Source organism: Ranitomeya imitator, chromosome 2 (genome assembly GCF_032444005.1).
Source record: "Ranitomeya imitator isolate aRanImi1 chromosome 2, aRanImi1.pri, whole genome shotgun sequence".
Lineage (NCBI taxonomy): Eukaryota > Metazoa > Chordata > Amphibia > Anura > Dendrobatidae > Ranitomeya > Ranitomeya imitator.
Window position 1 is genome coordinate 202,225,088 of NC_091283.1, and position 72,089 is coordinate 202,297,176.

The window sequence follows — 72,089 nt, forward strand, 5'->3', positions numbered from 1 at the left end:
TAATGATACGGGTTTTTGTACCATATGTAAAGCGGCTGTAATAATAAAAATACAATTCTGTGGACTTTTTTGGATTTTTGCAAATTGTAACCGCGATGAATTCGAGCTCCTTGTGCTGTTTAACCACTTCCACTTTGACAACACCATATAAATATTGAGGCGTCCATTAGGAGGGCCAGGAGCCTGCTGAAGCCCACTCATTGCAGACATCTTGATTTTCCTTTGAAGCCCAACCACAAAAGAACAGGATTTTTACTACAATGCCTTGAAAATGTATTCATACCCCGTGAACTTTTCCACATTTTTTCACCTTACGCCCACTAACGTAAATGTATTTAATTTGGATAAACCTATGCCCTAGTCTTAAATCTTTTGTAGCCTCTAACAGGTTTTCCTCTAGGATTTTTCTGTCTTTAGCTCCATCAATCTTCCCATCAAATCTGGCCAGCTTCCCTATCCCTGCCAAAGAAAAGCCTACAGCATGATGCTGCCACCACTATGTTTGACGGTGGGTATGGTGTTTTCAGGGTGATGTGTAAGGTTAGTTTCACGCCACACATAGTGTTTTTCATTTAGCCCAAAAAGTTCTACTTCCACAACTTCTTCCACATGTTAGTTGTGTCCCCTACTTTTTAAATCTGCAAACAGGACTTCTTATGGCTTACTGTCTAAAAAGGTATTATTCTTGCCACTTTTCCATAAAGGCTAGATTTGTGGAGTATAAAACAAAGGACCTGCTCACACGAGAGTATTACATGGACGAGTTCTATCCAATATTTTGTCGGATAGCACTCGGTCCTATGTTATTCTATGGGGCAGTGCAGATCAGCGATTTTTTTTTTTCTCATGCTGATTCAGCATAAGAAAACAATCGTAGCATACTGTGGGTGCATCCGATGACCAGATTATGCGCACCCATACAAGTCTATAGGTGTGTGTGAAACATTGAAGTGCACTCGGATGTCATCTGAGTGCAGTCTGATTATCGTGGGCACGGAGAATGGAGAAATTAAGTTCTGCATCTTCACATATGTGCTCCGATTCTCTCGTGTGAGAGAATTGGAGCAGACCAAGGTGACACTAGGCTGAAACTCTTCACAAAGTTTGATCAGAGTGACATTAGCATTATCGGCCCAATTCTTTTGTATGAGCGAATCGACGGCCGTGTGACCCCAGACTTATAGTTGTCCTGTAGACAGATACTCCCACCTGAGCTGTGGATCTCTGCAGCTCCTCCAGAGTGACCATGGGCCTCATGGGTTCTTTTCTAATTAGTTCTCTCCTTGCTTGATATGTCAGGTTAGGTGGTGGCCATGTATTGGTAGGTTTGCAGTTGTGCCACAATCCTTACATTTTTGGATGATGGATTGAACAATACTCTGTGACATGTTCAGAGCTCGGGCTATTTCTTTTATAACCTAACCCTGCCTTACTCTTCTACACAACTTTATCCCTGACCTGTCTGTTGTGTTCCTTGGTTTTTGTGATGCTGTTTGAGCCCTAATGTTCTCAAACCTCTGAGGCCTTCACCAAACACCCTAGCCACCCTAAACCACCACCATGTACAGTATGTATAGCAACAAGCTCCTTTATGTGCGCATGCTCAAGGAGGCAGCAGTGATTATTATTATTATTATTATTATTATTCATTATTATAGCGCCATTTATTCCATGGCGCTTTACATGTAAGGAGGGGTATACATAATAAAAACAAGTACAGTAATCTTGAACAATACAAGTCACAACTGGTACATGAGAAGAGAGGACCCTGCCCACGAGGGCTCTCAATCTACAGACTTGGCTAGCCACAGAGAATCTCCATGTGTACCTACAGAAAAAGTAAGGCTGGTCATACAGCCCTCATATGCCACCACTGAAAAGGACAAACCTCCTATGGTTACTATGTATACATCGCCAAAAATTCCACACTAAGTGTCACCTGCTTAACCCAGCAGGAAGTACGGCGGCGTCTAAAAATCACTAAAATTGACAAATCTCCGGGCCCGGATGGGATACACCCCCGAGTACTACAGGAATTAAGTACAGTCATTGATAGACCATTATTTTTAATCTTTAAAGACTCCATAATAACAGGGTCTGTACCACAGGACTGGCGTATAGCAAATGTGGTGCCAATATTCAAAAAGGGGACAAAAACTGAACTCGGTAATTATAGGCCAGTAAGCTTAACCTCTACTGTGGGTAAAATCCTGGAGGGCATTCTAAGGGATGCTATACTGGAGTATCTGAAGAGGAATAACCTCATGACCCAGTATCAGCACGGGTTTACTAGGGACCGTTCATGTCAGACTAATTTGATCAGCTTCTATGAAGAGGTAAGTTCCGGACTGGACCAAGGGAACCCAGTGGATGTAGTGTATATGGACTTTTCAAAAGCTTTTGATACGGTGCCACACAAAAGGTTGATACATAAAATGAGAATAATGGGGATAGGGGAAAATATGTGTAAGTGGGTTAAGAGCTGGCTCAGGGATAGGAAACAAAGGGTGGTTATTAATGGAGCACACTCGGACTGGGTAGCGGTTAGCAGTGGGGTACCACAGGGGTCAGTATTGGGCCCTCTTTTTAACATATTTATTAATGACCTTGTAGGGGGCATTCAGAGCAGAATTTCAATATTTGCAGATGACACTAAACTCTGCAGGGTAATCAATACAGAGGAGGACAATTTTATATTACAGGATGATTTATGTAAACTAGAAGCTTGGGCTGATAAATGGCAAATGAGCTTTAATGGGGATAAATGTAAGGTCATGTACTTGGGTAGAAGTAATAAGATGTATAACTATGTGCTTAATTCTAAATCTCTGGGCAAAACCGTCAATGAAAAAGATCTGGGTGTATGGGTGGATGACAAACTCATATTCAGTGGCAGTGTCAGGCAGCTGCTACAAAGGCAAATAAAATAATGGGATGCATTAAAAGAGGCATAGATGTTCATGAGGAGAACATAATTTTACCTCTATACAAGTCACTAGTTCGACCACACTTAGAATACTGTGCACAGTTCTGGTCTCCGGTGTATAAGAAAGACATAGCTGAACTAGAGCGGGTGCAGAGAAGAGCGACCAAGGTTATTAGAGGACTGGGGGGTCTGCAATACCAAGATAGGTTATTACACTTGGGGCTATTTAGTTTGGAAAAACGAAGACTAAGGGGTGATCTTATTTTAATGTATAAATATATGAGAGGACAGTACAAAGACCTTTCTGATGATCTTTTTAATCATAGACCTGAGACAGGGACAAGGGGGCATCCTCTACGTCTGGAGGAAAGGAAGGTTTAGGCATAATAATAGGTGTGGATTCTTTACTGTAAGAGCAGTGAGACTATGGAACTCCCTGCCGTATGATGTTGTAATGAGTAATTCATTAATTAAATTTAATAGGGGACTGGATACATTTCTGGAAAAGTATAATGTTACAGGGTATATACACTAGATTCGTTGATAGGGCGTTGATCCAGAGAACTAGTCTGATTGCCGTATGTGGAGTCAGGAAGGAATTTTTTTGCCCAATGTGGAGCTTACTATTTGCCACATGGGGTTTTTTTTGCCTTCCTCTGGATCAACATGTTAGGGCATGTTAGGTTAGGCTATGGGTTGAACTAGATGGACTTAAAGTCTTCCTTCAACCTTAATAACTATTTTTGCTGCTAAATGTGAATCTCCTCCAAGGCTGTCCAAGTCCGGCACCACCCCTGCCGTACACCCGGTGAGGGAGAACATCACGTGCATATGCAATAATTATAAAGAGCTGTCGTTGACGACTCTTGCAAATAATGTCGCTCACGTCTGCAGGGGTGTACTTACATAATTAGAAAAAGGGGAAATCCGGGGTTATCCCCCCTCCCACCTGACTAGTCAGCCACTAATCTGCATAGGGCGAACACAGATGATAATTTTACACTAATTCAGCAATTGCTAAGCCACAAAAAGGGGCTTGTTAGAATACAGGTAAATGTTGCTGTGCACATAGTGCAGCCGCACAGAGGTCCGAGAGGGGCCCACCACCACCTCCAAAGTAGCAAGGAGGGTCCATATATTGCACAGGGACACATTTCACTGGCTACACATACACGGTGGCGGTTTAGGGGGCTAAGGCAGCTGTCAGGTTTTAGTTAAGAACTTTTTGGGGGGATATTACGTTACGTGGGCAATAATGATATTCATGAATATCTCCCTATGATCACAGTAGCATTGCACACTTATGTGGCGGTGCATGATGTTTTCGGGTGGGGGGCCATCCAGCGATGCTCTTTTGAGCTATTGCATTTCTTCTTTCCACTGTACTCTTGATACTTTGTAATCACTTCTTCTACATCGCGCCTTTAACAGGACAAATATGTTAATATCTATTTTTTTCCTTACAAATGTGTATTCTGCATCCCAATATGCCAAAATACAAACTTTGTCCATCTTCGAAATTTCCTCCAGATGCTCGTTTCTTCTTAAAACATGTAGAGAATTTCTGCGCCATCACAATGCAAAATGTTGCTTTTAGAGCGGGCATTATCAGGAGGAATTCTTCTCTTTGGCAATAAAATGGGATAATCGTTTTATTATACTGACATCTAGTGGGCATCTAATGGACAAATGCACACTATAAAGGAAATCTTCATTGCAAAATGTGACATGCCGGATATAAATCACCGGAGTTCATTTATTTCACGGGGCCTGGTATTTCCCCTCGAAGCTGGGCTACCATTATGATTCAAAGCTGATGCGCAGCATTATACTATCGTCTTTTTAGCACCGTACAAACTTCCTGCAGCAAATGTTAATATTTTATGTCATGGGATAACTGCATGAATCTTGGTGAAGGATTCATTAATCAGCATGGTTTTACCAAGGCTCTAATGCAAAAAAAAAAAAGTCCAAAGCAGGCAACCCCTTTAAATATAAATTCTACTATTTCTATTGCACGTTCCAGGGTCCAACTGTAAATTTATTTTACAAATTAAAAGGAAGCCATCACCTTAGAAAATGCTCTTTACCTGCGGATATAGAGTTAGTCTGCAGGTTAGTAGCTTTACAATGTTGCCCCACCGCCTTGCAGTTATTGGAAGAACTGGCTACTGGTTTTCAGTCATCGCTCACTATTCTATGAGCAGTGACTGTAAGCACGACGCCGGCAGTTTGACTGAAAGCTCGCTCTGCGCAAATGCATTGTAGAGCCGGCTGTCAATCAAAGTGCGGCGGCGTTCTTACAGCCGTAGCTCACTGTATAGTAACATATTGTGGCCGGGCAGGAGTGCTACACAATTTTCCTGCAGTTAAACCCTATATCTGAAAGTCAATAGTGTTTTCCAAAGTTTCCTATTAGTATATATGTATTTCTGAGGGTCAAACTCCTTGTTCTCTGTAGGATCCAATTATTGTTGTGGAGTTGCTTCGGCGTTGGGACCATAATCTTTAATGTGTTTCCAATATGTCAGTATTTGTTATCCAGCTAAATTTCTGCAGTCACTCTCTGTGAATGTAAAAAGCTGAATCCTGACAGTTACTATTTGCACACTGTCGGGATTCAGCTGTGTTGCCTGCTCGGTTGGGCGTCCACGAGACTGTGTGTATGCGATTTGTTTGTACAGGTTCCATCATGTGACGACTACATTCTCATTTGCTTCTCTCAATAGAGCATTAAGAGAAGCAGTAAAAGTTGCTAGCCGGCATGTTACCACAACTGTACAAATCGATCAAGCAGGGAACACAGCAGAATCCCTACAGTGTGCACATTGTCAGAATTCAGTAATCGGCAGTCACAGAGTAAAAAACTGCCTTTTAACATCATTTTCAACATGCGGCACACAGTACCTGGCACCTATACTCACGACAAACCTGAACTGAAATTTTGGCAAAATTGCAAGCAAATAACTTTGCCGGGAGTAAAAGCTCCTCTCTAACCACATATGGAGACAATTTTGTGTATAGGACTGGCAAACACTCCAGAGAGTTCCTGTAGTGACTAATGTCAACTAAACCAGGTGATGTCGACAGGTTCGGCCAACAGGCTAATGTTTAGGGGGTCCTCAATAGATGACGTAGGGGGAGACAAGGTTCTAGCATGATCTTTTTGTTCTTTCTGAAATAAGCTGCCACCAAAGGTGTCTGATAGCAACATTGAGAACATAGGAGTTTTTGGCAGAGCTCATGTCCTTAGGAAAGCAAGGCGAAATAGCTGCCGAACGAATGACTGTTCGAATAAAAACTATCTGAAGTGTATGGAGGGGCTTTAGGATCTGTATTTGACACCTATTATAGGCCCCTCTAGGGAAACCGGATTCCGGCTGAGCAACTTGTTATACGAATTGCTGATGACGTCTAACAAATCCCCCCAAAATAAAACGACCGAAAGCTTTGACTTTGTGGGTAGTACTGGCAATATTGCAGATACCACAAATCATATAGGAACCTGCTGTTCCGTATGACCTCAGCTAACAACAAATAAGCTGCAAAACTAAGAAAACCCCTAAAGTTTAATTAAAGTACAGAATGTGCTTTCCTCCAAGCATTATAATAACTCAAATCACAGGATAAATCGTCTCCAATGTTCGTGGCTTCTCTTATCCTGGAAACGTATTTACCTTGGTAAAGTGAACAGATGAATGGCTGACAGGTGAGGATTATGATGGCACTGCAGGGTCTGCTCTCGGTGGACGGGTGAGCCCTGAAAGCGAATAGAAGATAAATGAAAGCAGAAATTGAAAGATAGAAATTCCTGTGGTCTCATCACAGTTCCATCTGTGGAAATATCAACATTATCATCATCATCATCATCATCATCCCTGCCAGCAGCTGGCCTAAGACAATCGAGTTCCTTCAAGCAGGTCCATTAAACCTGACTGCCGATAATTTAAACATCTTTACCATGTGCGCTACTAACAAGGCCATCGCTGACAAGTGATTCTTAAATACACTGTCTGGATCAGACATATGTATTAAAGGGGTATTTAGGGTTTTGGAAAACTCCTCTCTCCTGGCTGCAGCTTGTTTAATGAAAAAAATCTGTGCTTTACTCATCCTCCCCTGCTCCAGCTCTGAGTTTCCGGTGTCTGTTATTGCCTGCAGCGTTTACGTCAAGTCTACAACATTTCAGCAGATCAGTGAGCTCAGCGGCTCTGTTTAAGGGCTCTTTCACAAGTCCTGATATTGCCAGCACAGGAAAAACCAGTACTTTGAATAACTATTTTCGTGTGATTCATACGTGTAGTAACTAAGTGCCGAAACAGTATCACACATACCGGCGCCTGAGAAAAGCCGACACAGTTTGTGCTGTTCTCAAGCACCTGGTGCTAAAGACAGCTCCAATCATTACCCCCTGCTCTTCCTGCGATCAGCGAGACCAGGGGACAATGTGGAGAGTTGCATTGAGCCCCTGCTGTCTTCATCGAGTGTAAAATTAAGAATAAAATAAAAAATCACAGTATATTCATCTTAACACCTAATCCTCTGAAGCCCTTGTCCCCTGTAAAAAAAACAAAAAACAATATCCCTCACCTGTCCAAAGTTAAAAGAATCCAGAGGACAGGAGACAATTATGTCAGCTGTACTCAGCACCTGACCCAGGGGATCAGCACGAACAGTACAGCTGATTTCAAGGCGCTGGTGCATGTCACACTGATGACAAATGGACGTCATCTGTATGTCATCAGTGTGCATGTGTGTGAGACATTTTGTGACCCATGCTGCTGCTAAAAAAACAGACTTGTCAGCATGTTTTGCCCACGGACGCAAGGTCCTTGGAAACATACTGACGTGCGCAGACCCACAGGTCATTTAATGATGATACATTGCCTTTAATCAAGTGATTGGTGCAGGCAGTGATGTAATTTGAAGTTTGAGGGACTCAAAACAAAATTTCCAACAGGATCAAGTCATCGCCTGGATGAAACTTGAACCTTTGTATTCACTACACCTATGAACCTGAGTGGAGGTGCTGGGAGTCACAACCATGCTCATTTGATATTGAGGGCCTTGGCATAGCAGAACTGAGAGTGTGGACAGCACATTGGAAAAGCTGCACCAAGTTGGCAGACAGGAACCTTGATGTAGCAGAGTCCAGTGTGTGGACAGCACCTTGGAACAGCAAAGCAAAGATAGCAGACAATCGCCTTGATTAAGCTGAGCCTAGCACTAGCTGAGCTGGGCTTCTTTTGTGGTGGTTAGGCTGAGTGCAGGCACTTGGTAACAGTGTGTGCTTACTACCTGAATACTCAGGTGGCGTTCAGTTGCCTGAACCAACCTTAATAGACTCTGAATCAGGACATTAGTGTTCCATACCAGGTTATCATTATAACCGATAGTGCACGAGATCCGAAGGAGACAACTGCCTGGGAAGGACCAGCTCTGGAACAAGAACAGATGAGTAGCCGTATGCTTTCTTTGCAATCCATGTCTGAAAAACTGTATGATCCTGATATCCAAATGAGCACTTTATTAGTCCATAAAAAGAGTTCATGAGTCCAAGCATATGTTATCACCACCCACCCAGCTTCCATGGCCAGTTACAGATTGTACTGAGCAGAGTGAGATTTCAGCAGAGAGAAGGGACGCTGAGCAGCTGCCAATCAAGCTAGGCTGTCCAGACTGAGTTCAGACTTTTAGAAGGGATTATACAGCCATCTTGGCATACATTTTAAAAGTAAATATACCAGCTCCATGAGGACCAATAGATCTATTTACTAATGTATGCATTCTGTATTGTGAAATCTGGTGACAGATCTGATATAAAATGCCGGATAACCTCTTTAATTAACAATGTTAGGCTAAGGCTAAGCCATTCTCTAGTGGATTTTGCAGTAGAACAATTAAATATTGTATATTATCATACAGAACGTTATACCTTGTAGATTGTGAGCCCTCGCGGGCAGGGTCCTTTCTCCTCCTGTACCAGTTGTGACTTATATTGTTCAAGATTATTGTACTTGTTTTTATTATGTATACTCCTCCTTACATGTAAAGCGCCATGGAATAAATGGCGTTATAATAATAAATAATAATAATAATACAGACTGCAGCACGTAAAGTCTCGTACCTGTAAATACCTCGTCCTGTAGGAATACAGCAGTTTACCGCTCACAGACAAGGGCCTTTGGGAATGAGAGGTCACTTGGAGTTACAGATGGGTCATAGGTCCTCAGGTCTACAGCGTTTAGTTCATAAAGGAATTGTAAAGAAAAAAAAGGTATTTAGACCTTGATGAAGGCAATGAGCCATTGAATAGCTTCAGTCCATTAAATAAACAGATGACTGATGCGGATAAGTCACAAGCAAAAGTCATGGGTCATTAATTAGTATGAAAAAACTGGGCTGTGAGCTTCACTTTGTGTGTTTCTATTTATATTTGCAACTACTGATATGTCTAATGAAGAAGGAATAGAAGAAAAATGATTGTTTTAGTTTGGTTGCTTTATATTAAAAATGTAGCAAATAACAAATACACAATACAAATATGCCAGTCGGCTATATACTATACATAGGGTCAGTTATCGCATTTAGTGAACCTAGCAAAAAAAGCCAAACAAAACAAAAGTGTGGGATTGTGCTTTTTTTTTGCAATTTCACCGCACTTGGAATATTTTTCCTGTTTTCTAGTACACGACGTGGTAAAACCAATAGTGTCCTTCAAAAGTACAACTCGTCCCGCAAAAAATAAGCCCTCACATGTCCATATTGACAGAAAAATAAAAAAGTTATGGCTCTGGGAAGGAGGGGAGCGGAAAAAGAAAACACAAAACCGGAAAAAAGCTCCGCGGGTTAAGACAGAGGTTAAACCAAAAAGTAGGCAGAGTTTAGAAAAATATACAAAATGTTATGAGATGGGACAAAAACAATACAGTACATACAGTACAATTACATAAAATATAAAGGGATAACAAAAGGAATGGCTCTGTCTCTTATGAAGGAGAGCTCTTGGTACAGAACTATAGCGAACTGTATCTCCCAGGACTGGCATGGATTATAATTCGGCATTTTATTTTATTAAACAAAAGTCACCCCCCCAAAAAAAAAACTTCTCCTTTGTGAATGCTTTGGGGGCCGGTCATGGGATGTGGGCTAGGTCTTTCGAAAATTATGGGATCTCCAACTCTCAGGATATCTTAGCCCCTCGAGGTCCCAGGCAGGAGATGTTAATGCCATATTTCTTATCATAATTTTAGCTTTCTATATATAGGAAACATGGCATATACAGGTGCTTCTCAAAAAATTAGAATATCCTCAAAAAGTTAATTTATTTCAGTTCTTCAATACAAAAAGAGAAGCTCATATATTATATAGAGTGATTACAACCAGAGCGATCTATTTCAAGTGTTTATTTCTGTTAATGTTGATTATGGCTTACAGCCAATGAAAACCCAAAAGTCATTATCTCAGTAAATTTAAATAACAAAAAACACCCTCTAGGCTTCCTAAGCGTTTAAAAATGTCCCTTAGTCTGTTTCAGGAGCTCCACAATCATGAGGAAGACTGCTGACATGACAGATGTCCAGAAGGCAGTCACTGACACACTCCACAAGGAGGATAAGCCACAAAAGGTCATTGGTAAAGAAGCTGGCTGTTCACACAGTGCTGTATCCAAGCATATTAATGGAAAGTTGAGTGAAAGGAAAAAGTGTGGTAGAAAAAGGTGCACAAGCAACCGGGATAACTGCAGCCTTGAAAGGATTGTTAAGAAAAGTCCATTCAAAAATTTGGAGGAGATTCACAAGGAGTGGACTGCTGCTGGAGCCATTGCTTCAAGAGCCACCACACACAGACGTACCCAGGACATGGGCTACAAGTGTCGCATTCCTTGTGTCAAGTCACTCATGACCAATAGACAATGCCAGAAGTGTCTCACCTGGGCCAAGGAGAAAAAGAACTGGACTGTTGTCAGTGGTCCAAGGTGTTGTTTTCAGATGAAAGTAAATTTTGCATTTCATTTGGAAATCAAGGGCTGGAGGAAGAGTTATGCAAAAGGAGCCCTGACCAAGTATTCAGTGCATTTACTAAACATACCTTTCAGTAGGCCAACATTTCAGATTTTAAAATTAATTTTCACGCTGGTGTTATAAAGTATTCTAATTTACCGAGATGACGACTTTTGGGTTTTCATTGGCTGTAAGCCATAATCATCAACATTAACAGAAATAAACACTTGAAAATAGATCACTCTGTGTGTAATGACTCTATATAATATATGAGTTTCACTTTTTGTATTGAATAACTGAAACAAATTAACTTTTTGATGATATTCTAATTTTGTGAGTAGTACCTGTATATTGTTATCAGTCAGATTTTAGTCTGGGACTGATTCTGCGACCACCCAGTGATGTAAGTCAATGTGTTACGTTTGCCACTTCGTCGCGACGCTGAAAATATGTCTGCCTTAACTGTAGGACCAAAATATATTTGCCATAACTGTAGGACCTACGCTGTTCACAAAAAAACCCAATATTCATAACAGGACACCGGAGCCAGTGTGTCTGGCTGTAATAGTCCAATGTTGCTCTGCAGAGAGGAGGGGTTACCTCTGGAGATGCTAGATTTTTCACTTCTCCACCTCTTAAATATACGGATCTCAGACTTTGAGTCTGTCCTGCAGGCAAATATTCGACTTTAGTTACCTGCTCAAGGCAGGAGGTCCTAGTTCAATAGGAATTGAAGTGCAAGCTCTTTTTCACTTCCAGTTATAATTAATCCAATATGTTCGATGTGAGGGTGATATGTCCCATCTCCAGAGATGGCTTTACAGAATTTACAATTATATCTATGATAGGCAGCTGGACCCATGCAACTAAAACTTTGCCTTCTCATAGTGGCCAATGGCACATAGTTTAGAAGCACAGCTAGAAAAGCCAGGGCCCGATACATTGGAGCGGATAATGGGGATACCGATCGAATGTGGACCGGAATTGTGCATTCTGGGGGTCGTGGATGAGGAGATGTGGGTCCACCATGATAGAATATTTCTTAGGGAAGCTCTATTTGTGGCTAGGAAAGCGATAGCAATGAGGTGGATGGGGGGAAATCTCCCTCAATTAACCAGTGGAAGAAACCTGTGAATGACATAATTCCTTATGAAAACATACTATATAGGAACAGAGGATGTCCCCAGAAATTTCAGAAGATTTGGGAAAGGTGGTGTGACTCGCCATTGACGCACCTGGATCCTGGTGCTATGGTCTCTTCAATCTTGCAATATAGTCCCTGATGTGTATATCTATTCTGGATTATGAATGTGATGATCTGTGTAGGATTAATAACGTGTCTATTATAACCTGATCTGATAGGAGCTTTAAAACATTCATAAAAACTCCATTGGTTAGGAAATGCAATGCTTGGTAGAATGTATTATACTGAAGGTTATGTTTGTTTGTTTGTATATTTTATTATTGAAGGTATTTTGTCATATCTATGTCAATATTAATGTTGATATATGGATTATTTTGATGTTATGCTATGATATCATATGTTTGTTACCTTATTTTGTGGAATCCTTCAATAAAAAGAGTTTAAAAAAAAAGAAAAGCCAGGGCCCCATAGCAAAATTTTTGAATGGGCCGCCTACGTGACATCCCATCTGGATGCTTGACTAGTGCAGCGCACAGTAAAGAGGACATATACTGTATTTTTCAGACTATAGGACATGCCCCAGGTTTACATATCAAAATTAGGAAAAACATGGTTCCTACTAAATGTTCCTCGGCCTGTAAATAAGTGTAGGGATCAATACCACAGGGTAGGCCATGTATATGGTGTGGTGCGGTAACCCATGTTACAGCCAGGGGGTGTGTGTGTGCTTCAGGATGCGCTTGGAGGCATAATTATGGTGATGAGACAAAGTCCGGCAGGATAGTAAATGGCCACTATGTGTCGCAGAGGTGCCCTGCGCTGTAAGCCCAAAATGATATGGTTATGTTGGGACTTATAGTTCCACAAGAGTTTGTTGTGTTTACTTATAAGGGCGGGCTTATAGGGTTAGCTGGTGAGATGGGCGGGACTGGCTAACCACACATACTCCCATCTAGGGGAGTGGTTACAACCATATAATGTGACTGAGGTCCGGTTCCATGGTCAGAGTGTACGGATTTGTTTGGTCCATGTGCAAGATCATGGACGGTCGGTGTTGGAAGCTCCTGTGAGTGGATTCTTCCTGGAAGCACCTGAGAGACCGTGGGCCTGGACGGTCGGTGTTGGAGTCTCTTGTGAGTGGAGATGTCCTGGAAGCACCTAGAGAGACTGTGGACCTGAATGCTCAGGGTGTTGGATTGTCCTGGGATGGACTGGAGTCCTACAAGCACATGGCAAGAGTGTGAGTCCTGGAATGGTCAGGGTGTTGGATTGTCCTGGGATGGACTGGAGTCCTGCAAGCACCTGGAAAGAGTGTGAGTCCTGGAATGCTCAGGGTGTTGGACTGTCCTGGGATGGACTGGAGTCCTGAAAGCACCTGGTGAGACCATGGACTGATGGCCTGTGTGTTGGAAGTGCCTGTGACTGGACTTCCTGGAAGCCATGGAGAAGCTGCATCTACAGAGCCTGAGACGGTTTCTGTGTTGGGGAAGCTACAGTTCCTACTGTGGGTCTGGACTATCCGAGGTGCCCTGGTCAAAAGGACGGTGATCCCAGTGAGGCAGCTTCCCCCTGTGAACCAGCACTGGCAGGAGTCAGTGTGTGGAGCCGGAGCTCCTGAAAGGTAACCCCGGACAAGAGGATTATAATATATGGTAGAGAAGTTTATCTGCTGCATTAATAGACTGGTGGTCGTGATAAGTTCATGTAATACAATAGACTGTATGTTATGTGGTTTATGTTGTTTAATAAACCGTAATAAACTGTTTACGTGGAGAAACCGTGCCTGAGTGCTTAAATCCCATGCTAAGCGAGTGTTCCCCAACCCACTCAGGTAGCGTTTGAACACATTTGGTGGAAAATGCGGGCAATGGTCCAGAAAGCACATGTGGATGTAATTGCTGTGGCTCGACGGGGCCACAAAGATTGCAAGTGTCTGGCTGTAACTTGGCGGGGTTACGAAGTTGACAAGCGTCTTGCGGTGGATCCAGGAAGCTGACAAGCGTCTTGCTGTGGATTGGCGGGTCCACAAATTCTGTGGTGCAGAGCCTTGTGGAGAATAGCTACAGTTGCAGCAAGAGGTTCCGCAGCAGCTTGTGATCAGCACACGGAGGTGCTGGTGGTGTGTGACTGCAGCAGGAGCACCAGCAGGTGATGGTGAGGTGTCGTGAGAAGACATTGGTCTAGAACATGCAAACTCTTGAAAGGCCAGTGCTGACCTAAAAAAAGACATTTTTTTGTGTGTGAACTGGTGCCTGAGAGTACTGTGGGAAGTCCACGGGGTGTACCCCAGGGAAGGGGCGGTGTTCCTAATAGGGTGGTTTCCCAAAAAAGGGGGCGGTAACCCAAACAGGGATGGTTGCTAAAAAGGGGTGGTGTCCCAAAAGAGCGTAGTTGCTTAAAAGGGGGTGGAGTACCAAAAGGGGGTAGTGACCCTAAAGGGGCGGATTCCCAAAAGGGGGCAGTAACCCAAATAGGGGTGGTGGCAAAAAAAGAAGCGGCGGTGAATGCATCATTGCCAGGGGCAATTGTGCTATGCAGGTCCATGCTATACTGTGAATTGCTCAGCCAATGTTTTATCACGACAGTGCCCTTTTTGTTGGATGGATAATGTGTGATGGGACTGATAGACCCGGGGAGTGGAGAGTCTTGGATGAGGACCCCTCCTGAATGCACTGTGTCACCTGGGATAGGTACAAGAATGAATGACACAGGTGGGGACATTAAAGGACATTTGACAGCCAGCCACTACATTGACTGTGATGTGTCATTACCAGTAGCAACCGCTAGGGCTGAGTATAAAGGTGTGCTGACAGAAACACTGACACAGTGGAACGATAGTGCTCCACAAGGTGAAGTCAGGATGACAGTGGTAGCCATTCCGGAACATATGACCAGACAGAAGTGTGGGTCTGACCAACTCTGGGACTTGGGAGAGGTGGGCAAAGGTGTGACCGTTGAAGATGGGTCAAACTCGGACCAGACAGTCAGCTCGACTGTAAGTAGGACTTATGACCATACCAACTGAAGAAGCCGGCCATGGAAAGAAAGGTCATGGGAAGGGGTACACTTGGAAAGTGGGTTGACTAAAAAGGGTCTGGTGACGCAGACGGATAGTGACTCGGGGGCTGAAGCCCAGGGGCGACATACTGACCGTTGGGGGCGGGGGAGGCCTAACAAAGGTGAGATGCTGAATGATGCCCAAAACCGACTGAGACTTTCCTCTCAACTTGCAGGGCAAGGTGACCTGGGTACCCAGTATCGGGACCCATGGTTTATGTCATGTGTTCAACCCCGTAAGTTTGAACAGAGGGAGAGGGTATTGTTATGATGCGGTGGTCTAGGAGCAACATGGAACGAGCTCTGAAGGAAGTGGTAACTGTACTGACCGCAGTCCCTAAGCTCAACACAACACTAGAAGTAGCCGTGGAATGCTCCTAACTCTCCCTAGGCATCTCGTCACAGCCTAAGAGCTAACTACCCCTAAAGACAGAAGCAGGAAAACTATCTTGCCTCAGAGAAAATCCCCAAAGGATAGATTAGCCCCCCACAAATAATGACTGTGAGTGGAGAGGAAAAAGACATACACAGAATGAAACCAGGATGAGCACAGGAGGCCAGTCTGGCTTGATAGATAGGACAGGATGCAATACTGTGCGGTCAGTATTAAACACTACAAAAATCCACGCAGTTTACAAAAAAAATCTCCACACCTGACTAAAGGTGTGGAGGGTAAATCTGCTTCCCAGAGCTTCCAGCAAGACAGAATTAATTCATACTGATAACGCTGGACAAACATAGAAAGCACTGAACGGATAAGTCCACAATCTGTGAGCAGAAAAGCGCAAGCAAAAACTTAGCTTTGCAGAACTGGTCAGGATAACAGGGAAATCCAAAGAGATGTGAATCCAACCAGGAACCATTTACAAGTGGCACTGGCTGAAGGAAAGAGCCAGGCCTAAATAGCAGAGCAGAAGAGAAGATAAGTGGAGGCAGCTGATGACAGCTAACTCCAAGGAGCAGCCATACCACTAGAAACCACAAGAGGGAGCCCAAAAGCAGAACTCACAAAAGTGCCACTTACAACCACCGGAGGGAGCTCAAGAGCGGAATTCACAACAGGGTATGTGGTGTGGTAACCCATGTTACAGCCAGGGGGCGATGTGTGTGTTCTTCAGGATGCGATTGGAGGCATAATTATGGTTATGAGACAAAGTCCAGCAGGATTGTAAATGGCTGGTATGTGTCGCAGAGGTGCTCTGCGCTGTAAGCCCAAAATTATATGGTTATGCTGGGACTTATAGTTCCACAAGAGTTTGTTGTGTTTACTTATAAGGGCGGGCTTATAGGGTTAGCTGGTGAGCTGGGCGGGACTGGCTAACCACACACTCCCATCTAGGGGAGTGGTTACAACCATATAATGTGACTGAGGACTGGTCACATGGTCATAGTGTATGGATCTGTTTGGTCCATGTGCAAGATCCTGGACGGTCGGTGTTGGAAGCTCCTGTGAGTGGAGTCTTCCTGGAAGCACCTGAGAGACCGTGGACCTGGATGGTCGGTGTTGGAGTCTCCTGTGAGTGGAGATGTCCTGGAAGCACCTAGAGAGACTGTGGACCTGAATGCTCAGGGTGCTGGATTGTCCTGGGATGGACTGGCGTCCTGCAAGCACCCGATAAGAGTGTGAGTCCTGGAATGGTCAGGGTGTTGGATTGTCCTGGGATGGACTGGAGTCCTGAAAGCACCTGGTGAGACCATGGACTGATGGCCTGTGTGTTGGAAGTGCCTGTGATTGGACTTCCTGGAAGCGCATGGATAGGCTGCTTCTACAGAGCCTGAGACGGTTTCTGTGTTGGGGAAGCTACAGTTCCTACTGTGGGTCTGGACTATCCAAAGTGCCCTGGTCACAAGAACGGTGATCCCAGTGAGGCAGCTTTCCCCTGTGAACCAGCACTGGAAGGAGTCAGTGTGTGGAGCCGGAGCTCCTGAAAGGTAACCCTTTTCAAGGGGATTATAATATATGGCAGAGAAGTTTATCTGCTGCATGAATAGACTTGGTGGTCGTGATAAGTTCATATAATAAAATAGACTGTATGTTATGTGGTTTATGTTGTTTAATAAACCAGAATAGACTGTTTATGTGGAGAAACTGTGCCTGAGTGCTTAAATCCCGTGCCAAGCGAGTGTTCCCCAACCCACTCGGGTAGCGTTTGACCACAATGGATACACCTACATAAAATGGGAATGGTTGGTGATATCAACTTCCTGTTTGTGGCACATTAGTATATGGAAGGGAAAAAACTTTTCAAGATGGGTGGTGACCATGGCGGCCATTTTGGATCCAAATTTATTTTTTCCAATGGGAAGAGGGTCACATCAAACTTATTGAGAATTTCACAAGAAAAACAATGGTGTGCTTGGTAACTTTATTCTTTCATGAGTTATATACAAGTTTCTCTTTGTTTACAGCCATTGACATGTCGCAGAGGTTAACACGTGAGGAGCGGATAGAAATTGTTTTGATGTCTGGAGAACGCAGTACCCGGGTCATTGCAGCAGATTTCAATGCAAGACACCCTACGCAAGAAAACTGTCACCATTCCCATGTTATTAGGTGTTTCCATATAAATGGCCCACCCAAAAAAGTTTGCCTCATCGCTGAGCAGAATGTTTTGTGTAAACTGAGGGTCCTGTTCCAATTTTTTTTTTGCCAATTCTGCAAATTCATCGCGCCGATCTGGGTCATCCTCGTTGAGATGTGCAGCAGCTGAATTTTGTAAGGGTGCCATTTGTGAGTAGCTAATATCGGCCGAAGGGATGTTCGGCCGATGCCAGATCAGCGCGCTGAATTTGCAGAATGGGCAAAAAATTCTAAACAGATTAGAGGTGAACTTCAAGCTCAAGGAACATCAGTGTCAGATCGCACCATCTGTCGTTGTTTGAGCCTAAGTGGACTTTATGGGAGATGACAAAGGAGGACACCATTGTGGAAAAAAAATAATTAAAAAGCCAGACTGGAATTTGCCAAACTACATGTGGACAAGCCACAAAGCTTCTGGGAGAATGTCCTATGGACAAATGAGTCAAAAATGGAACTTTTTGGCAAGGCACATCAGCTCTATGTTCACAGATGGCAAAATGAAGCATATCAAGAAAAGAACACTGTCCCTACTGTGAAACATGGAGGAGGCTCTGTTATGTTCTGGGGCAGTTTTGCTGCATCTGGCACAGGGTGTCTAGAATCTGTGCAGGGTACAATAAAATCTCAAGACTATCATGGGATTCTAGAGAGAAATGTGCTACCCAGTGTCAGAAAGCTCGGTCTGAGTCGCGGGTCATGGGCGTTGCAGCAGAATAATGACCCAAAACACATAGCTAAAAACACCCAAGAATGGCTAAGAGGAAAACATTGTACTATTCTGAAGTGGCCTTCTCTGAGCCCTGACCTAAATCCTATTGAACATCTTTGGAAAGAGCTGAAACATGCCATCTGGAAAAGGCAACCTTCAAACACAAGACAACTGGAGCAGTTTGCTCTGAGGAGTGGGCCAAAATACCTGTCGAGAGGTGCAGAAGTCTCATTGACAGTTACAAGAATCTTTTGACTGCAGTGATTGCCTCAAAAGGTTGTGCAACAAAATATTAAGTTAAGGCTTCCATCATTCCTGTCCAGGCCTATTTCATGAGTTTTATTTATTTTTTTTAATTCTGTGGAAGCATGGTTGAAAAACAATGTCTGACTTTCACTTGTTCATTTTCATAGATTATTTATTATTACTTTTGTCAGATTCAAGATATTTCTGTGACCATTGTGGGTTTTTCTATCATTAAACAAGGGGTACCAACAATTTTGACCACGTGTGTGCATTATATAGATGATTGTTGTGAATTCTACGTGCGGGGAAGAGAACAGCTGACCGCACTACCGCTACTCCGACCAGAAATGCATAGAACTCACAGACTTCAGCCAGTCGGCAGACCTTAGGTGCTACAGCCAGAACGACCATCAACGATGCAGTAATGAAGAAGAAACTTGGCGGCACTCACCGGTCTTCTAAAACAGGTATTTATTTCAAAACTTCACGGCACGGGGGTGTGTACAAAGAAAGCAGCAGCCGAACGACGGCCGTTTCGCGTACCCGTTGAAGCGCCAGGAGGGCGCGAAACGGCCGTCGTTCGGCTGCTGCTTTCTTTGTACACACCCCCGTGCCGTGAAGTTTTGTTGTGAATTCTCCTCTTGGGTTCCCTCCAGTGGTGGTAAGTGGGAATGCAGTTGTCTCTGAGTCACAGTCCTGGCCAGATGTATCTGCTAATTGCTGTTCTGACTGGGATATTTAAGTGTGCAGGATTCATTAGCCCTTGCCAGTAGTCAATGTTTCTTTGGAAGTATTGGATCTCAGCCTGGCCTCACCTGCTTAGCTGCCAATTTCAGCAAAGATAAGTGTTTTTGTTTTTGTATCTGTGGCACACTCTTGTGTGCTTGTTTCAGTTTATTCCTGCTCTGTTTGTAGGATTCACTGGAGTTGCAGATATACGCTCCTACATCTTTAGTTGGATGTGGGAAGTATTTTGTATGTTCTGCGGTGGACTTTTTGAAGGGTTTTAATACTGACCGCACAGAACTCTGTCCTATCCTGTCCTATCTAGCTAGAGTGGCCTCCTGTGCTAAATCCTGTTTTTTCAGCCTGTGTATGTTTTTTTCCTCTCCGACTCACCGCCAATATTTGTGGGGGGCTGTCTATCCTTTGGGGATTTTCTCTGAGGCAAGATAGTATTCCGATTTCCATCTTTAGGGGAAATTAGTCCTCCGGCTGTGACGAGGTGTCTAGGTGTTAGGTACACTCCACGGCTACTTCTAGTTGCGGTCTTAAGTTCAGTATAGCGGCCACTTTCTCCAGTGAAAATTCTCATGCAGCTCCAAGGTCACCGGATCATAACAGATGATACTGCGACTGCTGTGTATATACATTATTTAGATGATAGTGCTGTATATGTACTGCGACTATACACAGCAAATACAGTATCACCTATATATTGTATACAGACTGCTGTATATACAATATATGAGTGCTACATATACAGCTACTGCTGTATATAATCACAGTATCACCTATAAAATGTACATACAGCAGTCTATATGTGTTATATAGGTGATACTGCGACTGTTGTGTATATACGTTATATAGGTGATACTGCTGTGTATACACTGTGACTATAAACAGCAATCAACTACATAATGTACAGTATGTACAGCAGTCTATATACATTATATAGGTGATACTGCAACCAATGTATATACCGGTACATTATATACATTATATTATATAGGTGATATTGCTGTATACATACTGTAAATACAGTTGTGTTTAAAAGTTTACATACCCCGGCAGAATTTTTGCTTTCTTGGCCTTTTTTCAGAGAACTTTTTCTCCACTCATAGTTAGTGGTTGGGTGAAGCCACTTATTGTCAAACTACTGTGTTTTCTCTTTAAATCATAATGACAACCAAAAACATCCAAATGACCCTGATCAAAAGTTTACATACCCTGGTGATTTTGGCCTGATAGCATGCACAGAAGTTGACACAAATGGGTTTTAATGGCTACTAAGGGTAACATCCTCACCTGTGACCTGTTTGCTTGTAATCAGTCTGTGTGCATAAAAGCTGTGTGAGTTTCTGGGATCCAGACAGACTCTTGCATCTTTCATCCAGACACTGACAATTCTGGATTGTGAGTCACAGGGAAAGCAAAAGAAAACAAATCCAGAAAATCACCTTGTCTGATTTGGCAAGATTTTGAAAATTATGGTGGAAAATAAGTATTTGGTCACCTAAAAACATGCAAGATTTCTGTCTCTCACAGACCTGTAACTTCTTCTTTAAGAGGCTCCTCCACTCATTACCTGTAGTACTGGCACCTCTTTGAACTTGTTATCAGTGTAAAAGACACCTGTCCACAACTTCAAACAGTCACACTCCAAACTCCTCTATGGTGAAGACCAAAGCTGTCGAAGGACACCAGAAACAAAATTGTAGCCCTGCACCAGGCTGGGAAAACTGAATCTGCAATAGGCAAGCAGTTTGGTGTGATTGAATCAACTGTGGGGGCAATGATAAGAAAATGGAAGACATACAAGACCACTGATAATCTCTCTCAATCTGGGGCTCCACGCAAGATCTCACCCCGTGGGGTCAAAATGATCACAAGAATGGTGAGCAAAAATCCCAGAACCACACGGGGGACCTAGTGAATGAACTGCATAGAGCTGGAATCACCGTAACAAAGACTACCATCAGTAACACACTAGGGACTCAGATCCTGCAGTGCCAGGCGTGTCCCCCTGCTTAAGCCAGTACATGTCCGGGCCCGTCTGAAGTTTGCTAAAGAGCATTTGGATTATCCAGAAGAGTATTGGAAAAATATCATATGGTCTGATGAAACCAAAGTAGAACTGTTTGGTAGAAACAAAACTCATTGTGGTTAGAGGAGACAGAATGCTGAGTTGCATCAAAAGAACACCATACCTTCTGTGAAGCATGGGGGTGGCAGCATCACGCTTTGGGGCTGTTTCTCTGCAAAGGGACCAGGGCGACTGATCTGTGTACATGAAAGAATGAATGGGGTCATGTATCGTGAGATTTTGAGTGCAAACTTCCTTCCATCAGCATAATTTGCTAAATAAATCTTGCCAAATCAGACAAGATGATTTTTTGGATTTATTTTCTCATTCTGACTCTCATAGTTGTGGTCTACCTATGATGTCAACTACAGGCCTATCTCATCTTTTTAAGTGGGAGAACTTGTAAAATTGGTGGCTGACTAAATACATTTTTCCCACTGTATATATATATATATATATTGTATATACATCAGTCAATATACATTATACATTTCAAACTGCAAATCCTGTATATACAATATATACAGTGGGGCAAAAAAGTATTTAGTCAGTCAGCAATAGTGCAAGTTCCACCACTTAAAAAGATGAGAGGCGTCTGTAATTTACATCATAGGTAGACCTCAACTATGGGAGACAAACTGAGAAAAAAAAATCCAGAAAATCACATTGTCTGTTTTTTTATCATTTTATTTGCATATTATGGTGGAAAATAAGTACCGTATTTGGTCAGAAACAAAATTTCATCTCAATACTTTGTAATATATCCTTTGTTGGCAATGACAGAGGTCAAACGTTTTCTGTAAGTCTTCACAAGGTTGCCACACACTGTTGTTGGTATGTTGGCCCATTCCTCCATGCAGATCTCCTCTAGAGCAGTGATGTTTTTGGCTTTTCGCTTGGCAACACGGACTTTCAACTCCCTCCAAAGGTTTTCTATAGGGTTGAGATCTGGAGACTGGCTAGGCCACTCCAGGACCTTGAAATGCTTCTTACGAAGCCACTCCTTCGTTGCCCTGGCGGTGTGCTTTGGATCATTGTCATGTTGAAAGACCCAGCCACGTTTCATCTTCAATGCCCTTGCTGATGGAAGGAGGTTTGCACTCAAAATCTCACGATACATGGCCCCATTCATTCTTTCATGTACCCGGATCAGTCGTCCTGGCCCCTTTGCAGAGAAACAGCCCCAAAGCATGATGTTTCCACCACCATGCTTTACAGTAGGTATGGTGTTTGATGGATGCAACTCAGTATTCTTTTTCCTCCAAACACGACAAGTTGTGTTTCTACCAAACAGTTCCAGTTTGGTTTCATCAGACCATAGGACATTCTCCCAAAACTCCTCTGGATCATCCAAATGCTCTCTAGCAAACTTCAGACCGGCCCGGACATGTACTGGCTTAAGCAGTGGGACACGTCTGGCACTGCAGGATCTGAGTCCATGGTGGCGTAGTGTGTTACTTATGGTAGGCCTTGTTACATTGGTCCCAGCTCTCTGCAGTTCATTCACTAGGTCCCCCCGCGTGGTTCTGGGATTTTTGCTCACCGTTCTTGTGATCATTCTGACCCCACGGGGTGGGATTTTGCGTGGAGCCCCAGATCGAGGGAGATTATCAGTGGTCTTGTATGTCTTCCATTTTCTAATTATTGCTCCCACTGTTTATTTCTTCACTCCAAGCTGGTTGGCTATTGCAGATTCAGTCTTCCCAGCCTGGTGCAGGGCTACAATTTTGTTTCTTTGACAGCTCTTTGGTCTTCACCATAGTGGAGTTTGGAGTCAGACTGTTTGAGGGTGTGCACAGGTGTCTTTTTATACTGATAACAAGTTTAAACAGGTGCCATTACTACAGGTAATGAGTGGAGGAAAGAGGAGACTCTTAAAGAAGAAGTTACAGGTCTGTGAGAGCCAGAAGTCTTGATTGTTTGTTTCTGACCAAATACTTATTTTCCACCATAATATGCATATAAAATGATTAAAAAAACAGACAATGTGATTTTCTGGATTTTTTTCTCTCAGTTTGTCTCCCATAGTTGAGGTCTACCTATGATGTAAATTGAAGACACAAAAGAGAATAGTAAAACCAAAAACACTCAATTTGAAAAAATGTTGCAGTAATCCGCAAGTGCTAGTAAAAGATGTAAAAAACAGGGTATTTGGTTGATACGTTTTTTGCAAAAAATGTATACTAAGCTGCTCTACCAATCTTCACGGTATACCCTTATCAGAGCAGTCCTAACTAATGTATGCAATCCCTATCTGATGTATTTAAAAACCTGATCATCTGTATATAACCTGTGTGAACAGGGTTCAGAGAGGAAAAATCCATGTGTGCATACAGGGTAGAACAGCTATTGTGCAGATAGCCCAAGAGGAGTGGTGGAACTCCCCAGTCTTGTAGACACAAGAGAACAATTATGGAAACAGGAACACATGGGCTACTTGCACAGTGAACAAGTCTGTATGATCATGTTCACACACCACCAAGAAACCTGAAGACACAAAAGAGAATAGTAAAACCAAAAACACTCAGTTTGAAAAAATGTTGCAGTAATCCGCAAGTGCTAGTAAAAGATGTAAAAAACAGGGTATTTGGTTGATACGTTTTTTGCAAAAAATGTATACTAAGCTGCTCTACCAATCTTCACGGTATACCCTTATCAGAGCAGTCCTAACTAATGTATGCAATCCCTATCTGATGTATTTAAAAACCTGATCATCTGTATATAACCTGTGTGAACAGGGTTCAGAGAGGAAAAATCCATGTGTGCATACAGGGTAGAACAGCTATTGTGCAGATAGCCCAAGAGGAGTGGTGGAACTCCCCAGTCTTGTAGACACAAGAGAACAATTATGGAACCAGGAACACATGGGCTACTTGCACAGTGAACAAGTCTGTATGATCATGTTCACACACCACCAAGAAACCTGAAGACACAAAAGAGAATAGTAAAACCAAAAACACTCAGTTTGAAAAAATGTTGCAGTAATCCGCAAGTGCTAGTAAAAGATGTAAAAAACAGGGTATTTGGTTGATACGTTTTTTGCAAAAAATGTATACTAAGCTGCTCTACCAATCTTCACGGTATACCCTTATCAGAGCAGTCCTAACTAATGTATGCAATCCCTATCTGATGTATTTAAAAACCTGATCATCTGTATATAACCTGTGTGAACAGGGTTCAGAGAGGAAAAATCCATGTGTGCATACAGGGTAGAACAGCTATTGTGCAGATAGCCCAAGAGGAGTGGTGGAACTCCCCAGTCTTGTAGACACAAGAGAACAATTATGGAAACAGGAACACATGGGCTACTTGCACAGTTAACAAGTCTGTATGATCATGTTCACACACCACCAAGAAACCTGAAGACACAAAAGAGAATAGTAAAACCAAAAACACTCAGTTTGAAAAAATGTTGCAGTAATCCGCAAGTGCTAGTAAAAGATGTAAAAAACAGGGTATTTGGTTGATACGTTTTTTGCAAAAAATGTATACTAAGCTGCTCTACCAATCTTCACGGTATACCCTTATCAGAGCAGTCCTAACTAATGTATGCAATCCCTATCTGATGTATTTAAAAACCTGATCATCTGTATATAACCTGTGTGAACAGGGTTCAGAGAGGAAAAATCCATGTGTGCATACAGGGTAGAACAGCTATTGTGCAGATAGCCCAAGAGGAGTGGTGGAACTCCCCAGTCTTGTAGACACAAGAGAACAATTATGGAAACAGGAACACATGGGCTACTTGCACAGTGAACAAGTCTGTATGATCATGTTCACACACCATGGTGTGTGAACATGATCATACAGACTTGTTCACTGTTCCTGTTTCCATAATTGTTCTCTTGTGTCTACAAGACTGGGGAGTTCCACCACTCCTCTTGGGCTATCTGCACAATAGCTGTTCTACCCTGTATGCACACATGGATTTTTCCTCTCTGAACCCTGTTCACACAGGTTATATACAGATGATCAGGTTTTTAAATACATCAGATAGGGATTGCATACATTAGTTAGGACTGCTCTGATAAGGGTATACCGTGAAGATTGGTAGAGCAGCTTAGTATACATTTTTTGCAAAAAACGTATCAACCAAATACCCTGTTTTTTACATCTTTTACTAGCACTTGCGGATTACTGCAACATTTTTTCAAACTGAGTGTTTTTGGTTTTACTATTCTCTTTTGTGTCTTCAGGTTTCTTGGTGGTGTGTGAACATGATCATACAGACTTGTTCACTGTGCAAGTAGCCCATGTGTTCCTGTTTCTATGATGTAAATTACAGACGCCTCTCATCTTTTTAAGTGGTGGAACTTGCACTATTGCTGACTGACTAAATACTTTTTTGCCCCACTGTAGGTGATACTGTGATTGCTGTGTGTAGTCGCAGTATATATACAGCGGTATCACCTATATTATGTATATACACAGCAGTCGCAGTATCACCTACATAATGTATAGACTGGTGTACATACATTATATAGGTGATACTATGATTATATACAGCAGTATCACTTATATATTGTACTAGCTGAAGAGCCCGGCGTTGCCTGGGCATAGTAAATATCTGTGGTTAGTTATAGCACCTCACGTCTCTTATTTTCCCATCATGCCTCTCATTTTCTCCCTTACACCTCTCATTTTCCCCCTCACTCCTCTTATTTTCCCCGTCACTCCTCTCATACCCCCCTAACACTTGTCATTTCGACCTCACATCTGTCATTTTCCGATCACTCCACTATTTTCCCTCACTTCTCTCATTTTGCACTCACACCTATTCATTTTCACCTCACAGCCCTCATTTTCACCTCAGTATATACATGCTTGTCATCTCCCTTATATATAGTATACACCTGTATGTCTTCTCTTGTATATTGTATATACCTGTATGTCATCTCCCCTGTAAATAGTATATACCTGCTTTATGTCATCTCCTCCTGTATATTGTATATACCCATGTATCATCTCCTATATTATATACCTGTATGTCATCTCTTCTGTATATACTGTATACCTGTACGTCATCTCCTCCTATATATAGTATATACATGTATGTCATCTCCTGTCTATAGTATATACCTGTATGTCATCTCCCCTGTATATAGTATATACGTGTGTCATCTCCTCCTGTATATAGTATGTACCTGTAAGTCATCTCCTCCTGTATATAGTATATACCTGTGTATCATCTGCTCCTGTATATAGTATATACCTGTGTGTCATCTCCTCCAGTATATAGTATATACCTGTATGTCATCTCCTCCTGTATATACCTGTATGTCATCTCCCCTGTATATAGTATATACCAGGTTGTCATCTCCTCCTGTATATAGTATATACCTGTGTGTCATGTCCTCCTGTATATAGTATATACCTGTATGTCATCTCCTCCTGTATATAGTATATACCTGTGTCATCTCCCCTGTACACAGTATATATGTGTGTGTCATCTCCTCCTGTATATAGTATATACCTGTCAGTCATCTCCTCCTGTATATAGTATATACGTGTGTCAACTGCTCCCGTATATAGTATATACGTGTGTCATCTGCTCCCGTATATAGTATATACGTGTGTCATCTGCTCCCGTATATAGTATATACCTGTGTGCCATCTCCTCCTGTATATAGTATATACCTGTGTGTCATCTCCTCCTGTATATAGTATATACCTGTGTGTAATCTCCTCCTGTATATAGTATATATCTGTGTGTCATCTCCTCCTGTATTTGACCGCATTCACACATTATTTGGTCAGTATTTTTACCTCAGTATTTGTAAGCTAAATTGGCAGCCTGATAAATCCCCAGCCAACAGGAAGCCCTTCCCCCTGGCAGTATATATTAGCTCACACATACACATAATAGACAGGTCATGTGACTGACAGCTGCCGTATTTCCTATATGGTAAATTTGTTGCTCTTGTAGTTTGTCTGCATTATTAATCAGATTTTTAGTTTTGAAGGATAATACCAGACTTGTGTGTGTTTTAGGGCAAGTTTCATGTGTCAAGTTGTGCGTGTTGAGTTGCGTGTGGCGACATGCATGTACCGACTTTTGTGAGATGAGTTTTGTATGGCGACATGCGTGTAGCAACTTTTTGTGTGTCGAGTTGCATGTGACAGGTTAGTGTAGCAAGTTGTGTGCAGCAAGTTTGCGCACGGCGAGTTTTGCGCGTGGCGAGTTTTATGTGTGGTGGGTTTTGAGTATGTGCAAGTATTGTGTGAGGCAACTTTTGTGCATGTGGCAATTTTTCCGCGTGTGCAAGTTTTGCGTGTTGCGAGTTTTCCATGAGGTGAGTTTTGCGTGAGCCTAGTTTTGCATGTGGCGAGTTTTGCGCATGGCGAGTTTTGATCGGTGACTTGTGTTTCGACTTTTATGTGGCGAGGTTGGTGTATGTGTGGTGAAATGTGTGCTGAGGGTGGTATATGTGTTCAAGCACGTGGTAGTTTGTGGCGCCTTTGTGTGTGTGTTCATATCCCCGTGTGTGGTGAGTATCCCATGTCGGGGCCCCACCTTAGCAACTGTACGATATATACTCTTTGACGCCATCGCTTTCACTCTTTAAGTCCCCCTTGTTCACATCTGGCAGCTGTCAATTTGCCTCCAACACTTTTCCTTTCACTTTTTCCACATTATGTAGATAGGGGTAAAATTGTTTGGTGAATTGGAACGCGCGGGGTTAAAATTTCACCTCACAACATAGCCTATGACACTCTCAGGGTCCAGATGTGTGACTGTGAAAAATTTTGTGGCTGTAGCTGCGACGCCTCCAACACTTTTCCTTTCACTTTTTCCCCATTATGCTCTCGGGGTACAGACGTGTGACTGTGCAAAATTTTGTGGCTGTAGCTGCGACGGTGCAGATGCCAATCCCGGACATACATACATACATACATACACACACACATTCAGCTTTATATATTAGACTAGCTGAAAAGCCCGGCGTTGCCTGGGCATAGTAAATATCTGTGGTTAGATATAGCACCTCATGTCTCTTATTTTCCCATCATGCCTCTCATTTTCTCCCTTACACCTCTCATTTTCTCCCTTACACCTCTCATTTTCTCCCTTACTCCTCATTCCCCCCTAACACTTGTCATTTCGACCTCACATCTGTCATTTTCCGATCACTCCACTATTTTCCCTCACTCCTCTAATTTTGCACTCACACCTTTTCATTTTCACCTCACACCCCTCATTTTCACCTCAGTATATACATGTTTGTCATCTCCCTTATATATAGTATACACCTCTCTGTCTTCTCTTGTATATAGTATATACCTCTATGTCATCTCCCCTGTAAATAGTATATACCTGCTGTATGTCATCTCCTCCTGTATATTGTATATACCCATGTGTCATCTCCTCCTGTATATATTATATACCTGTATGTCATCTCTTCTGTATATACTATATACCTGTATGTCATCTCCTCCTATAGATAGTATATACCTGTATGTCATCTCCTGTATATAGTATTTACCTGTATGTCATCTCCTCTGTATATAGTATATACCTGCTGTATGTCATCTCCTCCTCTATATACCTATGTGTCATCTCCTCTTTTATATAGTATATACCTGTATGTCATCTCCTCCTGTAAATAGTATATACGGGTGTCATCTCCTCCTGTATATAGTATGTACCTGTAAGTCATCTCCTCCTGTATATAGTATATACCTGTATGTTATCTCCTCCAGTATATAGTATATACCTGTATGTCATCTCCTCCTGTATATATTATATACCTGTGTGTCATCGCCCCTGTATATAGTATGTACCTGTATGTCATCTCACCTGTATATAGTATATACAAGGTTGTCATCTCCTCCTGTATATAGTATATACCTGTATGTCATCTCCTCCTGTATATAGTATATACCTGTGTGTCATCTTCCCTGTATATAGTATATATGTGTGTGTCATCTCCTCCTGTATATAGTATATACCTGTGTGTCATCTCCTCCTGTATATAGTATATATGTGTGTCATCTCCTCCTGTATATAGTATATACCTGTAAGTCATCTCCTCCTGTATATAGTATATATGTGTGTCATCTCCTCCTGTATATAGTATATACCTGTAAGTCATCTCCTCCTGTATATAGTATATACCTGTGTGTCATCTGCTCCTGTATATGGTATATACCTGGGTGTCATCTCCTCCTGTATATAGTATATACCTGTGTGTCATCTCCTCCTGTATATAGTATATACCTGTGTGTCATCTCTCCTATATACAGTATATACCTGTGTGTATTCTCCTCCTGTATATAGTATATATCTTTGTGTCATCTCCTCCTGTATTAGACCGCGTTCACACGTTATTTGGTCAGTATTTTTACCTCAGTATTTGTAAGCTAAATTGGCAGCCTGATAAATCCCCAGCCAACAGGAAGCCCTGCCCCTGGCAGTATATATTAGTTCACACATACACATAATAGACAGGTCATGTGACTGACAGCAGCCGTATTTCCTATATGGTAAATTTGTTGCTCTTGTAGTTTGTCTGCTTATTAATCAGATATTTATTTTTGAAGGATAATACCAGACTTGTGTGTGTTTTAGGGCGAGTTTCATGTGTCAAGTTGTGTGTGTTGAGTTGCGTGTGGCGACATGCATGTAGCGACTTTTGTGAGATGAGTTTTATGTGAAATCTTGAAAACACGCATGGTTTGTGACCCTTGAGGAATGCAGTTTGACACCCCTGTTTTAGACTGAGTCCTCTCCCCTAAGACATCAGGCAAGGAAAGTCCGGCTAAATCCTCTGCTTCAGGTGCACAGATGGCCACTACCTCTTCAGGGCGCTCCCGATAGGGCTTCAGCATATTCACGTGGAACATGCGGATAACCCTGGGGTCGTCACAATCAGCGACATTATAGGTGGTGTCGGCTATTTTCCCCACTACCTGGTAGGGCCCCTGCCATGCAGCTTGGAACTTGTTCTGCCTAGTGGGCTCTAACACCAGGACCTTCTGCCCTATTTCCAAGGTGCGCTCTCTGGCCCTCTGATCGTACCATACGCGCTGGTGCCGCTGGGCCACCTGCATGTTCCCACGTACAGCCTGGGTCAGCTCCTGTAGGCGGTCCCGGAATTCCAGCACATAGGGTACAATAGGTACCCCTTCTATGATGCCCTCCCCTTCCCAGTGTTCTAGCACTAAGTCTAGGGGTCCCCTTACCCGTCTCCCGTATACCAGTTCGAATGGGGAGAACCCTGTGGATTCTTGGGGCACCTCTCGATAGGCAAACAGGAGGTGAGGCAAGAATTTCTCCCAGTCCCTGTAGGTCCTGGTAAAAGTCCCAATGAGTTGTTTTAACGTCCCGTTAAAGCGTTCACACAACCCATTGGTTTGCGGGTGGTACGGGGCGCTTCTAATGGACTTTACGCCGCACAGCTTCCACAGTTGGTTGGTCACCTCTGCTATAAACTGGGTACCCTGGTCTGAGATAATCTCCCGGGGAAATCCAACCCGTGAGAAAACCTGGAGCAGGGCAGCCGCTACCGTCTCTGCCAGTATGTTAGGTAACGCAACTGCCTCTGGATACCGTGTGGCATAATCTACCACTGTCAATATATACCTTTTCCCTGACGGACTGGGTTTGGCTAACGGCCCTATCAGATCGACCGCTACTCGGCTAAATGGTTACTCCACAATGGGGAGGGGGCGTAATTTGGCCGTGCATCGATCTTCCCTCTTGCCAACGCGCTGGCAACTGTCACAGGTCTGGCAGTATTGACGAACATTATAGGTTACCCCCGGCCAAAAGAAGTTTTGTGTCAGACGATGCCTGGTGCGACTGACGCCGAAGTGCCCGGCCAAGGGTATGTCATGAGAGATTCGCAGTAACTCCTGCCTATACTTCTTGGGAACTACCAGCTGTCGTTTTATAGTGGGGCTCGTCCCTGTGTGGTGCTGCTCTGTGATCCGGTAGAGGAGTCCCTGCTTACATATAAACTGTTCCCCTTCCAGTACCCCTCTCCCCTCCTGTGCCTTCCCACGATATCCCTCCAATGAAGGATCCTCAAGTAACTCCCTCTTAAATTCATCTGGGGTGGCCCAAGAAATGTGTCTGGCTATGGGAATACGTGTAGGGCTGGGATGTCTTACCTGGGCCTCCTCTGAGTGTGATTCCGCCTCCGCAGCTCGAGCTTCTCTCCGGGTGGTCACAGGATATGTCTCAGCCAGAGGGGCAACCGAGAAGGCAGACAACATGGGCCCCAAGTCATTTCCCAGCAAAACGTCTGCAGGCAAATCCTCCATCAAGCCGACTTCAACAAGGCCATCCCCAACTCCCCAGTTCAGGTGAATCCTGGCAGTGGGCAGTCGATGTATGGCTCCCCCTGCTACACGGACTGCCACTGTCCGGTCCGTCTTCTCTTGGTCCCGGACGAGATGAGGCGTCACAAGGGTCAAAGTTGCTCCGGAATCTCGTAGTCCCTGCATGCGTTTCCCATTAACCCACACGACCTGTCGATGCTGTTGTTGATTATCTGCCCGGGCTGCCTGCACGGGGTCTACTTCATGCAGCACTTCCTCAATGTCTTCCACCCCTTGATTAGTTGTAGCCCCCAATGCCGGGTCAGCTTCGCCTTGGTAGCAGTGTACAGCGGCCCGGCGGAAGGTAGCTGTTCCCGCCTTTGGCCACTGGGTATGCTGAGTCCGGTTGGGACATTGTCTTTGCAGGTGGCCCAGCTGACGGCAGGTGTGGCATCGCGCCCCAGGGGAACTGTGGTAGGCCGGGTTTCTAGCTGGTCCCCCTACAATCTTCGGTGGTTTGGGGCCCTCCAGGTCCATGGGCGGACCCCTAGTGACCATCTTTGATCCGGACAACTGAGGCCTCCTGGTGTCATGATGTTCATCGGCCAGACGAGCGGCTTCCTCAAGAGTCATTGGCCGCCTGGCCCGAAGCCATTCCTGTGTTTCGGGGTTTAGTCCATTAAAGAATCGGTCTAACAAGAAGAGCTGGAGGACGTCCTCCTTAGTGGTTGCTTGGCTCCCTTGTACCCACTGTAGCAGTGACCGCCGTAATTTACAGGCCCATTCAGTGTGGGTATCGGTTACTCGTTTTATAAGTCCGCGGAACTTTTGGCGGTATGCCTCTGGTGTCAGCGCATACCGGGCCAAGATCACTTCTTTGATAGTCCATTCAGTCCTCATCAGGTACAGTGCGGTAGGCATCCGCTGCCCGGCCTGTCAGCTTGCTGGCCAGAATCTGAACCCGTTCCTACAGCTTCACTTGATGAAGGGCACACTGTTGTTCAAAGTCCTGCAGAAAGCCATCAATGTCTTCCTCTGCCTCCCCCAACTGTCGGAAGGCATTATACTGGATCTTTTTGTGGCTTACTGTTGAAGGTACCTGGGCGGAGGCCAGAGCTCCCCTTGCTTGCTGATTCTCCTCTCTCCGCTCTGCCATATCCATCTTGGCCAGCTCAACTTTGGTTCGCTCTGCCATCTCCATCTTGGTTAGCTCTATCCTGGTCCGCTCGGACATCTCTTCCTTCAGATCAGTACGCACATCAGCCATCACCTCTCGTATGATCTCTACTGCAGGGTTTGGGCCATAGAACGCCAGTCTGTTATTTTCCTCGCTCTGGAATTCAGTCTCCTCCACGTTCACATTGGGGGGCACTGCACTGTCGTGTTCCATGATGGCTGCTATCAAATCCGCTTTTGTTTTGTTGCTGGCGATTACCCCTCGGGCTTCCACCAGATCTTTTAATGTAGTCCTCTTTAACTTCTGGTAGTTGTCTTCAATTCATTCCTTTCCTCCTGTAGAAGGGGTATCACATCCCACTGTCTGCCACCAGTGTAACGAGGTCTACTGTGCTGTAGTACCTTTTTCAGCACCCCCCGTGTTTCAGGAGGTCCACTCTGCTTTTGCTGGATTCTGAATGAAGGACGCTGGCTGGAATTCCTTGATTACGTGAGAGCATATAAAAGCTGACTGCTTCTCCACGTATTTCCAGTCTAAAAGAACACACTTTATTCACAGCACACAGAATATATAACACAGATACACAGGGCAGGCCAATAGAAAAAGCAGGCCAGACATACATTACAATAGCCGCAGGGGGCCGGAGCCTGCTGATATTTACTGTGGGAATTACAAAGGTGGGGGAGGTCAGAAGGAGAATATCTTGTCCCCTCTGACGAGGGGCGCAGCCTGTGGACTGATGCATTTCACATGGAACCTATTATACATAATATATACTGCATAACATATTCTTGGTGCTGGGGGTTCTGTAACACAGGATGCTGGACACATTGGGGGCAGAGATGCTGGACACATTGGGGGCAGAGATGCTGGACACATTGGGGGCAAAGATGCTGGACACTGAGGGCAGAGATGCTGGACACTGGGGGCCGAGATGCTGGACACTGGGGGCCGAGATGCTGGACACTGGGGGCAGAGATGCTGGACACTGGGGGCAGAGATGCTGGACACTGGGGGCAGAGATGCTGGACACTGGGGGCAGAGATGCTGGACACTGGGGGCAGAATGTGGATACGGGGCATGATTGGAGACATGGGGCAGAATGAAAGACATGGGGCAGGATTGGAGACAGATCGTGCAGGATCATGGGGCAGGATGGATACGATGGAGACCAATGGGGCAGGATGGGGAGATCTTATAGGGCAGGATGGATACTCATGAGGGCAGGATGGAAGAACATATGGCTGAAGCCAGGAATGAGATACATGGGGCCAGGATGGGGGATATTATTATTACCATATGGGCTTATTAAGGGATATTATTACTAAAGTGATGCATTTATTTTATTTTTTGAGTATACTGTTTTAAATGGGGGAGGGGGGGCGGTCCTGTTACTGTGTAGAGTGACACTATGTTGCCTCTTTTTCTTCTTGTGGTGTAATGTAGAAGTTGGGAAAAATTAAGTAATGTGTTCTGCAAGCGGAGGTCAAGATAACTGTTATTTCCTGCAGAGACGAGTCCTGGCTGGATGAAGTGATGGCGGTCTGTGCTGGATGAAAGATGAAGGACTTCACCTAGAGACATCACTGGTGAGTCAGTGTGACCTACAGGTCCTTCTCAAAAAATTTGCATATAGTGTTAAATTTCATTATTTACCATAATGTAATGATTACAATTAAACTTTCATATATTATAGATTCATTATCCACCAACTGAAATTTGTCAGGTCTTTTATTGTTTTAATACTGATGATTTTGGCATACAACTCCTGATAACCCAAAAAACCTGTCTCAATAAATTAGCATATTTCACCCATCCAATCAAATAAAAGTGTTTTTTAATAACAAACAAAAAAAACCATCAAATAATAATGTTCAGTTATGCACTCAATACTTGGTCGGGAATCCTTTGGCAGAAATGACTGCTTCAATGCGGCGTGGCATGGAGGCAATCAGCCTGTGACACTGCTGAGATGTTATGGAGGCCCAGGATGCTTCAATAGCGGTCTTAAGCTCATCCAGAGTGTTGGGTCTTGCGTCTCTCAACTTTCTCTTCACAATATCCCACAGATTCTCTATGGGGTTCAGGTCAGGAGAGTTGGCAGGCCAATGGAGCACAGTAATACCATGGTCAGTAAACCATTTACCAGTGGTTTTGGCACTGTGAGCAGGTGCCAGGTCGTGCTGAAAAATGAAATCTTCATCTCCATAAAGCATTTCAGCCGATGGAAGCATGAAGTGCTCCAAAATCTCCTGATAGCTAGCTGCATTGACCCTGCCCTTGATGAAACACAGTGGACCAACACCAGCAGCTGACATGGCACCCCACACCATCACTGACTGTGGGTACTTGACACTGGACTTCAGGCATTTTGGCATTTCCTTCTCCCCAGTCTTCCTCCAGACTCTGGCACCTTGATTTCCGAATGACATGCAAAATTTGCTTTCATCAGAAAAAAGTACTTGGGACCACTTAGCAACAGTCCAGTGCTGCTTCTCTGTAGCCCAGGTCAGGCGCCTCTGCCGCTGTTTATGGTTCAAAAGTGGCTTTACCTGGGGAATGCGGCACCTGTAGCCCATTTCCTGCACACGCCTGTGCACGGTGGCTCTGGATGTTTCCACACCAGACTCAGTCCACTGCTTCCTCAGGTTCCCCAAGGTCTGGAATCGGTCCTTCTCCACAATCTTCCTCAGGGTCCGGTCTCCTCTTCTCGTTGTACAGCGTTTTCTGCCACATTGTTTCCTTCCAACAGACTTACCATTAAGGTGCCTTGATACAGCACTCTGGGAACAGCCTATTTGTTGAGAAATTTCTTTCTGGGTCTTACCCTCTTGCTTGAGGGTGTCAATGATGGCCTTCTTGACATCTGTCAGGTCGCTAGTCTTACCCATGATGGGGGTTTTGAGTAATGAACCAGGCAGGAAGTTTATAAAAGCCTCAGGTATCTTTTGCATGTGTTTAGAGTTAATTAGTTGATTCAGAAGATTAGGGTAATAGGTCGTTTAGAGAACCTTTTCTTGATATGCTAATTTATTGAGACAGGTTTTTTGGGTTATCAGGAGTTGTATGCCAAAATCATCAGTATTAAAACAATAAAAGACCTGACAAATTTCAGTTGGTGGATAATGAATCTATAATATATGAAAGTTTAATTGTAATCATTACATTATGGTAAATAATGAAATTTAACACTATATGCTAATTTTTTGAGAAGGACCTGTATACACTGGCACTATACACTGTATACTATATACTGAACTGAAGGGTAAATTGACTAGATCAATGGATGTTTGACAGGTTAGAGTTTCACACAGCAACTATTTTTCTGGAATAATCTGGTTCAGGTATATGATGACCTCGTCGCATGACCCTGTCGCATGACCCCGTCACGTGACCCCGTCACATGACCGGGGGGCCCACAGTGTCTGAACACCCCGGGGCCCTGGCTACCCTTAATACACCCCTGACTCCTCCTGTCCTGTATACACTGCACAGTACCTCTTCTTCTGTTCTGTATATACACTTCACAGTACCACTCCTCCTGTCCTGTATATATACACTAAACCGTACCACTTCTCCTGTCCTGTAAATATACACTGCACAGTACCACTCCTCCTGTCCTGTATATATACACTAAACCGTACCACTTCTTCTGTCCTGTAAATATATACTGCACAGTACCACTCCCCCTGTCCTGTATATATAAACTGTGCAGTACCACGTCTCCTTTTCTGTATACACACTGCACAGTACCACTCCTCCTGTCCTGTATATATACACTGTGCTGTACCACTTCTCCTGTCCTGTATATATATACACTGCACAGTGGCACTCCTCCTGTCCTGTATATACACTGCACAGTACCACTCCTCCTGTCCTGTATATATACACTGCACAGTGCCACTCCTCCTGTCCTGTATATATATATATATATATATATATATATATATATATATATACACTGCACAGTACCACTCCTCTTGTCCTGTATACAGTATATACACTGCACAGTACCACTCCTCCTGCATATGTACACTGAACAGTACCACTCCTCCTTTTCTGTATACACACTGCACAGTACCACTCATCCTGTCCTGTATATATACACTGCACAGTATCATTCCTCCTATTCTGGAAATATACACTGCACAGTACCACTTCTCCTTTTCTGTATACACACTTCACAGTACCACTCATTCTGTCCTGTGTATATACACTGCACAGCACCACTTCTTCTGTCCTGTATATATACACTGCACAGTACCACTTCTTCTGTCCTGTATATACACACTGTACATTATCATTCCTCCTATTCTGTATATATACACTGCACAGCACCACTTCTCCTGTCCTGTATATATACACTGCACAGTACCACTTCTCCTGTCCTGTATATATACACTGCACAATACCACTTCTCCTGTCCTGTATATACACACTGCACAGTACCAATTCTCCTGTCCTGTATATATACACTGCACAGTACCACTCCTCCTGTCCTGTATATATACACTGCACAGTACCACTCCTCCTGTCCTGTATATATATACACTGCACAGTACCACTTCTCCTGTCCTGTATATATACACTGCACAGTACCACTTCTTCTGTCCTGTATATACACTGCACAATACCACTTCTCCTGTCCTGTATATACACTGCACAGTGCCACTCCTCCTGTACTGTGTATATATAATGCACAGTACCTCTCCTCCTTTCCTGTGTATATACACTGCACAGTACCACTCTTCCTGTCCTGTATATATACACTGCACAGTACCACTTCTCCTGTCCTGTATATATACACTGCACAATACCACTTCTCCTGTCCTGTATATATACACTGCACAGTACCACTCCTCCTGTCTTGTATATATACACTGCACATTACCACTTCTTCTGTCCTGTATATATACACTGCACAGTACCACTTCTTCTGTCCTGTATATACACTGCACAATACCACTTCTCCTGTCCTGTATATATACACTGCACAGTGCCACTCCTCCTGTCCTGTGTATATATACTGCACAGTACCTCTCCTCCTTTCCTGTATATATACACTGCACAGTAACACTCTTCTTGTCCTGTATATATACACTGCACAGTACCACTTCTTCTGTCCTGTATATATACACTGTACAGTATCATTCCTCCTGTCCTGTATATATACACTGCACAGTACCACTTCTCCTGTCCTGTATATATACACTGCACAGTACCACTCCTCCTGTCCTGTATATATACACTGCACAGTACCACTCCTCCTGTCCTGTATATATACACTGCACAGTACCACTTCTCCTGTCCTGTATATATACACTGCACAATACCACTTCTCCTGTCCTGTATATATACACTGCACAGTACCACTCCCCCTGTCTTGTATATATACACTGCACAGTACCACTTCTTCTGTCCTGTATATATACACTGCACAGTACCACTTCTTCTGTCCTGTATATACACTGCACAGTGCCACTTCTCCTGTCCTGTATATATATACTGCACAGTACCACTTCTTCTGTCCTGTATATATACACTGTACAGTATCATTCCTCCTGTCCTGTATATATACACTGCACAGTACCACTTCTCCTGTCCTGTATATATACACTGCACAGTACCACTCCTCCTGTCCTGTATATATATACTGCACAGTACCACTTCTTCTGTCCTGTATATATACACTGCACAGTACCGCTCCTCCTGTCCTGTATATATACACTGCACAGTACCACTCCTCCTGTCCTGTATATATACACTGCACAGTGCCACTCCTCCTGTCCTGTGTATATACACTGCACAGTGCCACTCCTCCTGTCCTGTTTATATATACTGCACAGTAGCACAGTACCACTCCTCCTGTACTGTATATATACACTGCACAGTACCTCTCCTCCTCTCCTGTATATATACACTGCACAATACCACTTCTCCTATCCTGTATATATACACTGCACAGCACCACTTCTCCTGTCCTGTATATATACACTGCACAATACCACTTCTCCTGTCCTGTATATATACACTGCGCAGTGCCACTCCTCCTGTCCTGTATATATACACTGCACAGTACCACTCCTCCTGTCCTGTATATATACACTGCACAGTACCACTCCTCCTGTCCTGTATATATACACTGCACAATACAACTTCTCCTGTCCTGTATATATACACTGCACAGTACCACTCCTCCTGTCCTGTATATATACACTGCACAGTACCACTTCTCCTGTCCTGTATATATACACTGCACAATACCACTTCTCCTGTCCTGTATATATACACTGCACAGTACCACTCCCCCTGTCTTGTATATATACACTGCACAGTACCACTTTTTCTGTCCTGTATATATACACTGCACAGTACCACTTCTTCTGTCCTGTATATACACTGCACAATACCACTTCTCCTGTCCTGTATATATACACTGCACAGTGCCACTCCTCCTGTCCTGTGTATATATACTGCACAGTACCTCTCCTCCTTTCCTGTATATATACACTGCACAGTACCACTCTTCCTGTCCTGTATATATACACTGCACAGTACCGCTCCTCCTGTCCTGTATATATACACTGCACAGTACCACTCTTCCTGTCCTGTATATATACACTGCACAGTACCACTCCTCCTGTCCTGTATATATACACTGCACAGTACCACTTCTTCTGTCCTGTATATATACACTGCACAGTACCACTTCTCCTGTCCTGTATATATACACTGCACAGTACCACTCCTCCTGTCCTGTATATATACACTGCACAGTGCCACTCCTCCTGTCCTGTGTATATATACTGCACAGTACCTCTCCTCCTTTCCTGTATATATACACTGCACAGTAACACTCTTCTTGTCCTGTATATATACACTGCACAGTACCACTTCTTCTGTCCTGTATATATACACTGTACAGTATCATTCCTCCTGTCCTGTATATATACACTGCACAGTACCACTTCTCCTGTCCTGTATATATACACTGCACACTACCACTCCTCCTGTCCTGTATATATACACTGCACAGTACCACTCCTCCTGTCCTGTATATATACACTGCACAGTACCACTTCTCCTGTCCTGTATATATACACTGCACAATACCACTTCTCCTGTCCTGTATATATACACTGCACAGTACCACTCCCCCTGTCTTGTATATATACACTGCACAGTACCACTTCTTCTGTCCTGTATATATACACTGCACAGTACCACTTCTTCTGTCCTGTATATACACTGCACAGTGCCACTCCTCCTGTCCTGTGTATATATACTGCACAGTACCTCTCCTCCTTTCCTGTATATATACACTGCACAGTAACACTCTTCTTGTCCTGTATATATACACTGCACAGTACCACTTCTTCTGTCCTGTATATATACACTGTACAGTATCATTCCTCCTGTCCTGTATATATACACTGCACAGTACCACTTCTCCTGTCCTGTATATATACACTGCACAGTACCACTCCTCCTGTCCTGTATATATACACTGCACAGTACCACTCCTCCTGTCCTGTATATATACACTGCACAGTACCACTTCTCCTGTCCTGTATATATACACTGCACAATACCACTTCTCCTGTCCTGTATATATACACTGCACAGTACCACTCCCGCTGTCTTGTATATATACACTGCACAGTACCACTTCTTCTGTCCTGTATATATACACTGCACAGTACCACTTCTCCTGTCCTGTATATATACACTGCACAGTACCACTCCTCCTGTCCTGTATATATACACTGCACAGTGCCACTCCTCCTGTCCTGTGTATATATACTGCACAGTACCTCTCCTCCTTTCCTGTATATATACACTGCACAGTAACACTCTTCTTGTCCTGTATATATACACTGCACAGTACCACTTCTTCTGTCCTGTATATATACACTGTACAGTATCATTCCTCCTGTCCTGTATATATACACTGCACAGTACCACTTCTCCTGTCCTGTATATATACACTGCACAGTACCACTCCTCCTGTCCTGTATATATACACTGCACAGTACCACTCCTCCTGTCCTGTATATATACACTGCACAGTACCACTTCTCCTGTCCTGTATATATACACTGCACAATACCACTTCTCCTGTCCTGTATATATACACTGCACAGTACCACTCCTCCTGTCCTGTTTATATACACTGCACAGTACCTCTCCTCCTCTCCTGTATATATACACTGCACAATACCACTTCTCCTATCCTGTATATATACACTGCACAGCACCACTTCTCCTGTCCTGTATATATACACTCCACAATACCACTTCTCCTGTCCTGTATATATACACTGCGCAGTGCCACTCCTCCTGTCCTGTATATATACACTGCACAGTACCACTCCTCCTGTCCTGTATATATACACTGCACAATACCACTCCCCCTGTCTTGTATATATACACTGCACAGTACCACTCCTCCTGTCCTGTATATATACACTGCACAATACAACTTCTCCTGTCCTGTATATATACACTGCACAGTACCACTCCTCCTGTCCTGTATATATACACTGCACAGTACCACTTCTCCTGTCCTGTATATATACACTGCACAATACCACTTCTCCTGTCCTGTATATATACACTGCACAGTACCACTCCCCCTGTCTTGTATATATACACTGCACAGTACCACTTCTCCTGTCCTGTATATATACACTGCACAGTGCCACTCCTCCTGTCCTGTGTATATATACTGCACAGTACCTCTCCTCCTTTCCTGTATATATACACTGCACAGTACCACTCTTCCTGTCCTGTATATATACACTGCACAGTACCGCTCCTCCTGTCCTGTATATATACACTGCACAGTACCACTCCTCCTGTCCTGTATATATACACTGCACAGTACCACTTCTTCTGTCCTGTATATATACACTGCACAGTACCACTTCTCCTGTCCTGTATATATACACTGCACAGTACCACTCCTCCTGTCCTGTATATATACGCTGCACAGTACCACTTCTTCTGTCCTGTATATATACACTGCACAGTACCACTTCTCCTGTCCTGTATATATACACTGCACAGTACCACTCCTCCTGTCCTGTATATATACACTGCACAGTGCCACTCCTCCTGTCCTGTATATACACTGCACAATACCACTTCTCCTGTCCTGTATATATACACTGCACAGTGCCACTTCTTCTGTCCTGTATATACACTGCACAATACCACTTCTTCTGTCCTGTATATATACACTGCACAGTACCACTTCTTCTGTCCTGTATATACACTGCACAATACCACTTATCCTGTCCTGTATATATACACTGCACAGTGCCACTCCTCCTGTCCTGTGTATATATACTGCACAGTACCTCTCCTCCTTTCCTGTATATATACACTGCACAGTACCACTCTTCCTGTCCTGTATATATACACTGCACAGTACCACTTCTTCTGTCCTGTATATATACACTGTACAGTATCATTCCTCCTGTCCTGTATATATACACTGCACAGTACCACTTCTCCTGTCCTGTATATATACACTGCACAGTACCACTCCTCCTGTCCTGTATATATACACTGCACAGTACCACTTCTTCTGTCCTGTATATATACACTGCACAGTACCGCTCCTCCTGTCCTGTATATATACACTGCACAGTACCGCTCTTCCTGTCCTGTATATATACACTGCACAGTACCACTCCTCCTGTCCTGTATATATACACTGCACAGTACCACTTCTTCTGTCCTGTATATATACACTGCACAGTACCACTTCTCCTGTCCTGTATATATACACTGCACAGTACCACTCCTCCTGTCCTGTATATATACACTGCACAGTGCCACTCCTCCTGTCCTGTGTATATACACTGCACAGTGCCACTCCTCCTGTCCTGTTTATATATACTGTACAGTAGCACAGTACCACTCCTCCTGTCCTGTATATATACACTGCACAGTACCTCTCCTCCTGTCCTGTATATATACACTGCACAGCACCACTTCTCCTGTCCTGTATATATACACTGCACAATACCACTTCTCCTGTCCTGTATATATACACTGCGCAGTGCCACTCCTCCTGTCCTGTATATATACACTGCACAGTACCACTCCTCCTGTCCTGTATATATACACTGCACAGTACCACTCCTCCTGTCCTGTATATATACACTGCACAATACAACTTCTCCTGTCCTGTATATATACACTGCACAGTACCACTCCTCCTGTCCTGTATATATACACTGCACAGTATCACTCTTCCTGTCCTGTATATATACACTGCACAGTACCACTTCTTCTGTCCTGTATATATACACTGCACAGTACCACTCCTCCTGTCCTGTATATATACACTGCACAGTACCACTCCTCCTGTCCTGTATATATACACTGCACAGTGCCACTCAGAGGCGTAGCTAGAGCTTTTGCCGCCCGGGGCTGTTCCCGAGTTTGGCGCCCCCCCCCCGGGCTCAATACACACAAAGGTTACCAAAAACGGTTTTCCTGTTTTGTAGAACTTAAACTGGGCCTAATGGTGTCACCCCCACATGCCACACCTGTGACTTAATACCACCACACCATGACCAGGCCACATAGTGACCGAATAATACTACATACAAGGGACAAATACCACAACACCATTTCCAGACCACATATTACCACCACATAGTGACTGAATACTACAATACTGATCAGTAATAAAAAAAAAACCACAATACTATCACCATAAGTGCCAGTATTCACAGGAGATCTGTACTTAGTATGCAGTGTCTGTGTAGAGGTAATACAGAGATCACTGGTGACATTATACACAGGACCTCTATATAGTATACAGTGTATAGTGTCAGTGTATAGGTAACACTGACTCACCAGTGACGTCTCTAGGTGAAGTCCTTCATCTTTCATCCAGCACAGACCGCCATCATTCCTTCCAGCCAGGACTCGTTTCTGCAAGAAATAACACAGTTATCTCGAGCTCCGCTTGCAGAACACATTACTTAATTTTTCACAACTTCTACATTACATCACATGAAGAAAAAAAGGTGATATAGTGTCACTCTGCACAGTAACAGGACCGCCCCCCCATTTAAAACAGTATACTCAAAAAATAAAATAAATACATCACTGCAGTAATAATATCCCTTAATTAGCCCCTATGGTAATAATATTCCCCACCCTGGCCCCGTTTCTCATTCCTGGCTCCAGCCATATGTTCTCGCATCCTGCCCTCATGAGTATCCATTCTACCCCATATGATCTCCACATCCTGCCCCACCAGCCTCCATCGTATCCGTCCTGCCCCATGATCCAATCCTGCCCCGTGTCTCCAATCATGCCCCGTATCTACATTCTGCCCATGCCTCAAGTCCTGCCCCAGTGTGTCCAGCATATTACCCCCATGTTGTCCAGCAATCTGCCCCAGTGTGTCCAGCATATTACCCCCATGTTGTCCAGCAATCTGCCCCAGTGTGTCCAGCATATTACCCCCAGTGTGTCCAGCAATCTGCCCCAGTATGTCCAGCACTGCCCCCAGTGTGTCCAGCAATCTGCCCCAGTGTCCAGCAGTCTGCCCCAGTGTGTCCAGCATATTACCCCCAGTGTGTCCAGCAATCTGCCCCAGTGTCCAGCATTGCCCCAGTGTGTCCAGAAGTCTGCCCCAGGGTCTCCAGCATTGCCTCAATGTGTCCAGAAATCTGCCCCAGGGTCTCCAGCAATCTGCCCCATGGTCTCCTGTATTGCCCCAGTGTGTCCAGCATTCTGCCCCATGGTCTCCAGTATTGCCCCGGTGTATCCAGCAATCTGCCCCATGGTCTCCTGTATTGCCCCAGTGTGTCCAGCATTCTGCCCCATGGTCTCCAGTATTGCCCCGGTGTGTCCAGCAATCTGCCCCATGGTCTCCAGTATTGCCCCAGTATGTCCAGAAGTCTGCCCAGGGTCTCCAGCATTGCCTCAATGTGTCCTGAAATCTGCCCCATGGTCTCCAGTATTCAGTGTGTCCAGCAATCTGCCCCATAGTCTCCTGTATTGCCCCAGTGTGTCCAGCATTCTGCCCCATGGTCTCCAGTATTTCCCCAGTGTGTCCAGCATTCTGCCCCATGGTCTCCAGTATTGCCCCAGTGTGTCCAGCAATCTGCCCCATGGTCTCCTGTATTGCCCCAGTGTGTCCAGCATTCTGCCACATGGTCTCCTGTATTGCCCCAGTGTGTCCAGCATTCTGCCCCATGGTCTCCAGTATTGCCCCAGTGTGTCCAGCAATCTGCCCCATGGTCTCCTGTATTGCCCCAGTGTGTCCAGCAATCTGCCCCATGGTCTCCTGTATTGCCCCAGTGTGTCCAGCATTCTGCCACATGGTCTCCTGTATTGCCCCAGTGTGTCCAGCATTCTGCCCCATGGTCTCCAGTATTGCCCCGGTGTGTCCAGCAATCTGCCCCATGGTCTCCAGTATTGCCCCAGTATGTCCAGAAGTCTGCCCAGGGTCTCCAGCATTGCCTCAATGTGTCCTGAAATCTGCCCCATGGTCTCCAGTATTCAGTGTGTCCAGCAATCTGCCCCATAGTCTCCTGTATTGCCCCAGTGTGTCCAGCATTCTGCCCCATGGTCTCCAGTATTTCCCCAGTGTGTCCAGCATTCTGCCCCATGGTCTCCAGTATTGCCCCAGTGTGTCCAGCAATCTGCCCCATGGTCTCCTGTATTGCCCCAGTGTGTCCAGCATTCTGCCACATGGTCTCCTGTATTGCCCCAGTGTGTCCAGCATTCTGCCCCATGGTCTCCAGTATTGCCCCAGTGTGTCCAGCAATCTGCCCCATGGTCTCCTGTATTGCCCCAGTGTGTCCAGCAATCTGCCCCATGGTCTCCTGTATTGCCCCAGTGTGTCCAGCATTCTGCCACATGGTCTCCTGTATTGCCCCAGTGTGTCCAGCAATCTGCCCCATGGTCTCCAGTATTGCCCCAGTGTGTCCAGCAATCTGCCCCATGGTCTCCTGTATTGCCCCAGTGTGTCCAGCAATCTGCCCCATGGTCTCCAGTATTGCCCCAGTGTGTCCAGCAATCTGCCCCATGGTCTCATGTATTGCCCCAGTGTGTCCAGCAATCTGCCCCATGGTCTCCAGTATTGCCCCAGTGTGTCCAGCATTGCCCCAGCCCCAGACAGTCAGACATAAAGAAAAAAAAAAAAAAGTAAAATCCTCACCTCTCCCGTTCCTAGCGCAGGTCCGGTGCAGTCAGCGTCTCTCCGGCTCTGCGACGCTCAGGACAGAGAGGCAGAGCGGCGCGCACAGTAGTGACGTCATCGCGCCCTCTGCTCTGAGACGTCGCAGAGTCAGAGGACGCTGCAGCTGCCGGCGCCGCAGGAACCAGGAGAGGTGAGTATAGAGCGGGGGGCGGGGTCCGGTGGTGGGGGGAGCTGGCCCTGGTCGTGGCGGCGGACGGCGCCGCCCGAAGATTTAAAGGGGCGTCTTTTTTTTTTTTTTTTCTTCTCCTGCAGCGCCGGCCGCCCCCCGCATTGTGCCGCCCGGGGCGGACCGCCCCCCCCGCACCCCCCTTCCTACGCCACTGGTGCCACTCCTCCTGTCCTGTATATATACACTGCACAGTGCCACTCCCACTCCTCCTGTCCTGTTTATATATACTGCACAGTACCTCTCCTCCTTTCCTGTATATATACAATGCACAGTACCACTCCTCCTGTCCTGTATATATACACTGCACAGTACCTCTCCTCCTTTCCTGTATATATACACTGTACAATATCATTCCTCCTGTCCTGTATATATGCACTGCACAGTACCACTCCTCCTGTCCTGTATATATACACTGCACAATACCACTTCTCCTATCCTGTATATATACACTGCACAGCACCACTTCTCCTGTCCTGTATATATACACTGCACAATACCACTTCTCCTGTCCTGTATATATACACTGCACAGTGCCACTCCTCCTGTCCTGTGTATATATACTGAACAGTACCTGTCCTGTGTATATACACTGCACAGTACCACTCCTCCTGTCCTGTATACAGTTACGTCCATATATATTTGGACAGAGACAACATTTTTCTAATTTTGGTTATAGACATTACCACAATGAATTGTAAACAAAACAATTCAGATGCAGTTGAAGTTCAGACTTTCAGCTTTCATTTGAGGGTATCCACATTAAAATTGGATGAAGGGTTTAGGAGTTTCAACTCCTTAACATTTGCCACCCTGTTTTTAAAGGGACCAAAAGTAATTGGACAATTGACTCCAAGGCTATTTCATGGACAGGTGTGGGCAATCCCTTCGTTATGTCATTCTCAATTAGGCCGGGGTCACACTAGACCGTAATACGGACGAGTGCAATGCGATAAAAATCGCATTGCGCTCGTCCCAATGTTAATCTATGGTGCAGCTCCCATCATCCGATTCTTTTCTCGCCCGTATTCCGGATCCGAGTGAAATCGCAGCATGCTGCGATTGTCAGCGTATGTCGGCCGAGAATCGCCAATGCAAGTCTATGGGTGCGAGAGAGAAAAATCGGATTACATACGGACCATGCGTGTGCATTGCGATAAATACGGAAGACTTCTCCAAGTGACAGGAAATTGAATCATCCATTATCAGGAAGCTTTGGCATGCTAATTTCTGGCCCAGGCTGGATTGCAAAGCAGTTATCACGCCTCCACGGAGTGTACTGTGTAGCAGCATGGCCAGGCATATAAATGTTGAGATGCTGATTGCTCTGGTCCATGATAGACCAGAATTATGGGACCAACGCGACGCACATTATGCGGACCGTGCACGTAAAGACGCAGCATGGAGGTCAATCTGTCGCCACATGTTCCCCGATTTTGATGAGCGACCTCAAGAGGTTCAGCAAGAAATTTGTAAGTACCATCCTTTAACAAACAATGGGGTTTTATATTGGGTTCCTGATAAAAATAAGCATGAACACATCATATGTGGTGTGTTTATGAGTGAAGTAAATGATCCAAGCTCTTGGTTGAGGATGCAAAAACATTACCAAGACACACAAATATGGATGAAATGTAGTAGCTATAGTCCTTTAATATAGTCCCAAAGGAATTTTAGGTCCCCCTAGGCTCCAGGGCCCGTGTGTGATTGCAAACCCTGTAACGGTTTGAGTTATGTGCTTGATATTTCAAAAAAATATTTTGGATCTTTGCAGTCAATGATGTCACTAGACGCTGGCGGAGTTGCCGGAACCAATACCGGCGTGAACGTCAAGTTTCTGGGCGGAGTGGTGATGCAGCAACCAAAAAAAGAAAATATCTTTATTTTGATCGGCTTAATTTTCTTGCACCGGTGATGGAGCTCAGACCGTAAGTGCATGCATGTCTCAAAATATTGAACACATCTTATAACGTGAATATGTTTCTAAATTTTTTTTTAAAAAGACATTTTTGAAATCCAGAACAGAGTCAAATCTGACAGAAAGGGAGACTGCATCTGACTCTGACTTGGTGATTGACCCCGTTGGTGAAGGTGCCGAAATGGCTGGACCATCTGGCCAAGCAACAAGCAGCAACTAACCACCACTACAACCAGCAGCAGCGTCTTCTGCCACACAGGAGGCAAATCCAGAGGTGGAGGAAGGAGCCCAGAGCAGCAGTCCAACCTTGGCTCTGGATACATCACCACAGCCTACTAAATGACCAAACCGTGGTCGGTGCAGAAGGGTGGCTTCTAACACTGGCACCAGGAGGCAAGTGGATACAGGGGTGTTGGACTATTTGTCCAGGGCTGCCCATGATGATGGGGAGAAAGCGTACTTCCACAGTCTTGCCCGCTATTTAAGGCCCATTCCACGCTCGCTCAAGCTGCGGACCAGAGGTTGTATACAAATTGTTATAGATGCAGCAACACCCCCAAACAACCCGACTCATGTTTTTAACTACCTCGAACGATGGCAAATGTCAGCTACAAACCTTCTGGCGGTGCAAGACCTTCCACAGGACCAAACACAAACAGTCGCAGCACCACCCCCGCCACGTATAGCTCCACAACAACAGCCTGGCCAAAGCACCCAACAACCCCAAAACAGGCCAATTTATGAATATCCTGCAACTGCCCAATATGACCACTTGAACAGACACATGTTTGGAGGCTGGTCCCAACATGTGTCTGCTCGACATGGCCATATTGGGGGGTCTGACCAAATGGGACAATCCAGTACCCAGGACTTGATGCCCTTCTACCCTCAACATCAAGTTTTACCTCCTACACAGGATAGAAACTTGCAACAACACCCTCCAAATATATCTGCCATACCACAGGTTGACAGTCTGGTTGGTCAAGCACCTAGGCCAATTTCCGCACATGCTGGACACCCGCCATCACCATCACCACCCCCAACCTACCAGAACCTGTAATTTGTACAAAAAAGTTTTTTGCCTGTCATTTAGGCTTTTTTATGTACTAAGTTATTTGTGACCTTGGCATGTTCATCTTTCTGGTTTCCTCTGGTTAATATGGCTACAATTACATATGCTGTGAATATGTTTTTGGATAATATATATATGCTTTGAGCAGTAAAAATTGGTTAACAAATCTGAGTGTTATGTATTGGTCCAACTACATACATGATGTGACAACTTAACACACTTAGCTAATTTCTGAAGGAGAAACATACTACACAATTCAAACAGGAAAATTATGCTATTTATTAACTTACAATATAACTAAACTTTAAAGCAAAAAAGCATTGTCTTGCCAGTCGATCCCTCTGGTGACACAAAAAAATTGGTTAACACATCACGAACTTTTAGGCCTGAGGGCTGACGACGTGAAGGAAGAACACGTGTAGTTGAGAAGACAGTATTTGTAGAATCAATTTCATCTGCAGCAGATGATGGGCAACCATGGTATCTTGTAAAGTTGTGAAGAACAACACATGCTTTTATCACGCCATTGACATTGCCTTCACTCAGTTGGATTGCAGACTGAAGTACCTGCCATTTTGCACTGAGAATGCCGAATGAACACTCTACCAGACGGCAGGCACGGGAAAGACGCAAATTAAAAATTCGCCGCCGGTAGTCCAGGCCTCTCCATGGATAGGGCCTCATGACGTTCCTTGATAATTGAAACGCCTCATCTGCTACCATCATGTAAGGCACCGCATCCAAATTAGCCCCTGGTATGTAACTTGGGGGTGGGAGATCCAAATCATTGTTGCGCAGCCGCCGACCCATAATGGAAGAACTGACGACTCTAGAATCTCCAGTTCTCCCATAGGCCCCAATATCTACAATTTTAAACCTGTAGTTGCTGTCGACTAGGGCCAACAGCACTACAGAGAAAAACTGTTTATAATTATAGAATTGGGTCCCTGAACCTGGCGGCTTACGCACACGGATGTGCTTTCCGTCAAGAGCCCCAATACAGTGCGGAAACTGGCAGGTGTCCTGAAATCCTTGTGCAATACGTAACCAGTCTACCATTTTGGGTTCAGGCATCACCTCTTGATGGAGTCTTCTCTGTTATGGCTGGCAATCAGGCAACACAGCGTGCAGTAATCAGCGCACATACAGAGATCTGGCAATAACCAAAAACAATAGGACGAGCTCTGAGACGTGGAATCTCTGTAGACTGCAGTACCTGATCTATCCTCACACAACTATAAGCAGCAGTGGATTGCGCCTAACAACTACCTATGCAACTCGGCACTGCCTGAGGAGCTGACTAGCCTGAAGATAGAAATACAAGCCTGACTTACCTCAGAGAAATACCCCAAAGGAATAGGCAGCCCCCCACATATAATGACTGTTAGCAAGATGAAAAGACAAACGTAGGAATGAAATAGATTCAGCAAAGTGAGGCCCGATATTCTAGACAGAGCGAGGATAGCAAAGAGAACTATGCAGTCTACAAAAAACCCTAAAACGAAAACCACGCAAAGGGGCAAAAAGACCCACCGTGCCGAACTAACAGCACGGCGGTGCACCCCTCTGCTTCTCAGAGCTTCCAGCAAAAGACAATAGCAAGCTGGACAGAAAAAAACAGAAAACAAACTAGAAGCACTTATCTAGCAGAGCAGCAGGCCCAAGGAAAGATGCAGTAGCTCAGATCCAACACTGGAACATTGACAAGGAGCAAGGAAGACAGACTCAGGTGGAGCTAAATAGCAAGGCAGCCAACGAGCTCACCAAAACACCTGAGGGAGGAAGCCCAGAGACTGCAATACCACTTGTGACCACAGAAGTGAACTCAGCCACAGAATTCACAACAGTACCCCCCCCTTGAGGAGGGGTCACCGAACCCTCACCAGAACCCCCAGGCCGACCAGGATGAGCCACATGAAAGGCACGAACAAGATCTGGGGCATGGACATCAGAGGCAAAAACCCAGGAATTATCTTCCTGAGCATAACCCTTCCATTTGACCAGATACTGGAGTTTCCGTCTAGAGACACGCGAATCCAAAATCTTCTCCACAATATACTCCAATTCCCCCTCCACCAAAACAGGGGCAGGAGGCTCCACAGATGGAACCATAGGTGCCACGTATCTCCTCAACAACGACCTATGGAATACATTATGTATGGAAAAGGAGTCTGGGAGGGTCAGACGAAAAGACACCGGATTGAGAATCTCAGAAATCCTATACGGACCAATAAAACGAGGTTTAAATTTAGGAGAGGAAACCTTCATAGGAATATGACGAGAAGATAACCAAACCAAATCCCCAACACGAAGTCGGGGTCCCACACGGCGTCTGCGATTAGCGAAAAGCTGAGCCTTCTCCTGGGACAAGGTCAAATTGTCCACTACCTGAGTCCAGATCTGCTGCAACCTGTCCACCACAGAATCCACACCAGGACAGTCCGAAGACTCAACCTGTCCTGAAGAGAAACGAGGATGGAACCCAGAATTGCAGAAAAATGGAGAGACCAAGGTAGCCGAGCTGGCCCGATTATTAAGGGCGAACTCAGCCAACGGCAAAAATGACACCCAATCATCCTGATCAGCGGAAACAAAACATCTCAGATATGTTTCCAAGGTCTGATTGGTTCGTTCGGTCTGGCCATTAGTCTGAGGATGGAAGGCCGAGGAGAAAGATAGGTCAATGCCCATCCTACCACAAAAGGCTCGCCAGAACCTCGAGACAAACTGGGAACCTCTGTCAGAAACAATATTCTCAGGAATGCCATGTAAACGAACCACATGCCGGAAGAACAAAGGCACCAAATCAGAGGAGGAAGGCAATTTAACCAAGGGCACCAGATGGACCATTTTAGAAAAGCGATCACAGACCACCCAAATGACCGACATTTTTTGAGAAACGGGAAGGTCAGAAATGAAATCCATCGAAATATGTGTCCAAGGCCTCTTCGGGACCGGCAAGGGCAAAAGCAACCCACTGGCACGTGAACAGCAGGGCTTAGCCCTAGCACAAATTCCACAGGACTGCACAAAAGCACGCACATCCCGTGACAGAGATGGCCACCAGAAGGATCTAGCAACCAACTCCCTGGTACCAAAGATTCCTGGATGACCGGCCAGCACCGAACAATGAAGTTCAGAGATAACTTTACTAGTCCACCTATCAGGGACGAACAGTTTCTCGGCCGGACAACGATCAGGTTTATTAGCCTGAAATTTCTGCAACACTCTCCGCAAATCAGGGGAGATGGCAGACACAATGACTCCTTCCTTGAGGATACTCGCCGGCTCAGATAACCCCGGAGAGTCGGGCACAAAACTCCTAGACAGAGCATCCGCCTTCACATTTTTAGAGCCCGGAAGGTATGAAATCACAAAATCAAAACGAGCAAAAAATAACGACCAACGGGCCTGTCTAGGATTCAAGCGCTTGGCAGACTCGAGATAAGTCAAGTTCTTATGATCAGTCAATACCACCACGCGATGCTTAGCACCCTCAAGCCAATGACGCCACTCCTCGAATGCCCACTTCATGGCCAGCAACTCTCGGTTGCCCACATCATAATTACGCTCAGCAGCAGAAAATTTCCTGGAAAAGAAAGCACATGGTTTGAACACTGAGCAACCAGAACCTCTCTGTGACAAAACCGCCCCTGCACCAATCTCAGAAGCATCAACCTCGACCTGGAACGGAAGAGAAACATCAGGTTGACACAACACAGGGGCACAGCAAAAACGACGCTTCAACTCCTGAAAAGCTTCCACGGCAGCAGAAGACCAATTAACCAAATCAGCACCCTTCTTGGTCAAATCGGTCAATGGTCTGGCAATGCTAGAAAAATTACAGATGAAGCGACGATAAAAATTAGCAAAGCCCAGGAATTTCTGTAGACTTTTTAGAGATGTCGGCTGAGTCCAATCCTGGATGGCCTGAACCTTAACCGGATCCATCTCGATAGTAGAAGGGGAAAAGATGAACCCCAAAAATGAAACTTTCTGCACACCGAAGAGACACTTTGATCCCTTCACGAACAAGGAATTAGCACGCAGTACCTGGAAAACCATTCTGACTTGCTTCACATGAGACTCCCAATCATCTGAGAAGATCAAAATGTCATCCAAGTAAACAATCAAGAATTTATCCAGATACTCACGGAAAATGTCATGCATAAAAGACTGAAAAACAGATGGAGCATTGGCAAGTCCGAACGGCATCACCAGATACTCAAAATGACCCTCGGGCGTATTAAATGCCGTTTTCCATTCATCTCCCTGCCTGATTCTCACCAGATTATACGCACCACGAAGATCAATCTTAGTAAACCAACTAGCCCCCTTAATCCGAGCAAACAAGTCAGAAATCAATGGCAAGGGATACTGAAACTTAACAGTGATCTTATTAAGAAGGCGGTAATCAATACACGGTCTTAGCGAACCATCCTTCTTGGCTACAAAAAAGAACCCTGCTCCCAATGGTGACGACGATGGGCGAATATGTCCCTTCTCCAGGGACTCCTTCACATAACTGCGCATAGCGGTGTGTTCAGGTACGGACAAATTAAATAAACGACCCTTAGGGAATTTACTACCAGGAATCAAATCGATAGCACAATCACAATTCCTATGCGGAGGTAGGGCATCAGACTTGGACTCTTCAAATACATCCTGAAAGTCCGACAAGAACTCTGGGATGTCAGAAGGAATGGATGACGAAATAGACAAAAATGGAACATCACCATGTACTCCCTGACAACCCCAGCTGGTTACCGACATAGAGTTCCAATCCAATACTGGATTATGGGTTTGTAGCCATGGCAACCCCAACACGACCACATCATGCAAATTATGCAGTACCAGAAAGCGAATAACTTCCTGATGTGCAGGAGCCATGCACATGGTCAGCTGGGCCCAGTACTGAGGCTTATTCTTGGCCAAAGGTGTAGCATCAATTCCTCTCAACGGAATAGGACACCGCAAAGGCTCCAAGAAAAATCCACAACGTTTAGCATAATCCAAATCCATCAGATTCAGGGCAGCGCCTGAATCCACAAACGCCATGACAGAATACGATGACAAAGAGCACATTAAGGTAATGGACAAAAGGAATTTGGACTGTACAGTACCAATAACGGCAGAGCTATCGAACCGCCTAGTGCGTTTAGGACAATTAGAAATAGCATGAGTAGAATCACCACAATAGAAACACAGTCTGTTCAGACGTCTGTGTTCTTGCCGTTCTACTTTAGTCATAGTCCTGTCGCACTGCATAGGCTCAGGTTTACTCTCAGGCAGTACCGCCAGATGGTGCACAGATTTACGCTCGCGCAAGCGACGACCGATCTGAATGGCCAAGGACATAGACTCATTCAAACCAGCAGGCATAGGAAATCCCACCATTACATCCTTAAGAGCTTCAGAGAGACCCTTTCTGAACAAAGCCGCTAGTGCAGATTCATTCCACAGAGTGAGTACTGACCATTTCCTAAATTTCTGACAATATACTTCTACATCATCCTGACCCTGGCATAAAGCCAGCAGATTTTTCTCAGCTTGATCCACTGAATTAGGCTCATCGTAAAGCAATCCGAGCGCCAGGAAAAATGCATCAACATTACTCAATGCAGAATCTCCTGGTGCAAGAGAAAACGCCCAGTCCTGTGGGTCGCCGCGCAAAAAAGAAATAATAATCAAAACCTGTTGAATAGGATTACCAGAAGAATGAGGTTTCAAGGCCAAAAATAGCTTACAATTATTTCTGAAGCTCAGGAACTTAGTTCTGTCACCAAAAAACAAATCAGGAATCGGAATTCTTGGTTCTAGCATCGATTTCTGATCAATAGTATCTTGAATCTTTTGTACATTTACAACGAGATTATCCATTGAGGAGCACAGAGCCTGAATATCCATGTCCACAGCTGTGTCCTGAAGCACTCTAATGTCTAGGGGAAAAAAAAGACTGAAGACAGAGCTAAGAAAAAAAAATGATGTCAGGATTTCTTTTTTCCCTCTATTGGGAATCATTGGTGTGGCTCCTTGTACTGTTATGGCTGGCAATCAGGCAACACAGCGTGCAGTAATCAGCGCACATACAGAGATCTGGCAATAACCAAAAACAATAGGACGAGCTCTGAGACGTGGAATCTCTGTAGACTGCAGTACCTGATCTATCCTCACACAACTATAAGCAGCAGTGGATTGCGCCTAACAACTACCTATGCAACTCGGCACTGCCTGAGGAGCTGACTAGCCTGAAGATAGAAATACAAGCCTGACTTACCTCAGAGAAATACCCCAAAGGAATAGGCAGCCCCCCACATATAATGACTGTTAGCAAGATGAAAAGACAAACGTAGGAATGAAATAGATTCAGCAAAGTGAGGCCCGATATTCTAGACAGAGCGAGGATAGCAAAGAGAACTATGCAGTCTACAAAAAACCCTAAAACGAAAACCACGCAAAGGGGCAAAAAGACCCACCGTGCCGAACTAACAGCACGGCGGTGCACCCCTCTGCTTCTCAGAGCTTCCAGCAAAAGACAATAGCAAGCTGGACAGAAAAAAACAGAAAACAAACTAGAAGCACTTATCTAGCAGAGCAGCAGGCCCAAGGAAAGATGCAGTAGCTCAGATCCAACACTGGAACATTGACAAGGAGCAAGGAAGACAGACTCAGGTGGAGCTAAATAGCAAGGCAGCCAACGAGCTCACCAAAACACCTGAGGGAGGAAGCCCAGAGACTGCAATACCACTTGTGACCACAGAAGTGAACTCAGCCACAGAATTCACAACACTTCTCCAGATTTCCGTGCATGTATCCCGCACAATTCCAGAAATTGTTGATTTGCCCAGTAAAAACTCTAAATGCAGTGCCGCATATGATAGGCCAGTGGCAAGGAAGCTAAAAGAAAACAGAGTATTATTTAAAAATATAAAATGAACACAATACAGTGTTATATGGCCAAAAAATAAAAATAGATAACTAAGATGGCATGATTAGTAAAACATTAAGGATATGCGATGGCTTTGATGTTTTAGAAAATTAAATATTATAAAAGAAGGCCTAATGATGAGGAAGTTACATAACCATTTAATTAGCTAATTTTAAAAAGGGGTAACAACATTAAAGTCTAAACATTTTTTGTACAAAGAGTATTTCTACATACCGTAACGTAAGGATAAGGCGCTCCTCTGCTGAAATAGATTTGCGCATCCTGGTGTCCTTCTTGGTGATCCCTGGTCGCAAAATCTCCAACAAAATATCAAATGTTTGAATCCTCATCCGACAATAGTTGAAGAACTTGTCAGGATTTGTCCTCAGAGCAGCAAACAGACGGCTGAAATGGCCTTTATTGATCCGTTGCTTCAGAAGTGGATGTACGCACATCCGTCTCCGCCTCCTCGGATCTACAATAACTGGGTATGGCTGGCCAAAACGTTGGGAAAGTACCCAGTTGTAAAGCACACGCTCTCTGGTGTTAAAAGTCAGTAGATCAGACATGTTGCTCATCAATCAGAAGTGCACCAACACAAGCAGGGACTCTACTGCATACAGTTAAGTCCATATATATTTGGACAGAGACAACATTTTTCTAATTTTGATTATAGACATTATCACAATGAATTCTAAACAAAACAATTCAGATGCAGTTGAAGTTCAGACTTTCAGCTTTCATTTGAGGGTATCCACATTAAAATTGGATGAAGGGTTTAGGAGTTTCAGCTCCTTAACATGTGCCACCTTGTTTTTAAAGGGACCAAAAGTAATTGGACACATTCAATAATTTTAAATAAAATGGTCATTTCTAGTAATTGGTTGAAAACCCTTTGTTGGCAATGACTGCCTGAAGTCTTGAACTCATGGACATCACCAGACGCTGTGTTTCCTCCTTTTTGATGCTCTGCCAGGCCTTCTCTGCGGTGGTTTTCAGTTGCTGATGGTTTGTGGGCCTTTCTGTCTGAAGTTTAGTCTTTAACAAGTGAAATGCATGCTCAATTTGGTTGAGATCAGGTGACTGACTTGGCCATTCAAGAATATTCCACTTCTTTGCTTTAATAAACTCCTGGGTTGCTTTGGCTTTATGTTTTGGGTCATTATCTGTCATGATAAGGTAATTCAGTACCACAATGGACATTGAGGTCAGAGCACATCCAGTGACCTGACAATAACCCAAAAACATAGAACGAACTCTGAGACGTGGAAACTCTGCTGACCGCAATCCCTAATCCTCACCAACACACTAAAGGCAGCCGTGGATTGCGCCTAACGCTCCCTATGCAACTCGACACAGCCTGAGAAACTAGCTAGCCTGAAGATATAAAATAAGCCTACCTTGCCTCAGAGAAATACCCCAAAGGAAAAGACAGCCCCCACATATAATGACTGTGAGTAAAGATGAAAAGACAAACGTAGAGATGAAATAGATTTAGCAAAGTGAGGCCCGACTTTCTGAACAGAGCGAGGATAGGAAAGATAACTTTGCGGTCAACACAAAACCCTACAAAAACCACGCAAAGGGGGCAAAAAGACCCTACGTACTGAACTAACGGCACAGAGGTACACCCTCTGCGTCCCAGAGCTCCCAGCAAGCAGGAAAAAACAAATAGACAAGCTGGACAGAAAAAAACAGCAAACAAAATAGCAAAGCGGAACTTAGCTATGCAGAGCAGCAGGCCACAGGAATGATCCAGGAGGAAACAGGTCCAATACTAGAACATTGACTGGAGGCCAGGATCAAAGCACAAGGTGGAGTTAAATAGAGCAGCACCTAACGACTTCACCACATCACCTGAGGAAGGAAACTCAGAAGCCGCAGTACCACTTTCCTCCACCAACGGAAGCTCACAGAGAGAATCAGCCGAAGTACCACTTGTGACCACAGGAGGGAGCTCTGCCACAGAATTTACAACAGTACCCCCCCCTTGAGGAGGGGTCACCGAACCCTCACCAGAGCCCCCAGGATGACCAGGATGAGCCATATGAAAGGCACGAACAAGATCGGGAGCATGGACATCAGAGGCAAAGACCCAGGAATTATCTTCCTGAGCATAACCCTTCCACTTAACCAGATACTGGAGTTTCCGTCTTGAAACGCGAGAATCCAAAATCTTCTCCACAATATACTCCAACTCCCCCTCCACCAAAACCGGGGCAGGAGGATCAACAGATAGAACCATAGGTGCCACGTATCTCCGCAACAATGACCTATGGAATACGTTATGTATGGAAAAAGAATCTGGAAGGGTCAGACGAAAAGACACAGGATTAAGAACCTCAGAAATCCTATACGGACCAATGAAACGAGGTTTAAACTTAGGAGAGGAAACCTTCATAGGAATATGACGAGAAGATAACCAAAACAAATCCCCAACACGAAGTCGGGGACCCACACAGCGTCTGCGATTAGCGAAACGTTGAGCCTTCTCCTGGGACAAGGTCAAATTGTCCACAACATGAGTCCAAATCTGCTGGAACCTGTCCACCACAGTATCCACACCAGGACAGTCCGAAGACTCAACCTGCCCTGAAGAGAAACGAGGATGGAACCCAGAGTTGCAGAAAAAAGGCGAAACCAAGGTAGCCGAGCTGGCCCGATTATTAAGGGCGAACTCAGCCAAAGGCAAAAAGGACACCCAGTCATCCTGATCAGCAGAAACAAAGCATCTCAGATATGTTTCCAAGGTCTGATTGGTTCGTTCGGTCTGGCAAATTAGTATGAGGATGGAAAGCCGAGGAAAAAGACAAGTCAATGCCCATCCTACCACAAAAGGCTCGCCAAAACCTCGAAACAAACTGGGAACCTCTGTCAGAAACGATATTCTCTGGAATGCCATGTAAACGAACCACATGATGGAAGAACAATGGCACCAAATCAGAGGAGGAAGGTAATTTAGACAAGGGTACCAAATGGACCATCTTAGAGAAGCGATCACAGACCACCCAAATGACTGACATCTTTTGAGAGACGGGAAGATCTGAAATAAAATCCATAGAGATATGTGTCCAAGGCCTCTTCGGGATCGGCAAGGGCAAAAGCAACCCACTGGCACGAGAACAGCAGGGCTTAGCCCGAGCACAAATCCCACAGGACTGCACAAAAGTACGCACATCCCACGACAGAGATGGCCACAAAAAGGATCTAGCCACCAAATCTCTGGTACCAAAGATTCCAGGATGACCAGCCAACACCGAACAATGAACCTCAGAGATAACTTTATTCGTCCACCTATCAGGGACAAACAGTTTCTCCGCTGGGCAACGATCAAGTTTATTAGCCTGAAATTTTTGCAGCACCCGCCGCAAATCAGGGGAGATGGCAGACACAATTACTCCCTCTTTGAGGATACCCGCTGGCTCAGATAAACCTGGAGAGTCGGGCACAAAACTCCTAGACAGAGCATCCGCCTTCACATTTTTAGAGCCCGGAAGGTACAAAATCACAAAGTCAAAACGGGCAAAAAACAGCGACCAACGAGCCTGTCTAGGATTCAACCGCTTGGCAGACTCGAGATAAGTCAAGTTCTTATGATCAGTCAAGACCACCACGCGATGCTTAGCTCCTTCAAGCCAATGACGCCACTCCTCGAATGCCCACTTCATGGCCAGCAACTCTCGATTGCCCACATCATAATTTCGCTCAGCAGGCGAAAACTTCCTGGAAAAGAAGGCGCATGGTTTCATCACCGAGCAATCAGAACTTCTCTGCGACAAAACAGCCCCTGCTCCAATCTCAGAAGCATCAACCTCGACCTGGAACGGAAGTGAAACATCTGGTTGACACAACACAGGGGCAGAAGAAAAACGACGCTTCAACTCTTGAAAAGCTTCCACAGCAGCAGAAGACCAATTGACCACATCAGCATCCTTCTTGGTCAAATCGGTCAATGGTTTAGCAATACTAGAAAAATTGCAGATGAAGCGACGATAAAAATTAGCAAAGCCCAGGAACTTTTGCAGACTTTTCAGAGATGTCGGCTGAGTCCAATCATGGATGGCTTGGACCTTAACAGGGTCCATCTCGATAGTAGAAGGGGAAAAGATGAACCCCAAAAATGAAACCTTCTGAACACCAAAGAGACACTTTGATCCCTTCACAAACAAAGAATTAGCACGCAGGACCTGAAACACCGTTCTGACCTGCTTCACATGAGACTGCCAATCATCCGAGAAGATCAAAATGTCATCCAAGTACACAATCAGGAATTTATCCAGGTACTCTCGGAAGATGTCATGCATAAAGGACTGAAACACTGATGGAGCATTGGCAAGTCCGAATGGCATAACTAGATACTCAAAATGGCCCTCGGGCGTATTAAATGCAGTTTTCCATTCATCGCCTCGCTTAATACGCACAAGATTATACGCACCATGAAGATCTATCTTGGTGAACCAACTAGCCCCCTTAATCCGAGCAAACAAATCCGATAACAACGGCAAAGGGTACTGAAATTTAACCGTGATCTTATTTAGAAGGCGGTAATCTATACAAGGTCTCAGTGAACCATCCTTCTTGGCCACAAAAAAGAACCCTGCTCCTAATGGCGACGATGACGGGCGAATATGCCCCTTCTCCAAGGACTCCTTCACATAACTCCGCATAGCGGCGTGCTCAGGCACAGATAAATTAAACAGTCGACCTTTTGGGAATTTACTACCAGGAATGAAGAAAGTAAAGGAACTGGATGCACAGGTAGTTTTTTCTTCTATCCTTCCAGTAGACGGGCATGGCACCAGGAGATGGAACAGGATCCTTGATGCAAACAACTGGCTAAGACGATGGTGCAGACAACAAGGATTTGGATTCCTGGACCACGGTGTGAATTACTGGTATGATGGACTCCTCGCCAGAGACGGACTACACCTCAACAAACCTGGGAAACACACATTCGCCAGAAGACTCGCTACACTCATCAGGAGGGCGTTAAACTAGAAGAAGAGGGGACGGGAAGAAAAACATTAGACTCGAACAAAGACGACCCAGGAAAACATACTCAGAAGGGAGGTAAGAACATTTCTAAAACAATCCACAGTGAGGAGATTGGAACAAAACAAAATCCTCTAAACTGCATGCTCGCAAACGCCAGAAGCCTGACAAACAAGATGGAAGAACTAGAAGCAGAAATATCTACAGGTAACTTTGACATAGTGGGAATAACCGAGACATGGTTAGATGAAAGCTATGACTGGGCAGTTAACTTACAGGGTTACAGTCTGTTTAGAAAGGATCGTAAAAATCGGAGAGGAGGAGGGGTTTGTCTCTATGTAAAGTCTTGTCTAAAGTCCACTTTAAGGGAGGATATTAGCGAAGGGAATGAGGATGTCGAGTCCATATGGGTTGAAATTCATGGAGGGAAAAATGGTAACAAAATTCTCATTGGGGTCTGTTACAAACCCCCAAATATAACAGAAAGCATGGAAAGTCTACTTCTAAAGCAGATACTGTAGATGAAGCTGCAACCCATAATGAGGTCCTGGTTATGGGGGACTTTAACTACCCGGATATTAACTGGGAAACAGAAACCTGTGAAACGCATAAAGGCAACAGGTTTCTGCTAATAACCAAGAAAAATTATCTTTCACAATTGGTGCAGAATCCAACCAGAGGAGCAGCACTTTTAGACCTAATACTATCTAATAGACCTGACAGAATAACAAATCTGCAGGTGGTTGGGCATTTAGGAAATAGAGACCACAATATTGTGCAGTTTCACCTGTCTTTCACTAGGGGGACTTGTCAGGGAGTCACAAAAACATTGAACTTTAGGAAGGCAAAGTTTGAACAGCTTAGAGATGCCCTTAATCTGGTAGACTGGGACAATATCCTCAGAAATGAGAATACAGATAATAAATGGGAAATGTTTAAGAACATCCTAAATAGGCAGTGTAAGCGGTTTATACCTTGTGGGAATAAAAGGACTAGAAATAGGAAAAACCCAATGTGGCTAAACAAAGAAGTAAGACAGGCAATTAACAGTAAAAAGAAAGCATTTGCACTACTAAAGCAGGATGGCACCATTGAAGCTCTAAAAAACTATAGGGAGAAAAATACTTTATCTAAAAAACTAATTAAAGCTGCCAAAAAGGAAACAGAGAAGCACATTGCTAAGGAGAGTAAAACTAATCCCAAACTGTTCTTCAACTATATCAATAGTAAAAGAATAAAAACTGAAAATGTAGGCCCCTTAAAAAATAGTGAGGAAAGAATGGTTGTAGATGACGAGGAAAAAGCTAACATATTAAACACCTTCTTCTCCACGGTATTCACGGTGGAAAATGAAATGCTAGGTGAAATCCCAAGAAACAATGAAAACCCTATATTAAGGGTCACCAATCTAACCCAAGAAGAGGTGCGAAACCGGCTAAATAAGATTAAAATAGATAAATCTCCGGGTCCGGATGGCATACACCCACGAGTACTAAGAGAACTAAGTAATGTAATAGATAAACCATTATTTCTTATTTTTAGTGACTCTATAGCGACAGGGTCTGTTCCGCAGGACTGGCGCATAGCAAATGTGGTGCCAATATTCAAAAAGGGCTCTAAAAGTGAACCTGGAAATTATAGGCCAGTAAGTCTAACCTCTATTGTTGGTAAAATATTTGAAGGGTTTCTGAGGGATGTTATTCTGGATTATCTCAATGAGAATAACTGTTTAACTCAATATCAGCATGGGTTTATGAGAAATCGCTCCTGTCAAACCAATCTAATCAGTTTTTATGAAGAGGTAAGCTATAGGCTGGACCACGGTGAGTCATTGGACGTGGTATATCTCGATTTTTCCAAAGCGTTTGATACCGTGCCGCACAAGAGGTTGGTACACAAAATGAGAATGCTTGGTCTGGGGGAAAATGTGTGTAAATGGGTTAGTAACTGGCTTAGTGATAGAAAGCAGAGGGTGGTTATAAATGGTATAGTCTCTAACTGGGTCGCTGTGACCAGTGGGGTACCGCAGGGGTCAGTATTGGGACCTGTTCTCTTCAACATATTTATTAATGATCTGGTAGAAGGTTTACACAGTAAAATATCGATATTTGCAGATGATACAAAACTATGTAAAGCAGTTAATACAAGAGAAGATAGTATTCTGCTACAGATGGATCTGGATAAGTTGGAAACTTGGGCTGAAAGGTGGCAGATGAGGTTTAACAATGATAAATGTAAGGTTATACACATGGGAAGAAGGAATCAATATCACCATTACACACTGAACGGGAAACCACTGGGTAAATCTGACAGGGAGAAGGACTTGGGGATCCTAGTTAATGATAAACTTACCTGGAGCAGCCAGTGCCAGGCAGCAGCTGCCAAGGCAAACAGGATCATGGGGTGCATTAAAAGAGGTCTGGATACACATGATGAGAGCATTATACTGCCTCTGTACAAATCCCTAGTTAGACCGCACATGGAGTACTGTGTCCAGTTTTGGGCACCGGTGCTCAGGAAGGATATAATGGAACTAGAGAGAGTACAAAGGAGGGCAACAAAATTAATAAAGGGGATGGGAGAACTACAATACCCAGATAGATTAGCGAAATTAGGATTATTTAGTCTAGAAAAAAGACGACTGAGGGGCGATCTAATAACCATGTATAAGTATATAAGGGGACAATACAAATATCTCGCTGAGGATCTGTTTATACCAAGGAAGGTGACGGGCACAAGGGGGCATTCTTTGCGTCTGGAGGAGAGAAGGTTTTTCCACCAACATAGAAGAGGATTCTTTACTGTTAGGGCAGTGAGAATCTGGAATTGCTTGCCTGAGGAGGTGGTGATGGCGAACTCAGTCGAGGGGTTCAAGAGAGGCCTGGATGTCTTCCTGGAGCAGAACAATATTGTATCATACAATTATTAGGTTCTGTAGAAGGACGTAGATCTGGGTATTTATTATGATGGAATATAGGCTGAACTGGATGGACAAATGTCTTTTTTCGGCCTTACTAACTATGTTACTATGTTACTATGTATGAATCAAATCGATAGCACAATCACAATCCCTATGCGGAGGTAGGGTATCGGACTTGGGCTCATCAAATACATCCCGGTAATCAGACAAGAACTCTGGAACCTCAGAAGGGGTGGATGACGAAATAGTCAGAAATGGGACATCACCATGTAACCCCTGACAACCCCAGCTGGACACAGACATGGATTTCCAATCTAATACTGGATTATGGACTTGTAGCCATGGCAACCCCAACACGACCACATCATGCAGATTATGCAACACCAGAAAGCGAATAACCTCCTGATGTGCAGGAGCCATGCACATGGTCAGCTGGGTCCAGTACTGAGGCTTATTCTTGGCCAAAGGCATAGCATCAATTCCTCTCAATGGAATAGGACACCGCAAGGGCTCCAAGAAAAACCCACAACGCCTAGCATACTCCAAGTCCATCAAATTCAGGGCAGCGCCTGAATCCACAAATGCCATGACAGAATACGATGACAAAGAGCAGATCAAGGTAACGGACAAAAGAAATTTTGACTGTACCGTACCAATGGTGGCAGACCTAGCGAACCGCTTAGTGCGCTTAGGACAATCAGAGATAGCATGAGTGGAATCACCACAGTAGAAACACAGCCCATTCAGATGTCTGTGTTCTTGCCGTTCAACTCTGGTCAAAGTCCTATCGCACTGCATAGGCTCAGATTTAAGCTCAGGTAATACCGCCAAATGGTGCACAGATTTACGCTCACGCAAGCGTCGACCGATCTGAATGGCCAAAGACATAGACTCATTCAGACCAGCAGGCATAGGAAATCCCACCATGACATCCTTAAGGGCTTCAGAGAGACCTTTTCTGAAAATAGCTGCGAGCGCACCTTCATTCCATTGAGTGAGTACGGACCACTTTCTAAATTTCTGACAATATACCTCTATCTCATCCTGACCCTGACACAGAGCCAGCAAATTTTTCTCTGCCTGATCCACTGAATTAGGTTCATCGTACAGCAATCCGAGCGCCAGGAAAAACGCATCGATATTACTTAATGCAGGATCTCCTGACGCAAGAGAAAATGCCCAGTCCTGAGGGTCGCCACGTAAAAAAGAAATAATGATCCTAACTTGTTGAACTGGGTCACCAGAGGAGCGAGGTTTCAAAGCCAGAAATAGTTTACAATTATTTTTGCAACTCAGAAATTTAGTTCTATCTCCAAAAAACAAATCAGGAATAGGAATTCTCGGTTCTAACATAGAATTCTGAACCACAAAGTCTTGAATATTTTGTACTCTTGCCGTGAGCTGATCCACACATGAAGACAGACCCTTAATGTCCATCGCTACACCTGTGTCCTGAAACACCCAAATGTCTAGGGGAAAAAAAAGGCAAAACACAGTGCAGAGAAAAAAAAATGGTCTCAGAACTTCTTTTTTCCCTCTATTGAGAATCATTAGTACTTTGGGCCTCCAGTACTGTCATGATAAGGTAATTCAGTACCACAATGGACATTGAGGTCAGAGCACATCCAGTGACCTGACAATAACCCAAAAACATAGAACGAACTCTGAGACGTGGAAACTCTGCTGACCGCAATCCCTAATCCTCACCAACACACTAAAGGCAGCCGTGGATTGCGCCTAACGCTCCCTATGCAACTCGACACAGCCTGAGAAACTAGCTAGCCTGAAAATAGAAAATAAGCCTACCTTGCCTCAGAGAAATACCCCAAAGGAAAAGGCAGCCCCCACATATAATGACTGTGAGTAAAGATGAAAAGACAAACGTAGAGATGAAATAGATTTAGCAAAGTGAGGCCCGACTTTCTGAACAGAGCGAGGATAGGAAAGATAACTTTGCGGTCAACACAAAACCCTACAAAAACCACGCAAAGGGGGCAAAAAGACCCTACGTACCGAACTAACGGCACGGAGGTACACCCTCTGCGTCCCAGAGCTCCCAGCAAGCAGGAAAAAACAAATAGACAAGCTGGACAGAAAAAAACAGCAAACAAAATAGCAAAGCGGAACTTAGCTATGCAGAGCAGCAGGCCACAGGAACGATCCAGGAGGAAACAGGTCCAATACTAGAACATTGACTGGAGGCCAGGATCAAAGCACAAGGTGGAGTTAAATAGAGCAGCACCTAACGACTTCACCACATCACCTGAGGAAGGAAACTCAGAAGCCGCAGTACCACTTTCCTCCACCAACGGAAGCTCACAGAGAGAATCAGCCGAAGTACCACTTGTGACCACAGGAGGGAGCTCTGCCACAGAATTCACAACAATTATCCATCTGTAGTATGAAACGACGACCATTCAATTTGGCTGCATTTGGCTAGATCTGAGCACACAGTATGTCTCTGAATACTTCAGAATTCATTCGGCTGCTTCTGTCCTGTGTCACATCATCAATAAACACTAGTGACCCAGTGCCACTGGCAGCGATGCATGCCCAAGCCATCACACTGACTCCGCCGTGTTTTACAGATGATGTGGTATGCTTTGGATCATGAGCTGTACCACGCCTTCGCCATACTTTTCTCTTTCCATCATTCTGGTAGAGGTTGATCTTGGTTTCATCTATCCAAAGAATGTTCTTCCAGAACTGTGCTGGCTTTTTTAGATGTTTTTTTTTTAGCAAAGTCCAGTCTAGCCTTTTTATTCTTGATGCTTATGAGTGGCTTGCACCGTGCAGTGAACCCTCTGTATTTACTTTCATGCAGTCTTCTCTTTATGGTAGATTTGGATATTGATACGCCGACCTCCTGGAGAGTGTTGGTCACATGTTTACTTTACAGCAAAACCTTCTAAATGCAAGCACCACACCTCAACTCCAGGCCTTTTATCTGCTTAATTGAGAATGATATAACGAGGGGATTGCCCACACCTGTCCATGAAATAGCCTTGGAGTCAATTGTCCAATTACTTTTGGTCCCTTTAAAAACAGGGTGGCACATGTTAAGGAGCTGAAACTCCTAAACCCTTCATCCAATTTTAATGTGGAAACCCTCAAATGAAAGCTGAAAGTCTGAACTTCAACTGCATCTGAATTGTTTTGTTTAAAATTCATTGTGGTAATGTCTATATCCATAATTAGAAAAATGTTGTCTCTGTCCAAATATATATGGACTTAACTGTAGATTGGTGGCTGGCACCTGTTTTAGGGCCATTAAATAATGTCCTTGCTGATGATTTAAATTTTTTCAGGTGGAAAAACCATTATATGTCCATTTTGCAAGCCTGCGAGAAAATCTCACCATACGGATGCCATACGGATGTCACATGGATATCAAACGGATCATTTGATGCGAGAAAATCGCATCCTCGCACTGCACACTGATCACTGTTTTGGTAACATTTGTGCGATTCTACGCCGTCAAAAACGGACCGTATTTTTATATGTTGTGTGTGTCCCCGGCCTTAAGCAGATAAAAGGCCTATAGTTGATTTGAGGTGTGGTGCTTGCATTTGGAAGGTTTTGCTGTGAAGTAAACATGCGGTCAAAGGAGCTCTCCATGCAGGTGAAACAAGCCATCCTTAAGCTGCGGAAACAGAAAAACCCATCCGAAAAATTGCTACAATATTAGGAGTGGCAAAATCTACAGTTTGGTACATCCTGAGAAAGAAAGAAAGCACTGGTGAACTCATGAATGCAAAAAGATCTGGGCGCCCACGGAAGACAACAATGGTGGATGATCGCAGAATAATCTCCATGGTGAAGAGAAACCCCTTCACAACAGCCGACCAAGTGACCACCACTCTCCAGGAGGTCGGCGTATCAATATCCAAATCTACCATAAAGAGAAGACTGCATGAAAGTAAATACAGAGGGTTCACTGCACGGTGCAAGCCACTCATAAGCATCAAGAATAAAAAGGCTAGACTGGACTTTGCTAAAAAAAAAAATCTAAAAAAGCCAGCAAAGTTCTGGAAGAACATTCTTTGCACAGATGAAATCAAGATCAACCTCTACCAGAATGATGGAAAGAGAAAAGTATGGCGAAGGCGTGGTACAGCTCATGATCCAAAGCATACCACATCATCTGTAAAACATGGCGGAGGCAGTGTGATGGCTTGGGCATGCATGGCTGCCAGTGGCACTGGGTCACTAGTGTTTATTGATGATGTGACACAGGACAGAAGCAGCCGAATGAATTCTGAGGTCTTCAGAGCCGCCATACTGTGTGCTCGGATCCAGCCAAATGCAGCAAAACTGATTGGTCGTCGTTTCATACTACAGATGGATGACCCAAAACATAAAGCCAAAGCAACCCAGGAGTTTATTAAAGCAAAGAAGTGGAATATTCTTGAATAGCCAAGTCAGTCACCTGATCTCAACCCAATTGAGCAGCATTTCACTTGTTAAAGACTAAACTTCAGACAGAAAGGCCACAAACAAACAGCAACTGAAAACCACCAGTAAAGGCCTGGCCGAGCATCAAAAAGGAGGAAACACAGCGTCTGGTGATGTCCATGAGGTCAAGACTTCAGGCAGTCATTGCCAACAAAGGGTTTTCAACCAAGTACTAAAAATGAACATTTTATTTAAAATTATTGAATCTGTCCAATTACTTTTGGCCCCTTTAAAAACAAGGTGGCACATGTTAAGGAGTTGAAACACCTAAACCCTTCATCCAATTTTAATGTGGATACCCTCAAATGAAAGCTGAAAGTCTGAACTTCAACTGCATTTGAATTGTTTTGTTTAAAATTCATTGTGGTAATATCTATAACCAAAATTAGAAAAATGTGGTCTCTGTCCAAATATATATGGACGTAACTGTATATACACTGCACAGTACCACTTCTCCTGTCCTGTATATATACACTGCACAGTACCACTCCTCCTGTCCTGTATATATACACTGCACAGTACCACTCCTCCTGTCCGGTATATATACACTGCACAGTACCACTCCTCCTGTCCTGTATATATACACTGCACAGTACAACTCCTCCTGTCCTGTATATATACACTGCACAGTACCACTCCTCCTGTCCTGTATATATACACTGCACAGTACCACTCCTCCTGTCCTGTATATATACACTGCACAGTACCACTCCTCCTGTCCTGTATATATACACTGCACAGTACCACTCCTCCTGTCCTGTATATATACACTGCACAGTATCTCTTCCCCTGTCCTGTATATATACACTGTACAGTGCCACTCCTCCTGTATATACACTGCACAGTACCACTCATCCTGTCCTATATCTATACACTGCACAGTACCACTCCTCCTGTCCTGTATATATACACTACACAGTACCACTCCTCCTGTCCTGTATATACACACTGCACAGTACCACTCCTCCTGTCCTGTATATATACACTGCACAGTACCACTCCTCCTGTCCTGTAGATATACACTGCACAGTACCTCTCCTCCTGTCCTGTATATATACACTGCACAGTACCACTCCTCCTGTCCTGTATATATACACTGCACAGTACCTCTTCCCCTGTCCTGTATATATACACTGCACAGTACCTCTTCCCCTGTCCTTTATATATATACACTGCACAGTACCACTTCCCCTGTCCTGTGTATATACACTGCACAGTACCACTTCTCCTGTCCTGTGTATATACACTGCACAGTACCACTCCTGTATATATACACTGCACAGTACCACTCCTCCTGTCCTGTATGTATACACTGCACAGTACCTCTACCCCTGTCCTGTATATATACACTGCACAGTACCACTCCTCCTGTCCTGTATATACACCCTGCACAGTACCTCTTACCCTGTCCTGTATATACACACTGCACAGTACCTCTTCCCCTGTCCTGTATATATACACTACACAGTACCACTCCTCCTGTCCTGTATATATACACTGCACAGTACCTCTTCTCCTGTCTTGTATATATACACTGCACAGTACCGCTCCTCCTGTCCTGTATATATACACTGCACAGTACCGCTCCTCCTGTCCTGTATATATACACTGCACAGTACCTCTTCTCCTGTCCTGTATATATACACTGCACAGTACCTCTTCTCCTGTCCTGTATATATACACTGCACAGTACCACTCCTCCTGTCCTGTATATATACACTGCACAGTACCACTCCTCCTGTCCTGTATATACACCCCACACAGTACCTCTTTACCTGTCCTGTATATACACACTGCCCAGTACCACTTCTCCTGTCCTGTGTATATACACACTACACAGTACCTCTTCCACTGTCCTGTATATATACAATGCACAGTACCTCTTCCCCTGTCCGGTATATGTACACTGCACAGTAGCTTCCCCTGTCCTGTATATATACACTGCACAGTACCTCTTCCCCTGTCCTGTATATGTACACTGCACAGTACCTCTTCTCCTGTCCGGTATATGTACACTGCACAGTACCACTCCTCCTGTCCTGTATATATACACTGCACAGTACCACTTCTGTATATACACACTGCACAGTACCTTTTCCCCTGTCCTGTATATACACACTGCACAGTACCTCTTCCCCTGCCCTGTATATATACAGTGCACAGTACCACTCCTCCTGTCCTGTATATATATACACTGCACAGTACCTTTTCTCCTGTCCTGTATATATACACTGCACAGTACCACTCCTCCTGTCCTGTATATACACTGCACAGTACCACTCCTCCTGTCCTGTATATATACACTGCACAGTACCGCTCCTCCTGTCCTGTATATATACACTGCACAGTACCTCTTCTCCTGTCCTGTATATATACACTGCACAGTACCACTCCTCCTGTCCTGTATATATACACTGCACAGTACCTCTTCTCCTGTATATATACACTGCACAGTACCACTTCTCCTGTCCTGTATATATGCACTGCACAGTACCACTCCTCCTGTCCTGTATATATACTCTGCACAGTACCACTCTTCCTGTCCTGTATATATACACTGCACAGTACCTCTCCTCCTGTCCTGTATATACACTGCACAGTACCACTCCTCCTGTCCTGTATATATACACTGCACAGTACCTCTTCTCCTGTCCTGTATATATACACTGCACAGTACCTCTTCTCCTGTCCTGTATATATACACTGCACAGTACCACTCCTCCTGTCCTGTATATATACACTGCACAGTACCTCTTCTCCTGTCCTGTATATATACACTGCACAGTACCACTCCTCCTGTCCTGTATATATACACTGCACAGTACCACTCCTCCTGTCCTGTATATATACACTGCACAGTACCACTCCTCCTCTCCTGTATATATACACTGCACAGTACCACTCCTCCTCTCCTGTATATATACACTGCACAGTACCACTCCTCCTGTATATATACACTGCACAGTACCTCTTCCCCTGTCCTGTATATACACACTGCACAGCAGGGCCGGGCGTCAGCACCCGGCACAGCGGGCAAATGCCGGGGCCCTGGGGAGAGAGGGGGGCCCACTCATGCTGTGATAGATACAGCTGGGAGAGCAGAGCAGGAGATAACATGCTCTCTCCGCCTACAAAGTCACTGCTGGCTGCGTTCTCTTAACCCCTATGTGCCAGCTCTGACACAAGCATCTTATCACTCAGTGAGTACAGCCAGGCAGGCACACATAGGGGTTAAGAGAAGGCAGCCAGTGTGACATTGTTTGTGGGGGGAGAGAGCACGTTCTCTGCTCTGATCTCCGCCCCTGGCTGGCTGCCGTGCTGCTGAAGTTATGAGGCAGATTCAGGAGGAGCTCCTGATCCTACCAGTGCATGAGTGAGTGGCGCTGCTATATACTATGTGGGCTGCGCTGCTATATACTACGTGGGCTGCTATATGCTACGTGGGCTGCTATATACTGCATGGGCTGCTATATACTACGTGGGCAGTGT